Source organism: Salvelinus alpinus, chromosome 31 (genome assembly GCF_045679555.1).
Source record: "Salvelinus alpinus chromosome 31, SLU_Salpinus.1, whole genome shotgun sequence".
Taxonomy (NCBI): Eukaryota; Metazoa; Chordata; class Actinopteri; order Salmoniformes; family Salmonidae; genus Salvelinus; species Salvelinus alpinus.
Genome location: NC_092116.1, coordinates 21,002,117 through 21,070,382, shown reverse-complemented (window position 1 = coordinate 21,070,382; position 68,266 = coordinate 21,002,117). Strand labels below are relative to the sequence as shown.

General features: G+C 41.1%; 4 protein-coding genes across 4 annotated transcripts; all 4 read left to right on the top strand.

Annotated features, from left to right (window-relative positions):
- The first annotated feature begins 11,675 nt into the window (after nt 1-11,675).
- LOC139561405 (protein mono-ADP-ribosyltransferase PARP14-like) lies at nt 11,676-19,741 on the top strand. The gene is made up of 7 exons (XM_071378467.1): nt 11,676-11,882; nt 12,727-12,839; nt 14,803-16,704; nt 16,903-17,139; nt 17,237-17,461; nt 17,649-17,703; nt 17,799-19,741. Exons 1-7 carry the CDS (start codon nt 11,711-11,713, stop codon nt 18,962-18,964), a joined length of 3,870 nt encoding a protein of 1,289 aa, XP_071234568.1. The 5' UTR covers nt 11,676-11,710; the 3' UTR covers nt 18,965-19,741.
- Nucleotides 19,742-26,867: 7,126 nt separating this feature from the next.
- LOC139561191 (fucolectin-5-like) lies at nt 26,868-36,576 on the top strand. Its single transcript, XM_071378138.1, has 4 exons — nt 26,868-26,886; nt 27,302-27,340; nt 35,935-36,214; nt 36,407-36,576. Exons 1-4 carry the CDS (start codon nt 26,883-26,885, stop codon nt 36,564-36,566), a joined length of 483 nt encoding a protein of 160 aa, XP_071234239.1. The 5' UTR covers nt 26,868-26,882; the 3' UTR covers nt 36,567-36,576.
- Nucleotides 36,577-36,613: 37 nt separating this feature from the next.
- On the top strand, nt 36,614-38,056 carry LOC139561583 (uncharacterized). Its single transcript, XM_071378806.1, has 3 exons — nt 36,614-36,624; nt 36,821-37,992; nt 38,043-38,056. Exons 1-3 carry the CDS (start codon nt 36,614-36,616, stop codon nt 38,054-38,056), a joined length of 1,197 nt encoding a protein of 398 aa, XP_071234907.1.
- On the top strand, nt 37,898-38,812 carry LOC139561190 (L-selectin-like). The gene is made up of 2 exons (XM_071378137.1): nt 37,898-38,240; nt 38,396-38,812. Exons 1-2 carry the CDS (start codon nt 38,068-38,070, stop codon nt 38,679-38,681), a joined length of 459 nt encoding a protein of 152 aa, XP_071234238.1. The 5' UTR covers nt 37,898-38,067; the 3' UTR covers nt 38,682-38,812.
- Nucleotides 38,813-68,266: the final 29,454 nt, after the last annotated feature.

Below are 68,266 nucleotides of genomic sequence, written 5' to 3'. Positions count from 1 at the left end.
TTTGAAAATCTTGTCTCTCTCTAATTTTCTCCTTCTCTCTTTCTTTCTCTCGGAGGACCTGAGCCCTAGGACCATACGTCGGGACTACCGGCCGTGGTGACTCCTTGCTGTCCCCAGTCCGCCTGGCCTTGCTGCTATTCCAGTTTCAACTGTTCTGCCTGCGGTTATGGAACCCCTACCTGTCCCAGACCTGCTGTTTTCAACTCTTAATGATCGGCTATGAAAAGCCAACTGAGATTTATTCCTGATTATTATTTGACCATGCTTGTCATTTATGGAAATTTTGAAAATCTTGGCTCTCTCTAATTTTCTCCTTCTCTCTTTCTTTCTCTCGGAGGACCTGGGCCCTAGGACCATGCGTCGGGACTGCCGCCCGTGGTGACTCCTTGCTGTCCCCAGTCCGCCTGGCCTTGCTGCTATTCCAGTTTCAGCTGTTCTGCCTGCGGTTATGGAACCGCCACCTGTCCCAGACCTGTTGTTTTTCAACTCTTGATGATCGGCTATGAAAAGCCAACTGAAAATTATTCATGATTATTATTTGACCATGCTTGTCACTTATGAACATTTTTGAACATCTTGGCATAGTTCTGTTATAATCTCCACCCGGCACAGCCAGAAGAGGACTGGCCACCCCTCATAGCCTGGTTCCTCTCTAGGTTTCTTCCTAGGTTTTGGCCTTTCTAGGGAGTTTTTCCTAGCCACCGTGCTTCTACACCTGCATTACTAGCTGTTTGGGGTTTTAGGCTGGGTGTCTGTACAGCACTTCGAGATATTAGCTGATGTACGAAGGGCTATATAAAATAAAATTGATTGATTGATTGATTAGGCAACCAGGTTGCTACACTGGAATTTGGACTGAAGACACATTTACCGGTCTCATCCTCCCCAGGTACACCAACCTGTACACGTCTAAATATATCTGCTGGCACACGGAAACATTGTCATTTTACAATGAGACGCACCTGGGGGCAATCGCATCTAGGTGACGCATGCCACATGAATATAGGATGAGTCAACAACATTATTTGGCTATGAGTTATCAGAATATGAACTTTCAGAAGTGAGATTTTATGACTTCCATCTGGCCTGGAAGAGGATTTATTTTTAAATCCAGTGGCACTGACTCACCTAATGATAAAGACAAGCCTACTGTTCTCTCAATATTGGGAGGTGAGAATTTTCATAACTAAAGACATACAGTTGAAGTCGTAAGTTTACATACATCTTAGCCAAATACATTTAAACTCAGTTTTTCACAGTTCCTGACTGTAACGCCTATCGTCTGAATGAGACCTAAGCACAGCGTGGAAAGTGTTCACGATTTAATGTTTAAAAAAAACACTCAAACAAAATGACAAAAGGTGAAAACGAAAGCGCACAGTTCTGTCAGGAAAAAACACTAAACAGAAAACAACATCCCACAAAACCCAAACGGAAAATGACAACTTATATATGATCCCCAATCAGAGACAACGATAGACAGCTGCCTCTGATTGGGAACCACACTAACATAGAAATAAGGAAACTAGAATGCCCACCCTAGTCACACCCTGACCTACCCAACATAGAGAATAAAAACCTCTCTATGGCCAGGGCGTGACAGTACCCCCCCCCCCCCCCCCAAAGGTGCGGACTCCGGCCGCAAAACCTGCCTCTAAAGGGCAGGGTCCAGGTGGGCATCCATTCACGGCTCCGGTACGGGACGTAGACCCCCCCTCCGCCCGCAGATCCCTCCGCTTTGGTGGTGGCCCTGGTGCATGGACCTTCACTGGAGGAACGGGGCCGCAGATCATCGCTGGAGGAACCAGACCACCGATCATCGCCGGAGGCTCCGGACTGGGAACCGTCGCTGCAGGCACCGGACTGGGGACAGTCGCTGCAGGCTCCGGACTGGGGACCGTCGCTGCAGGCTCCGGACTGGGGACCGTCGCTGCAGGCTACGGACTGGGGACCGCCGCCGGAGGCTCCGGACTGGGGACCGCCGCCGGAGGCTCCGAACTGGGGACCGTCGCCGGAGGCTCCGAACTGGGGACCGTCGCCGGAGGCTCCGGACTGGGGACCGCCGCCGGAGGCTCCGGACTGGGGACCGTCGCCGGAGGCTCCGGACAGGGGACCGTCGCCGGAGGCTCCGGACCGCGGATCGTCGCTGCAGGCTCCGTGCCATGGATCGTCAATGGAGGCTCCGTGCCCTGGATCGTCGCTGGAGGCTCCGTGCCATGGATTGTCGCTGGAGGCTTCGTGCCATGGACCGTCGCTGGAGGCTTCGTGCCATAGATCGTCGCTGGAGGCTTCTGGCCATGGATCGTCACTGGAGGCTTCGTGCCATGGATCATCACTGGAGGCTTCGTACGTGGAGCCGGAACAGGTCTCACTGGACTGAGGAGATGTACTGGAAGACTGGTACGTGGAGCTGCCACAATGCGTCCTGGCTGGATACCCACTTTAGCTCGGTGAGTGTGGAGAGCTGGAACAGGATGCACTGGGCTATGAAGGCGCACTGGAGGCATAGTGCGTAGAGCCGGTGCAGGATATACTGGGCTGTGGATGCGCACTGGAGGTCTGGAGCGTAGAGCTGGCACAACGCGTCCTGGCTGAATGCCCACTCTAGCACGGCAACTGCGGGAAGCTGGAACAGAGCGCACCGGGCTGTGAATGCGCACTGGAGACACCGTGCGCATCACCGCATAACACGGTGCCTGACCGGTCACACGCTCCCCACAGTAAGCACGGGGAGTTGGCATTTAATCCTAGTAAAAATTCCCTGTCTTAGGTCAGTCATTACTTTATTTTAAGAATGTGAAATGTCAGAATAATAGTAGAGAGAATTATTTATTTCAGCTTTTATTTCTTTCATCACATTCCCAGTGGGTCAGAAGTTTACCTACACTCAATTCGTATTTGGTAGCATTGCCTTTAAATTATTTAACTTGGGTCAAACATTTCGGGTAGCCTTCCACAAGCTTCCCACAATAAGTTGGGTGCATTTTGGCCCATTCCTCCTGACAGAGCTGGTGTAACTGAGTCAGGTTTGTAGGCCTCCTTGCTCGCACACGCTTTTTCAGTTCTGCCCAAATTTTCTATAGGATTGAGATCAGGGCTTTATGATGGCCACTCCAATACCTTGACTTTGTTGTCCTTATTAAGCCATTTTGCCACAACTTTGGAAGTATGCTTGGCGTCATTGTCCATTTGGAAGACCCATTTGAGACCAAGCTTTAACTTCCTGACTGATGTCTTGAGATGTTGCTTCAATATATCCACATAATTTTCCTACCTCATGATGCCATCTTTTTTGTGAAGTGCACCAGACCCTCCTGCAGCAAAGCACCCCCACAACATGATGCTGCAACCCCGTGCTTCATGGTTGGGATGGTGTTCTTCGGCTTGCAAGCCTCCCCCTTTTTCCTCCAAACATAACGATGGTCAATATGGTCAAACAGTTCTATTTTTGTTTCATCAGACCAGAGAATATTTCTCCAAAAAGTACGATCTTTGTCCCCATGTGTAGTTGCAAACCGTAGTCTGTCTTTTTTATGGTGGTTTTGGAGCAGTGGCTTCTTCCTTGCTGAGCGGCCTTTCAGGTTATGTCGATATAGGACTCGTTTTACTGTGGATATAGATAATTTTGTACCTGTTTCCTCCAGCATCTTCACAAAGTCCTTTGCTGTTGTTCTGGGACTGATTTGCGCTTTTCGCACCAAAGTAGGTTCATCTCTAGGAGACAGAACGTGTCTCCTTCCTGAGCGGTATGACGGCTGCGTGGTCCCATGGTGTTTATACTTGCATACTATTGTTTGTACAGATGAACGTGGTACCTTCAGGTGTTTGGGAAATTGCTCCCAAGGATGAACCAGACTTGTGAGGTCTACAATTTCTTTTCTGAGGTCTTGGCTGATTTATTTTGATTTTCTCATGATGTCAAGGAAAGAGGCACTGAGTTTGAAGTTAGGCCATGAAATACATCCACAGGTACACCTCCAATTGACTCAAATGATGTCAATTAGACAATCAGAAGCTTCTAAAGCCATGACTTCATTTTGGGGAATTTTCCAAGCAGTTTAAAGGCACAGTCATCTTAGTGTATGTAAACTTCTGACCCACTGGAATTGTGATACAGTGAATTATAAGTGAAATAATCTGTCTGTAAACAATTGTTGGAAAGATTACTTGTGTCATAGACAAAGTAGATGTCCATCCTGACTTGCCAAAACGATAGTTTGTTTTAACAAGAAATGTGTGGAGTGGTTGAAAAACAAGTTTTAATTACTCCAACCTAAGTATATGTAAACTTCCAACTTCATCTGTATAAGAGTTTTTTTCTTTGTCTCCTTTTCTCTCCTGTTTTAACTGCGATTATATTTTGAAATATTGCCATGGGCCTACAGTAGGACTATTTTGGTTGCTTCCATTGACAGTTGCAACTCAATAATCAGTTAGGCCAATGACTCTATTTGAGATTGGCTAGGTGTTATTCTTAAAGATTGGAATGAACTTTATTAAACAAGCACCATTCTCTATTCTTCACTGAAATTCGCCAGAGTAGCCTGTTCAGTGGGCAGAAGAAACAATACAGCAGACATTGTGGTCAGAGATTGTGGTCGTGTCCAAATTGATTTCTAAATAGTAGGCATTTTTAGTATGATATTTTTTTACATTTTATATGTGAAATTTCGAACCTTTACTATGCTTTCAATGTCAGGATGTCATACTCATTTCAGCTTTCATCTTTAATTCGCTGAGACGTGAGGGGATGCACTGTACCAAAATGAACAAATGGCAGGAATCAAGGTAATTACGCAATTAGATGGTGCATTCTCAGTAGGATGAGCCTACTACTGTATGCTGATATGTTTAGCCTACTGCATTAGTTTTTACTAAACTGTATGTTCTAAATATTGTGCTTGATTAGTATGATTTGTACACGTTATGCAGTTTACGTCAAATGTAAGCTAGCCAGATTTTGGCCTGTGCAGAAAGTTGAGAATCTCACACATCAGCAAAAGTTTCAGATATTTGTTTATCTGGAAGAGGCTTCCAGATCATTCGGAACTGCAGCCACTCCATTTGATATATTGTCTCCTGGTTCCCAAATTGCGGGCTTCCCGACTGCAGGCTATGTGGTTGTTTTGACAACACATCCCAGGATTTATTTCCAGTTGTAAAAAAAAAAAAGAAGAAGAAAAAATAAAAGTGATAACTCTTGTGAATACGTACAATCAATTGGCCATTTATATCCATGCTCTGAGAGAGAGAAGGCAAAGGGCATACCTAGTCTATTGCATAACTGAATGCATTCAACCAAAATATATATTCCGCATTTAACCCAACCCAAGAGGTCCTGCCTTAATCGATGTTATCGGCGCAGTTGTTGTTTGGGGTTAACTGCCTTGCTCAAGGGTAGAACGGCATATCTTTCCACTTTGCCAGGCCAGGGGTTCAAACCAGCAACCTTTAGGTTACTGGCCCAACACTCTGAACTGTTAGGCTACCTGAGGCGTGTGTGTGTGTGTGTGTGTGTGTGTGTGTGTGTGTGTGTGTGTGTGTGTGTGTGTGTGTGTGTGTGTGTGTGTGTGTGTGTGTGTGTGTGTGTGTGTGTGTGTGTGTGTGTGTGTGTGTGTGTGTGTGTGTGCGTAGGTGCGTGCGTGCATGCGTGCGTGCGTGCGTGCGTGTGTGTGCGTGTGCGTGTGTTGAATGCATGCATGTAAATTATGTGAAAGTGAAACTTGCAGCTTCAGATGACAGGAAAACATTTGAACATATAGGCTACTTGTTTTTGTTTTACCCAAGTACTGTATTAAATAATAATTTCAACATGTCCATACCTGCCTGGTCAATAAATGCGATCTTGTAAATGTTGTCACTGACTTTTCTACAGGCATTCTTCTCCTGATTTAAGGCTGACTTTACAGTACTTTTCAATCTTCTCCTTCTGGAGTTCCTTAAGGAACCACTGCTATTAAATGGTTCATATTTCGGTTAGTTGAGGCGTTCTTGGAAGCACAGGTGTAAAACTCATTCTACGGAGGGCGGAGTGTTGCGGGTTTTCAATGCTCCCTTATACTTGATTGATGAATTAAGGTCACTAATTAGTAAGAATCCCAAATAATTGTGGAAGACAAGGAACCGGAGCGCCAAGTATAGGTCCAAAAGGCTCTTTAATAACAGCCTCTACCCCCAAGCCATAAGAATGCTGAACAATTAATCAAATGGCTACCCGGACTATTTACATTGACCCCCACCTTTTTTTACACTTCTGCTACTCGCTGTTTTAGATCTATGAGTACTTTCCTCGACTAACCTCTACCCCTGCACATTGATCCTGTACCGGTAACCCCTGTATATAGCCTCATTATTGTTATTTTATTGTGTCATTTTTTTACTTTAGTTTATTTGTCAATATTTTCTTAACTCTTATTGTAACGGTTTTCGTCTTCCTCCTCGTCCGAGGAGGAGAAGTTAGAAGGATCGGAGGACCAATATGCAGCGTGGTAATTGTTCATCTTGTTTAATAAAAGTGAACACTCAAAATACAAAAACAACAAATGTGAAAAACCAAAACAGTTCTGTCTGGTGCAGACACACGAAGACTGAAGACAACCCAACACAAAACAGGCTACCTAAATATGGTTCCCAATCAGGGACAACGATTGACAGCTGCCTCTGATTGAGAACCATATCAGGCCAAACACAGAAATAGCAAAACATAGAAATACAAACATAGACTGCCCACCCCAACTCACACCCCGACCATACTAAATAAAGACAAAACAAAGGAAATTATGGTCAGAACGTGACACTTATTTTCTTAAAACTGCGTTGTTGGTTAAGTAAGCATTTCACTGTAAGGTCTACACCTGTTGTATTCGGCGCATGTGAGAAATATCATTTGATTTGATTTGAATTCCCCACACCTGGTTGTCTAGGGCTTAATTGTAAAACTAAAACCTACAGACACTAGGGCCTCCATAGAATGAGTTCGACACCCCTGCTTTAATGGTTCAATGTAGCAACTGGTTCCTGGAGGAGGCGTAGCTTAGTAGGGGCATGGCTTTAAGATATGTTTCTTGGGGGGGCCATCTGATAGAGAACATCTCATTTGTATTTGTATTTATTATGGATCCCCATTAGCTGTTAGCTTGGTCCAGGAAAATGAAGGGCAGTTTATACAATTTTAAAAACATTACAATACATTCACAGATTTCACAATACACTGTGTGCCCTCAGGCCCCTACTCCACCACGACCACATACCTACAGTACTAAATCCATGTGTACGTGTGTATAGTGCGTATGTTATCATGTGTGTGTATGCATGTGTCTGGGCCTATGTGTGTGTTGCTTCACAGTCCCTGATGTTCCATAAGGTGTGTTTTTCTCAGTTTTTTAAATCAAATTTTACTGCTGGCATCAGTTACTTGATGTGGAATAGAGTTCCATGTAGTCATGGCTCTATGTAGTACTGTGTGCCTCCCATAGTCTGTTTTGGACTTGGGGACTGTGAAGAGACCTCTTGTGGCATGTCTTGTGGGGTATGCATGGGTGTCCGAGCTGTGCACCAGTAGTTCAAATAGATAGCTCGGTGCTGTCAACATGTCAACACCTCTCAGAAATACATTTCCTGTTAATCTGTTCTGTTGTATTTTCAAAGCATGTTAAGTTTGAACACAAACAGTTTTGTAGCTGCATTGAGTATGAGCTCCTCAAAAGCCTAAGTAAATCATGAAGTTGGAGTAGCTATCACTTTATTAATGTATGTAATCCACAATGTGAATATTATTGATATTATTTTAGAATACTGTATGTGTCACACCCTGACCATAGTTTGCTTTGTATGTTTCTATGTTTTGTTTGGTCAGGGTGTGATGTGGGTGGGCATTCTATTTTGTATGTCTAGTTTGTCTGTTTCTATGTGTTTGGCCTGATATGGTTCTCAATCAGAGGCAGGTGTTAGTCGTTGTCTCTGATTGGGTACCATATTTAGGTAGCCTGTTTTGTATTGTGGGTTGTGGGTGATTGTTCCTCTTACTGTGTTCCTGTTCACATTACGGGACTGTTTCGTCTTCGTTCATTTTGTCGGTTTATTGTTTTTGTTCGTTGTTAAATTATTCTATTAAAATGGATAATCATCACGCTGCATTTTGGTCCTCCTCTCTTTCGCCCGACGAAGAACGTTACAGTATGTAATATACTGTCACGTTCCTGACCTTATTTTCCTTTGTTTAACTTTGTTTAGTTGGTCAGGACGTGAGCTGGGTGGGTAGTCTATGTTATGTGTTTCTATGTTGGGTTAAATGTGTTGCCTGATATGGTTCTCAATTAGGGGCAGGTGTTTGACGTTTCCTCTGACTGAGAACCATATTAAGGTAGGCTGTTCTCACTGTTTGTTTGTGGGTGATTGTTCTTGTTGCTGTGTCTGTGTTTGTTACACCACACGGTACTGTCTCGTCTCGTTCATTTCGTTCTTTCCTGTTCGTGCGTTCTTCGTTTTATGTAGTTCTCATGTTCAGGTCTGTTTAACATCGTTTGTTGTTTTGTAATTATCAAGTGTATTTTCGTGTCAGTGTTCGTCTTATCAATTAAATTCATCATGTATTCATCACCCGCTGCGCCTTGGTCCACTCTCTCACCAAAAGACGACCGTTACATATACATTAAAATTCAAGAAAATAAAAATGTGCATTTTAACCAACTTTATTTTGGGAGGGGGTGTAGATCAGCTTTAATATTGCAGATAGATTATGGCTTCAATCAATGTAATTGTCTGCATCATTTCCAATCCCCCATTAATGTTTTTGGAAAATATATTTTCCTTCATTATTTTCCCCTAACCTTACCACCCCTCCCCTAATCGGAGGACAACAACACTTAGACTTCTACAGCTTATACATACTATATACATTTGACTGACAATGTATTTTACAATAGTTATCTTTTGTTTGTTTTTAATCCCATCCTTCAACTACCCTTAACCCCTCCCCTCCATCTCTGAAGACCATTAAGTTTGGATTTCTATTTGCCATGTATTTTTTACAGTGCTGTGATGCTTCACAAAAGTTCTGAACCTTTCTCTTCTCATAGTTTCTACAGATTGTAAATCAAAGAAAAACATTTTTGCTAAAAGTATTATTATATTATTGATCGATTGACTATGGAGTTGTTTTGTGTATCAGTTCATAAATGACGTGCCACGGAATCAGTACGTAGGAAATCTATTCCCAACTATTTTGCAATCTATCTTGCAAACCTGGCAATGTTTCGGTCCTTTTAAATTAAACTGGTATAGTTTTTTATTTAGCACAATTTTCTTTAACCAATTTTGGTCTTTAATGCAGGGCAGACAAGTTCCTTACCCCCCCTTCCACTTTATTTTTATTTTATTTTATTTCACCTTTATTTAACCAGGTAGGCTAGTTGAGAACAAGTTCTCATTTGCAACTGCGACCTGGCCAAGATAAAGCATAGCAGTGTGAACAGACAACAACACAGAGTTACACATGGAGTAAACAATAAACAAGTCAATAACATAGTAGAAAAAAAGAGAATCTATATACAATGTGTGCAAAAGGCATGAGGAGGTAGGCAATAAATAGGCCATAGGAGCGAATAATTACAATTTAGCAGATTAACACCGGGGTGATAAATCATCAGATGATCATGTGCAAATAGAGATACTGGTGTGCAAAAGAGCAGAAAAGTAAATAAATAAAAACGGGATGAGGTAGGTAAATTGGGTGGGCTATATACCGATGGACTATGTACAGCTGCAGCGATCGGTTAGCTGCTCAGATAGCAGATGTTTAAAGTTGTTGAGGGAGATAAAAGTCTCCAACTTCAGAGATTTTTGCAATTCGTTCCAGTCGCAGGCAGCAGAGAACTGGAAGGAAAGGCGGCCAAATGAGGTTTTGGCTTTAGGGATGATCAGTGAGATACACCTGCTGGAGCGCGTGCTACGGGTGGGTGTTGCCATTGTGACCAGTGAACTGAGATAAGGCGGCGCTTTACCTAGCATAGCCTTGTAGATGACCTGGAGCCAGTGGGTCTGACGACGAACATGCAGCGAGGGCCAGCCGACTAGAGCATACAGGTCGCAGTGGTGGGTGGTATAAGGTGCTTTAGTAACAAAACGGATGGCACTGTGATAAACTGCATCCAGTTTGCTGAGTAGAGTATTGGAAGCTATTTTGTAGATGACATCGACAAAGTCGAGGATCGGTAGGATAGTCAGTTTTACAAGGGTAAGTTTGGCGGCGTGAGTGAAGGAGGCTTTGTTGCGGAATAGAAAGCCGACTCTCGATTTGATTTTGGATTGGAGATGTTTGATATGAGTCTGGAAGGAGAGTTTACAGTCTAGCCAGACACCTAGGTACTTATAGATGTCCACATATTCTAGGTCGGAACCATCCGACTTGCCTCTTCCACTGTTGTGGAAATGCTGTAATTAGTTGGTTGTAGTTTTGGGTAGAGCAGACATTTTCATATATTTTTGTTGGCTGCATGTGTGACAACACCAGTCCCATTTATGATATAATTTACAAAGTTTATACCTTTTTTTTATTCCCAAAATCATGTTTTTTTGTCAATTAGTATATTTGAGTTTGACCATAATATTTGTTTTATTATTTGTTTTGTCTTTTCTGGTGGATTAAACTTGAAATTGCAACAAATTTTCTACGGCTTGTTTTAAAAATAGCCATATTTTGGATATTATTTCATTTTCAAATACCAGAAAGTGAGAGGTTGTAATCTGAATAAAGGGGAAAAGGCCATTCCTAAACATTTAGTGCAGTGTACAAACTTAACTTGAAGATGAATGACATTTACGCTGACAGGTAACCAAAAATAACTATCTGAAAGACATGCCTCCGATCTGATAGGCTGCCACCTCGAAAATATATTATTAAAAAAGGTTCAACAATGAACCCCTCCCATCACAAAAAGGTTCCAGTTTGAACCTGTACACAGGGGTTCCTCAATAAACCTTTTTGAGCTGGAAAGGTTCCGCAGGCGTGGAAACCCAAAGGGTTCTTCCATGCACCTTTATTTCTAAGATTGTATTTATAGACGCGATGCTTTCAATCAGCTAGCAAGAAAGACATGTCTGATTCCCGAATAGCACCTGAATTCAGCAATAATTATGTGTATGTAGCCTACATACACGAAAACACTATATGCTATGGTAAAAATGTCACCCAATAGCTAATCACTTAGCCTAAACATACACCCTACAGTATAAGGCAAAAAAAGCGTTTATGGTTCGCACGTCAGCCCAACAGTGTGACTGTAGCAACTCACTGCATGTATCCCTTCGCTTTACCATTGAGCAGATTCGATTATGTTGAGCCGGTTTGAACCGGCAAGAGTTGTTCAAATCGAATAGTAATCTCCGTTACTTAGGCTTTGAACCGGGCCAGGAGGCAGCCCTGTTCCAAAACGAATGCAATTAACTTTCACCCGGTGCAAAAGACGTATAACTGGGCGACCTGGCCCGGTTAATTGAATCCCCTCAACGAGCACGGTGCGTACACAGAAGTTGATTTACCGGTAGGTTAGGGCTGACAAAATCTGAACCAATAATAGACGACTGGGCGATCTCTATTATTCATCAAGTTATGTAAATATAATATGTATGTTTGCCTTCGTGCATGGGTGTGGTGGCTGCAGTGTAGTTATTCTCCTCGATCGACTGACTAATAGCTAAGCTACTTTATAATATGGACGTTTACAAATACCCTGTTTTCTTCGAGTGCCAGACTCTGGACACATCACAGAAAAATAAGATAAAAAAGTACTTTGAAATTCAACGTAAATCCGGTGGCGGAGATTGTGGACCAGTAGAATCAGTTGGTGACAAAGTTTACAGGGTTGCCTTTATTGACCGGACAGGTATGACAATGTTAAAGCGAACTGATAGGATATTGAGTACCTTTTTTTTTTTTACCATATAGCCAATGTCGGTTCATAAGTTCAAGTTAGTTTTTTCAATATATGTTTTATTCTATGGCCTATTTGATTACTATGTGTTATATACAATATTTAAACTTTCTAGGAGGATTTGTTGAATCAGAATGTTTGTCAGACATACGTTTTTCTTTAATTACCACAGCCACAAAGTCAAAATTGGCTATCATAAAAATTCATGAAAAAAAAACATTTTATTTTTGGTATTGATTTAAGGTTAGGGTTGGGCACACGTTTAGCAGTGTGGTTAACGTTAGGGTTAGATTTAGGGTTAATTAAGAAAATACATTGTAGAAATAGGCAAGGTTTCTGACTTTGTGAATGTTGTAAGTAGTGATGGCTGACATATGCCACAAATTAATCTGGCATTGGCTTGAATTTCACTTTCACATATCCAGGCTTAGTGTATGCAGACAGGCATACACAAATGCATTCCTTTGGCTTTTCATTATATTGATTAACTCTACACTTTGATCAACTCTAACTCTACTTCATCAATCTTAAAGGAAGAAACATGTTGCTTTAATAACTTTTAAGATGAATTATTAACTTTAAAAATGTACATACAGTATATTACTTAATAGATAATAGCACAACTCCTCCAGCCTATTTATCATTTAACTCTTCAAGTCCTGGAGTGAAATACAAAAGGCTTAATGAATACAGTTAACATATATTATTATTATTATAATTGCTGTTATTTTTCTTACTACTACATGACAACAACAACAAAAAACAACAACTCATTATGAGTCTGTATCTCTTCCAGTCCAGGAGAGGGTACTTCAGAAACCTAATCATGTGTTGGAGATGCCTGGAGGACCTCTCTCCCTCACTCTGAGAGACAGCCTGGAGACAAGCTCTCCAGTAAGCAGTCAGGTGGTGAGCCCAGACTACACAGACACAACTACAGTATAGATTACAGGCTGAGTCACATAACCTGTTAGATAAGACATTTATGTTCCATAATATGAGGTCAAAACACACAGACATCAATGCACTGTTGTTGTATTTACATCCCAGTAAACACAAAGTTTAGTCATATATCATGGATCTGTCAGGTAATAACTTTATTATCCCTTCAAATGACGTCAAAATAGTCTGATTACATTGCATGTTTGGTTTATGTGATAATATAATAAGTAACATAATAATTTACAAAATGAGGAATGATAAGAACATACAGTACCAGTCAAAAGTTAGGACACACCTACTCATTCAAGGGTTTTTCATTATTTTGACTATTTTATACATTGTAGAATAAGAGTGAAGACATCCAAAGTATGAAATTACACATATGGAATCATGGAGTAACCAAAAAAGTGTTAAACAAATGAAAATATATTTTATATTTGAGATTCTTCAAAGTAGTCACCCTTTCCCTTGATGACAGTGTTGCACACACTTGGCATTCTCTCAACCAACTTCATGAGGAATTCTTTTCCAACAGTCTTGAAGGAGTTCCCACATATGCTGAGAACTTATTGACTGCTTTTCCTTCATTCTGTGGTCAAACTAATCCCAAACCATTTCAATTGGGTTGAGGTCGGGTGATTGTGGAGGCCAGGTCATCTGATGCAGCGCTCCATCGCTCTCCTTCTTGGTCAAATATCACTTACACAGCCTGGAGGTGTGTTGGGTCATTGTCCTGTTGAAAAACAAATAATTGTCCCACTAAGCGCAAACCAGATGTGATGGCGTATTGCTGCAGAATGCTGTGGTAGCCATGCTGGTGTGTCTTGAATTCTAAATAAATCACAGACAGTGTCACCAGCAAAGCACTTCCACACCATCACACCTCCTCCTCCATGCTTCACGTTGGGAACCACACATGTGGAGATGATCTGTTCACCTACTCTGCGTCTCACAAAGACACGGAGGTTGGAGACAAAAATCTAAAATTTGGACTCATCAGACCAAAGGACAGAGTTCCACCAGTCTAATGTCCATTGCTCGTGTTTCTTGGCCTAAGCAAGTCTTATTTTTATTGGTGTCCTTTAGTAATTGTCTCTTTGCAGCAATTCGACCATGAAGACCTGATTCATCCAGTCTCTTCTGAACAGTTGATGTTGAGATGTGTTTGTTACATGAACTCTATGAAGTATTTATTTGGGCTGCAATCTGAGGTGCAGTTAACTCTAATGTGTTTATCCTCTGCAGCAGAGGTAACTCTGAGTCTTCCTTTCCATTGGCTGTACTCATGAGATCCAATTTCATCATAGCGCTTAATGGTTTTTGCGACTGCACTTGAAGAAATGTACGTATTGACTTACCTTCATGTCTTAAAGTAATGATGAACTTTTGTTTCTCTTTGCTTATTTGAGCTGTTCTTGCCATAATATGGACTTGGTCTGTATAGCACCCGTACCTTGTCGCAACACAACTGATTGGCACAAATACATTAAGAAGGGAATTAATTTCCTCAAATTAACTTTTAACAAGGCACACCTGTTAATTGAAATGCATTCCAGGTGACTACCTCATGAAGCTGGTAGAGAGAATGCCAAGCGTGTGCAAAGCTTTCATCAAGGCAAAGGGTGGCTACTTTGAAGAATATCTTCACTATTATTATACAATGTAGAAAATAGTCAAAATAAAGAAAATCCCTGGAATGAATAGGTGTGTCCAAACTTTTGACTGGTACTGTACATTTTAGCTAAACAAAAATCTGTACTAAACTAAATAGACAAATAACAAACCAGTTGCTAGATTTACCAGATAATCCAGACGCAGCTGTATGGTCAACCTACAATAATAAATGAATAATAAACGTAGATAGAGACAGACATAATAATCATTAAGAGTGGAATTCCCCAGGACTTACACCTTTTTTCTCTGACTCTAGAGTCACCAGTCCCTCCCATTCCATCCCTCCCTCCCTGTCCAGACATCGCCACCTGGTGGCCTAGAGCATGAACTCCATCTAGACTCCTACCTCCTGAGATACCTGAAGGAGAGCCCTGGGGCTGGAAGAGACCTGCAGCAGCAGCTGTCCTCCCTAGGCTGCTCTGTCCACCTACATCCAGAGGATGGGAGGGCAGTGGTCAAAGATTCAGGCCAAGCTGGGTTATGTGGAGATGGGATCGGGTTTGGGGTGGGACCCTGGAAGGTACAGGTAGAGAGACTGTTCAAACAGCTCCATGAGCGGTACAAATGCCACTATGAGGTAGACCCAGGTAAGCTCCAGACTCTGCTGCAGAGCAGTACCCTGGGTTCGGAGGATGTGAGGGTATATTGCGAGTTAGGGGAAGGGTTTGTGGTGGTGGTTGGGCAGGGGGCTGAGGTCAAGGCCAAGCTGAAGGAGTTGGAGACCTTCCAAGATCAGGGTCTGAGCTTCGGGAAGCAGGAGAAGATCAGCATCACCTGTCGTCCAGGGCAGGCCAAGCTCCGTCTTTTAGGGGAAGTAATAGAAAAGCATCTAGGTAAGGTTGTTCCAGGGGTGAGGGTGACTCACATTGATTCAGCTCAGCTGAAGCTGGAGGGGTTCGCAAATGAAGTCCGGAAAGCCAGACAGTTGGTTACAGATAAGATCTCTCTGGTACTGGAGCGGGTTGTGCCTGAGGTGTCGTCCCATCTCCTGTCTTTCCTGAGGGATGAGTATGGGAGGCCTGGGAACCTGAGCAGTCTGCTGGGGTTGGGAGGCCATGTGGAGGTAGAGTTGGGGGATACAGAGCTCTGTCTGTTCGCCCTCTCCACCTGGAAACTGGACCAGGCTGAGAAGGATCTGTTGGCAGAGTTTGGGGAGGAGAAGATTGACTTGCCTAACTGCGCTGCCCTCCCAGCTGATCTGAGGTCCAAGCTTGAGAAGAAATTGAAGGAGATGAACCAGGGCAGACGCAGGGTGGCAGCCAGGTGCGGTCCTGGCTGTAGTGTGCTGTTTCTGGGCCACGTGAAGCAGGTTAAGGAGCTGAGGGAGGAGATTGGGGTCTTTCTGATAGACCAGTCCAGTGTGAGAGTTGTGAGACACCCTCAACGACATCAGGATGCCGTAGTCAACGAAGCGGGCACCGGATCAAGATTGGACGAGACGGTCTCAGCCACCAGCTATCGCCTCCAGCTGGGGCTGCAGGTAGTGGTGTGTCAAGGTGACATCACCCAGGAACAGGCGGACGTGCTGGTGAATGCAGCTAATGAGGATCTGGATCACGCTAGAGGCGTGGCTGCAGCTCTGAGCCGGGCGGGGGGGCCTGAGGTACAGCAGGCCAGCAGGGATCTGGTTAGGCAGATAGGGAGAGTGCCCACAGGTACAGTGGTAGAGACTACAGGAGGGAATCTGCCTTGTAAGATGCTGCTGCATGCAGTGGGACCAGTAGGGGGCAGCGTAGGTGGGAATGAGCGCCCTCTGCTGGAGAAGACAGTAAAGGCAGCCCTGGATCTGGCAGAGACCCTGGAGCTCCAGACCCTGGCCATGCCCTGCATCAGCTCGGGGTTATTCGGCGTTCCTCTTAAGGTGTGTTCTGAGGCCATAGTCTCTGCAGTGAGGGACTTTGGGAGGAAACAGCACATCCTTACCAAGGTCACTCTGATTGATGTGAGTGGAGAGGCAGTGAGAGCCATGCAGGAGGCCTGTGATAGGCTGTTACAGGGGAAGAGGGAGTTTCCTGGGTGGGAGGTAGAGTCCAGCCCCACCACTACCACTACACATGCTCCTCAGAGAGACACCACTGCTGCCTCCACCAGGGGAACAGCCGCTCCAGAGGTCTGTGTCCAGGTGGAGATCATCCAGGGAACCATAGAGAAGCAGCAGGTGAGAGAGGGACACTGACATGGCCAAGGCCTTGATTCAACAACATTCTGTGAATTAGGTTGACTTCATTCTGACTCAATGTTCCCTTTCTCTTTTATACTTTCTCTTTCTTTTCTTACCCTTTTACTTTATTTCTTTATATATTTTCCTGTCTGTCTGTCTTTCTGTCTGTCTCTCTCTCTCTCTATCTCTCTGAAGGTGGATGCCCTTGTGTCCCCCATGGTTGGTAGTGACCCTCTCTCCTCCCGTGTTGGTAATGTCTTGTTGGAGGCAGCTGGACCGGCGCTGATGACAGCGTTTGTGAGGGAATCAGGGGGACAGACTGCACCCGGTCACAATGTCCTGGTGGAGGGACTCTCTGGTCTCAGGTCTGGCTTTGTCTTCTTCCTCAGTTGTGCACATTGGGACAACAACCCCCAAGGACCAGCAGTACAGGTGTGTCCCCTTGTTCTGTGTGTGTGTATGTGTGTGTGTGTGTGTGTGTTATGACCTTTGAACCTCCATTAACCCTTGACCTCTGGTCCTCTCTCAGGCTCTGAGGCAGGGTGTGAGGAAAATCCTGACCTCTTGTGAGAACCGGGGCTTCTGTTCCATTGCGTTCCCTGTAGTTGGAACTGGTGAGGTTCTCCAGTTCCCTGACAACGTGGTAACACAGGTTCTGCTAGAAGAGATCCGTAGGTATGAACAGAACCGAGCGAGCAGAACCCCTTTCCTTGTCCGCATTGTCGTCCATCCCAATGACAGAGATTCTACGAAGGTGAGTAGAGACTTTTAAAGGTCTTAAAGCATTTCACAAAATGTCCATTAACTTAAATATATTTCAGCCAATCACGTCTCTGAAGCCGTTTTATAAAATTGTGTCATAAATTCTAAATTCTAAATTTGGTGTAATAATTATAATTACAGTCCTTCATTACAGTTGTATTTTTTATTCTAATCTACAGGCTTTTCAGACTGCCCAGAATGCTTTGCCCAGAATGGGCAATCGTCCAGCACATGGTGAGTTACAACACTTCACTCCCACCTTTAAATCCAATACATTATTACTATATGATTGATCCATTTCAAGTTCTAATTCTGAACCCTCCCTATAGACATCAGGATTGTGCTGCTGGGGAAAACCGGAGGAGGTAAAAGCAGTGCTGGAAACACCATCTTCAGACAAGATGATGTGTTCCTCTCAGACAGTTCCTCCACCTCCTCAACACAGATATGTGAAGCTCATACCGAGAACATCAAAGGCAGAAACATCACCCTGATTGACACACCTGGATGCTTTGACACTGACATCCCTGAAGAGGAGCTGAAACCTAAAATAGTTAAATGTATAACAGAGTGTGCTCCAGGGCCGCATGCCTTTCTCATCGTACTGAAAGTGGAACGGTACACAGTCCACGAGAACGAAGCCGTGGCGAAAATCGAGACTTATTTTTCACCAGAGGCCTTCAAATATGCCACAGTCCTCTTCACTCATGGTGACCAGCTCAATGGTTTGACCATTGAGAAGTTTGTCCAACAGAATGATGAACTGAACAAGCTTGTGGAGAAATGTGGAGGCCGATGTCACGTGATCGACAACAAATACTGGAACACCAATCAGCAGGGTCGGTACAGCAACCAGTACCAAGTAACAGAGTTACTCAACACCATAGAGAAGATGGTGAGAGATAACAGAGGAGGGTTCTACACCAGTGAGATGCTCCAAGAGGCAGAGAGATTAATACAAGCAGAGATAGAGAGTCTTAGAGAGTTAAACAGCCAGATGTCAGAGGAAGAGATGGGAAAACATGTTAAAGAAATAGTGTGGAAGAAACTCCTGATCAAACTGTCAGGGATTACAACAGGTGTTGTGGTAGGAGCTTTTCTTGGGGTGGCACTGGTGACAGGGATCCCACTCACATTCGATACAAAACCACTGATTCATTTAGTCAAACGTCAGATGGCAGCTTCAATGAAAACAGTGCCAACAGTCATGGCGAATGCAGAAGGACCAGTCATTGCAGGAGAGACAGTGGCGCTCATTAGAATGGGTTCAGGGATAGGCATAGGTGCAGGGGTAGGCATAGCTGCAGGAGTTGTTGCTGGGTCCGCTGCTACAGCAGGAGCATTAAGAGGAGGGATAGTAGGAGCTACTGCAGCAGAGGAGGCAGAGACAGTACTGGAGGCAGCAGAGAAAGCAGCCAATGCTGTCTACCATGAAGCTAAGGGTCTTTATGACCAAGCAGGACACCTTTGGAAAGGTTATAGTAACTTTAAGTAGATGAGATATACCTGAAACCATTGAGTGATGGCAACGTGTGTTTCTGACTAATAACTATGTGGACACCAGTCAGTTCTATACCACTGTAGAATAGCTGCTTGTCCAACATATATATATATTTTTTCTTTAGTATATATTTTATTTTTGTTATAGTTTAGTGAAAATCAAGGGATTTTGTGGCAAATTACTATGATTAAACTGCATCGTATTTTTCTGGACCATGACCATCCATAGGCTTATGGTTCACACACGTTGAGCAGGGACACATGTGTTCTTTAATATTTGACTTCATTGAAATTATTATAACAGCAAAGCAATAAAATATGACCCACTCATTGAACATAGAGAGTAAATGTTCTTAACATCATTAGCCATATGATTGTATGAAATTGATTTGAATCATTAGACTATTATTAAGCATTTATGTAAGTTTTAGAATATTTCGATTATTATAATACGTGTGACGATTTTAGTCAGGGGAATAATAATATATCCTGGAGTGTAGTTCCTAGTCTGAATCAATGTTTTGGGGACAATGTGTCTAGAATTTTGATAACAGACTGTCTGTCTGAGCCAGATTCGGGGCCTACCTTGGCTGGGACACTGAGAACTTCCCAGTCCCAGGTCTCTCCCTATATTAGGGGAGGACAGGAAGACGCTATTCTCACGGACTCCCCTAATCTCCATTGGCGGGTTTTGATGGTTTGTGTGGAAGTATGTGTGTCACTATAAATTGAAGGTCTTTGTAATGTGCACGTTAGAACGTTCTGTGAATAAACGTTTAACTATGGTAGACTGGGCCTCTGTCTGTTTCATTTCTATCAGTATCATACAAATCCTGATAGCGCAGACTGAGTAATTAAACAAATTGGATTGGTTAATGAACAGGAGAACTTAATTCTCTTATCACATTTGTAGAAATATTACAAGAAATCATTTGGAAATAAAACACATTACAAATACTGATTTTCTTTAAATGTTCATAACATTTGTGGTAATCACCCCCTGTATATCAACCTCCCTATTGTAATTTTACTGCTGCTCTTTAAGTATTTGTTACCTATATTTCTTATTTTTTGTTGGAATTTTTCTTCAAACTGCATTGTTGATTAAGGACTTGTAAGTAAGCATTTCACTGTAAGGACTACACCTGTTGTATTCGGCGCATGTGACAAATAACATTTCATTTGATTTGAATAATATTTACTCGAACATATACAGTTGAAGTCGGAAGTTTACATACACCCTAGCCAAATACATTTAAACTCCGTTTTTCACAATTCCTGACATTTAATCCTAGTAAAAATGTCCTGTCTTAGGTCAGTTAGGATCACCACTTTATTTTAAGAATGTGAAATGTCAGAATAATGATTTATTTCAGCTTTTATTTCTTTCATCACATTCCCAGTGGGTCAGAAGTTTACATACACTCAATTAGTATTTGATAGCATTGCCTTTAAATGATTTAACTTGGGTCAAACGTTTCGGGTAGCCTTCCACAAGCTTCCCACAATAAGTTGGGTGAATTTTGGCCCTTTCCTCCTGACAGAGCTGGTGTAACTGAGTCAGGTTTGTTGGCCTCCTTGCTCGCACAAGCTTATTATGTTCTGCAAACACATTTTTTATAGGACTGAGTTCAGGGCTTTGTGATGGCCACTCCAATACCATGACTTTGTTTTCCTTAAGCCATTTTGCCATAACTTTGGAAGTATGCTTGGGGTCATTGTCCATTTGGAAGACCCATTTGCTACCAAGCTTTAACTTCCTGCCTGATGTCTTGAGAAGTTGCTTCAATATGTCCACATCATTTTCCTACCTCATGATGCCATCTATTTTGTGAAGAGCACCAGTCCCAAAAATAGCAATTATACAGATTATACAATTATACAATTATACAGACAAGTTGTAAATGCAAAAAGTACTGATATTGTATAATTTAACAGCACTCACTGTAACAGTCCTGACCTGTTTTATGTTGTTTTTTATGTGTTTATGGTCAGGGCATGTGTTTTGGGTGGGCAGTCTATGTTATCTGTTTCTATGTTGGTTTTGGGTTACCTGGTATGGCTCTTGATTAGAGGCAGGTGGTTTGCATTTTCCTCTAATTAAGAGTCATATTTAGGTAGGGCGTTCTCACTGTTTGATTGTGGGTGATTGTCTCCTGTGATGTCTTCGTCGTTGTCGATGTGTTTTTCACTTTCGGAGCTGTTTGGCTGTTCGTGTGTTTTGATGTAACGTTCCTGTTCGTGAGTTTACGTTTGTCTATGTAAGTTTATGTTCAGGTTCCGTTCGTTACGTTTTGTTATTTTGTAAGTTTTGAAAGTGTTTTTGTTTTGTTTAGTCGACGTCTTATTTGTAATAAAGATGGCATATTTCCCTGACTCCGCATTTTGGTTAGAAGATCCTTCTCTCCTCACCTCTTCCGAGGATGAGGAAAGCGACAGTCGTGACAGAATCACCCACCAACAAAATGTGACCAAGCGGTATGGGAATGCTCGACGGAGCAACAAGGATTTCTGGACTTGGGAGGAGATCCTGTCTGGTAGAGGACCCTGGGCGCAAACTGGAGAATATCGCTGCTCTCGTGAGAAGAGTGAGGCAGCCACAGCCCAGGAGCGGTGGTTTAAGGAGGCAGCTAGGAGACGTGGATGGAAGCCGGAGATTCAAGCTCGTAACCGGAATTATGAGGGTACACGTCTTGCACGGAAGCCCGAAAAGCCCGTGAGTAACTCCCAAAAATTTCTTGGGGGGGGGCTAAAGGGTAGTGGGCCAAGGGCAGGTAGGAGACCTGCGCCCACTTCCCAGGCTTACCGTGGAGAGCGGGAGTACGGGCAGGCGCCGTGTTACGCAGTAGAGCGCACGGTGTCTCCTGTACGAGTGCATAGCCCAGTGCGGGTTATTCCACCTCCCCGCACTGGTAGGGCTAGATTGAGTATTGAGCCAGGTGTCATGAGGCCGGCTCAACGCGTCTGGTCTCCAGTGCGTCTCCTCGGACCGGCATACATGGCACCTGCCTTACGCATGGTTTCCCCGGTTCGCCTACATAGCCCGGTGCGGGTTATTCCACCTCCCCGCACTGGTCGGGCAACCGGGAGTATTCAACCAGGTAAGGTTGGGCAAGCTCAATGCTCAAGAGAGCCAGTACGCCTGCACGGTCCGGTATTTCCGGCGCCACCTCCCCGCCCCAGCCTAGTACCTACAGTGCCTACATTACGCACTAGGCTACCAGTGCATTTCCAGAGCCCTGTTCCTCCTCCACGCACTCTCCCTATAGTGCGTGTATCCAGTTCAGTGCCTCCAGTTCCGGCCCCACGCACTAAGCCACCTGTGCGTCTCCTAAGTCCTGTACACACTGTCACTTCTCCCCGTACTAGTCCTGAGGTGCGTGCCCTCAGCCAGGTGCCACCAGTGCCGGTACCACGCACCAGGTATAGAGTACGCTTTGAGAGTTCAGTGTGCCCTGTCCCTGCTCCACGCACTAGTAGGAAGGTGCTTATCATTAGCCCGGTGCCTCCAGTTCCGGCACCACGCACCAGGTCTACAGTGCGCCGTATCCGGCCAGAGCCATCCGTCTCCCCAGCGCCATCTGAGCCATCCGTCTCCCCAGCGCCATCTGAGCCATCCGTCTCCCCAGCGCCATCTGAGCCATCCGTCTCCCCAGCGCCATCTGAGCCATCCGTCTCCCCAGCGCCATCTGAGCCATCCGTCTCCCCAGCGCCATCTGAGCCATCCGTCTGCCAGGAGCCTGCAAAGCCGCCCGTCTGCCATGAGCCTGCAAAGCCGCCCGTCTGCCATGAGCCTACAGAGCCATCCGCCAGACAGGAGCCGCTAGAGCCGTCAGCCAGACAGGAGCCGCTAGAGCCGCCCGCCAGACAGGATCTGCCAGAGCCGCCAACCAGACAGGATCTGCCAGAGCCGCCAACCAGACAGGATCTGCCAGAGCCGCCAACCAGACAGGATCTGCCAGAGCCGCCAACCAGACAGGATCTGCCAGAGCCGCCAACCAGACAGGATCTGCCAGAGCCGCCAGCGAGCCATGAGCAGCCAGAGCCGTCAGAGAGCCATGAGCAGCCAGAGCCGTCAGTGAGCCATGAGCAGCCAGAGCCGTCAGTGAGCCATGAGCAGCCAGAGCCGTTAGAGAGCCATGAGCAGCCAGAGCCGTCAGAGCGCCATGAGCGTCGAGAGCCGTCAGAGCGCCATGAGCGTCGAGAGCCGTCAGAGCGCCATGAGCGTCGAGAGCCGTCAGCCTGCCATGAGCGTCGAGAGCCGTCAGCCTGCCATGAGCGTCGAGAGCCGTCAGCCTGCCATGAGCGTAGAGAGCCGTCAGTCTGCCATGAGCGTCGAGAGCCGTCAGCCTGCATGGACCTGCCAGAGCCGTCCAAACAGGACCTGCCAGAGTCCTTCAGCCGGGATCTGCCCCTTGTCCCGGTGTTGCCCCTTGTCCCGGTGCTGCCCCTTGTCCCGGTGCTGCCCCTTGTCCCGGTGCTGCCCCTTGTCCCGGTGCTGCCCCTTGTCCCGGTGCTGCCCCTTGTCCCGGTGCTGCCCCTTGTCCCGGTGCTGCCCCTTATTCCGGTGCTGGTCCTTGTTCTGGTGCTGCCCCTTGTTCTGGTGCTGCCCCTTGTCCCGGTGCTACCCCTTGTCCCGGTGCTGCCCCTTGTCCCGGTGCTAGCTGTTTATTTAGGGGAGGGTAGTGTTAGGGTGGTCAGTAGAAGGGGTAGAGAGAAGAGGGGAGTGACTATGGTGGTATGGGGACAGCGTCCTGAGCCGGAACCACCACCGTGGTCAACTGCCCACCCGGACCCTCCCCTGGACTTTGTGCTTGTGCGCCCGGCGTGCGCATCTTGAGGGGGGGGTACTGTAACAGTCCTGACCTGTTTTATGTTGTTTTTTATGTGTTTATGGTCAGGGCATGTGTTTTGGGTGGGCAGTCTATGTTATCTGTTTCTATGTTGGTTTTGGGTTACCTGGTATGGCTCTTGATTAGAGGCAGGTGGTTTGCATTTTCCTCTAATTAAGAGTCATATTTAGGTAGGGCGTTCTCACTGTTTGTTTGTGGGTGATTGTCTCCTGTGATGTCTTCGTCGTTGTCGATGTGTTTTTCACTTTCGGAGCTGTTTGGCTGTTCGTGTGTTTTGATGTAACGTTCCTGTTCGTGAGTTTACGTTTGTCTATGTAAGTTTATGTTCAGGTTCCGTTCGTTACGTTTTGTTATTTTGTAAGTTTTGAAAGTGTTTTTGTTTTGTTTAGTCGACGTCTTATTTGTAATAAAGATGGCATATTTCCCTGACTCCGCATTTTGGTTAGAAGATCCTTCTCTCCTCACCTCTTCCGAGGATGAGGAAAGCGACAGTCGTGACACTCACACCTTTCCAAGAAAACAAAAATGTAGACATTTATGGTTTGTTTGCATATATTTTAGAGACTATTTATACAAAACAATTGTATAAAACCTGTATAAACTGTATTAATAATTATATGACTATTTATACCTCACATAGGTACGCAACGTAAGAACTACATTAATTTATACCATATGCAGTACGCAAGACCTACACTCATTTTTACCTTAAGCAGCATGCAACGCAATAACCACTCATTTATACCTTATGGAAGTACACAATGCACAAACTACACTAATTTATACTGTATGCAGTACGCAATGCAAAACTACACAAATGTATACCTTACGTGAGAACGTAATGCAATAATATCAATTTGACATCAATCTATGTTGGAAGGTAAAACCAAATCATATATGGATGTGTCTATCATCATCATCATTCTCCATCAGCCAGTGTGCTTCAATAGGACAAAGTGGAAAGAGTCATTCTATGTGGTACCATTTGGAACTATAGCATCATTTGTACAACGGACTGCTGAAATACCTGGGTTATAACAATATATTCCAGTCATTATCTGAATTTTTATGATACACTGTAAGCTGATGAATTTCAAGCAGAGAGAAAGGTGATACTGTATCAGGTGACAGGTCATCTGACAGGGCACCTTGAAAAGGTTATCTTGTACAATATTGCATGAGGTAGAAATGGCCCCGTGCTACGTTTTTACAGTAGCCAACCCCTTTACAATACCTCTATTTCTGATGATTTGTCCTACTTATGTAATGTATCAGGATAATGAAACTGTAAGACTCACATATTTCTCAACATGCTCACAACCTGCCATTGGATACAAATTATACAACAATTGTGCATGTCAAGTTATAGTTGAATACTGTATGGACAATTATATTTACCATCTACTATTCTTTCTATTCAACACTTCAAAAATAACAGTTTTAAATGTGTATCTTGTATTCTTTACTATTGGAATACACGGTAGTTAAAATGACTACATGGTGAGCCTGTCATTATCTGATGTATTGAATGACTCAGGGGTGAAAGATGTGTGAAACCCCAATGAATGCATAATCAAAGGTTCTGAACATAATATCAGGGGCTTTACAAGTGTTATCAGTTTAGAGTTTGTACTTAGAGTTTAGAAAATCTACCACTTTCATAAAACAAACGTGATAGAAAAAATCTCGAGGCTACGCAAAATGGTGATCCTACGTTGTTATGTAGCAACAATACTCAGACGTGTGCATCCCCACAATTATAAACTCCACTCAACTACTCAGGATCGCCATTTTGCATAGCTAATTGTGTTCTTGCGTCGCGTATCCTATGTAAGGTAAAATTAGGTTGAGAGGAGGAAGGGCACAGGGTGGACTACCCTCCTAGGCTCCCTACAAGACATCAGACTGGACTTCAATCTTTTTTATCAGAGCTTATACACTGATCTTTGTCATGAAATTGTGTCTTTCTGTTAGCAAAGTATATTTCAATATATGTAGATCTACCTGATTGAATGAGTATCTACCTCTGTGTATCAGTCCTTGTTTGAACCCTTGGAATGAGTAGAAGCCTATTTTTAATAGGAGAGCAGTGTACAATACACAGTCATGCATTGTGTTACCAAGGAAAATTTAAAATAAACATTATTTCAATGGAGCAACATGGAGAAACAATGTGGGACAACAAAGTGTTAAAAGCAGATGAATGGTGTCAATATGAGCACTGGGATGCTCTGTGTGGTGAGGTACAGTACAGAAGGCTACACAGCCCATAATATGAATATATTATCAAAGATTTCCATAGTGTACAAAGAATGATAGAAGGACACACAAGGTGACAGATGAGCAGACGGGGGTAAAAGACACAAAGATATTTCCTACTCTTCAAAATTTCAACTTCTTCAAACAGCGGGTAGGTAGTTATTTCATGTACAATGTCTAAAATTAGTAATAATTTGATTTATAAAACTTGTATTTTTATAATTGTAAAAGCCTGTTAAATGACAGAACATTCAATGTTGTTCACTTGATTTTTTTTATTTTACAACCTGAAGGATTTTATTGGTCACGTTTGTTTACTGTGTATTGTGTACCTCCTGTAGTGAATTTACCATTTGGATATTCCATCTATTAGAGTGTCTTGTTTAGTTTACCGTAAACAATAGCCAAGCATAACATCACCAACAGTATGCGGTATGTGACGCAAATTCAAATTGTAATGAAATATGCATAGTCACCAATTTGTTTTATTATTCATATCAATAGTAATATTATTCTTATTATTAGTGTTATTCATGTTATTATTATTCATATTATTACTATTTAAATATATTGTACTGAGATAGAACAGGGAAGAGGAGATGGGAAAAGTAGGAGGGAGTGCAAGTTAGAAGGGCAGTGGGTTGGATTTAAACCTTTGCTGAATAGGGCTGGACTAACGCATTTGGGGCCCCAGGGAACCTAACCCCAGTTTTTTTGTTTTGTCATTACAGGCAGGAGACAGGTGGTTGAATGAAGCCTCAACCACTAAACATGCTGTGGAGTCTCTCTCTCTGCCCTTTAATGGGTGAGTTTCTAATGCATACGTATGCAGACTATCAGGAATCAAGGTAAGACCAAGTGCAGACTGTGTGAAGTAACATTGGATAATAGGAAAGATGGGCGACACCTGGAGGGGGGTGGTGACAAGCACATGTGGAACAGATCAGGGCGAGACAGCAGACGTCTATGCCTCCTGTTGTCGTTGTTTTGTGTGTTGTTTTTTCACAACAACAGCAAACAGTGTTGCTTCCTTTTACTTCTTTATCACATTTCTCTACCTCCTACCTTTCATCACTACTTCTGCAGCAATAGTTGGTAATCATACCTCTGCTTCACTGTAGTGCCTCTACAACTACTCATACAGACAGGGCAAAATGAAGTACAGAATGGATAAACAAGGAAGATGATTTTAATGTATGCAAATTCTGATTTATTTACAGGAGTTGTGTTGCTAGCCCAGATGGTCAATGCTGCAACAGGTGAGACCACAGACATTTTGACTGTCATAATGTTTTATACATGTAACGGCTCTCTTTCGGTGAGTGAGTAGACCAAGGCGCAGCGGGTGATGAATACATAATACTTTAATGTAAGACGAAGACAGACACGAAATACACTTGACTAAATATACAAAATAACAAAACGAACTAGACAGACCTAAACTACGAACTTACATGAAACGAAGAACACATGAACAGGAACGACCGAGACGAGACAGTACCGTGTGGTGCAATAAACACAGACACAGCGACAATCACCCACAAACAAACAGTGAGAACAACCTACCTTAATATGACTCTCAATTAGAGGAAAACGCAAAACACCTGCCTCTAATTAAGAGCCATACCAGGCAACCCAAAACCAACATAGAAACAGCAAACATAGACTGCCCACCCAAAACTCACGCCCTGACCATCACACACATACAAAACAACAGAAAACAGGTCAGGAACGTGACAATACATGACCATTTTAAATAAGTATTCTAAATCCTAATAGATTGACTTATCTTTTTTATATTACTTTACACATAGATTATTGGAAAATACAAAGTTGTCATATCTACAACTTGATCTTAACATGAGGAATTGTAAGATCCCTGTTCCCAAGAACTCTAAGGCATCATGCCACAATGACTACCACCCTATAGCACTCACATCAGTAATCATTAACTCCATCATCCAGTTGCTGGGCAGGGGGTTGAATGACTGTCAAAGATAAAATAAAAAAATTCTGTCAAAATAAACAAACATTATTATTTTATTTTTTACCTTTTTTTCAATTAAAAAATAAATAATTCTAAGGGGTGGATCAGCTTAATATTGTAGAAAGAATGTTGCTTCCATCAATGTAATTGTCTGCATCATTTCCAATCCCCCATATATTTTTGGGGTAAATATATATATCCATACACTCATGCATACATATACACATATATACATACACATACCTATATAGACATACATACTTTTTAAAAGAATATACCTTTATTATTATTCCCCGCAACCCTACCACCGATCCCCCAATTGGAGTAAACTAATAAACACTTCGGCTTTTACCTTCAATTTATACATCTTATACACATTTTACAGACACAGTCTACTTTACAATAGTTCTCTCTTGTTTGTTCTTAGTCCTTCCTCTATTTCTGATGTCCATCCAGTTTTATTTCTATTTGTAACTGTGCTATTTCACAAAAGTTCCGAACCTATATACATTTTACAGATCCCATATGTTTTACATTGTTTATCTTGTTATTAGTCCCACCCTTCAGCTCCATTCAACCCCTCCCATCTATCTCTCAACATCATCCATTTCGGATTTCTATTTGCCATATATTTGTGCTGTGATGTGCTGTGATGCTTCACAAAATAATTGAACCTTTCTATTCTCATAGCTTCTACAGATTATAAATTAAAAATATATTTTTTTGCTAAAATAATAATAATATTATTGATTGATTGACTGTGGCTTTTCAAATCACGCCAGTATTGCTATCTGCAGCATTAGTTCTAGGCAAATGTTGCAATTCTTCAGCCATTCCTGGACCTGTGACCAAAAACTAGCTACATATGGACAATACCAAAATAAATGATCTAATGACTCTGCCTCCTCACAGCAGAATCTGCAGAGCTGGGAAGATTGTATCCCCCATATACTGTATATAACATTCTATTGGTTGCAAGAATTTTGTATAGTAATTTAAATTGAAAAAATTGACGTTTTGAATCCGGCGTTGTTTTGCGTATCAATTCATAAACCATGTGCCATGGAATGGGTACATCGAAAATCTTTTCACAACAATTTTGCAATTTATATGGCACAGCTGTCAGTTTTTTGGACCTTAAATGAAATTGGTATATGTTTTTATTTATCACACTTTTCTTTAACTATTTATGTTCTTTAATACAGGGCCGACATACACGTTTTTTCCCCTTCTACTTGCCTCTTCCATTTTTGTGGTAATGCTGCAATTAATTGGTTGTAATTTTTGTGTGACATAACTCATCCAGTCCTATTTATGATATCATTCACTAAAATTATACCTTTTTTTTTTAAATATTTTTTTTAAATTTCTTCGAAAAATACCGTTTTTTTTTATCAATTAGTATATTTGAATTTAACCACAATATTTGTTGTATTATTTGTTCTGTCTTTTCAGGTGGATTAAACTGAAATTGCAACCAACTTTCTAAGGCTTGTTTAAAAAATAAAGATATTTTGGAGATTATTTCCTTGTCAAACAACCGAAAGTGAGCAGGTGTAATCTGAATAAAGGGAAAAAGGCCCTTCTTGAACATAGGATGAGACATTCGTACCAATTTACTAGATTGGATTTAAGTATAACTTTTGTATGACTGATGCCTTTAGTGAGAGGTCTAACGCTTTAATATTTAATCATTTCTGCCCTCCGAATTCATATTCGTTATATAAATAGGCCCTTTTAATGTTATCTGGTTTGCCGTTGCAAATAAAATGGAATATTTTTTGTTCATATAATTTAAAAAGCAGGTCACTAGGTGTAGGCAAAACCATAAGCAAATAGGTCAACTGTGATATGACTAAAGAGTTAATCAGGGTGATTTTCCCACAAATAGACAGCTTTTTTCCTTTCCATGGTAGGAAGATCTATTTTTGCTAACTTTCTATAAACATTTATTGGAGTGAGATCATTTCTTTCTTTTGGGATTTGTATACCGAGTATGTCCACATCTCCGTCAGACCATTTAATTGGTAAACTACATGGTAATGTAACATTTGCATTTTTTAGTGATCCAATACATAATATAGTACACTTATCATAATTTGGTTTTAATCCAGAGAGGATGGCAAAAGTATCTAGATCCTCTATGAGGCCGTGGAGAGACTCTAATTGTGGTTTTAAAAGAAAACATGAATCATCAGCGTACAATGACACCTTAGTTTTTAAGCCACGGATTTCTAATCCCTTAATATTTTTGTTTTATCTAATCTTAACAGCTAACATTTCGATGGCAATAATAAATAGATATGCCGATAGTGGACAACCTTGTTTTACTCCTCTAGATAGTTTAAAACTTTCTGAGATGTAGCCATTATTTACTATTTTACACCTAGGGTTACTATACCTAACTTTAACTTCTCTGGGGCAGGTGGGACGCAAACGTCCCACCGGCCAATAGCCAGGGAAAATACAGTGCGCCATATTCAAATAACATGATATAAAAATCAAACTTTCATTAAATCACACATGTAAGATACCAAATTAAAGCTACACTCGTTGTGAATCCAGCCAACATGTCAGATTTCAAAAAAGTTTTTCGGCGAAAGCATAAGATGCTATTATCTGATGATAGCACATCAGTAAACAAACAGAGTAACATATTTCAACACTGCAAGCACGACACAAAACGCAGAAATAAAATATAAATCATGCCTTACCTTTGACGAAATTCTTCTGTTGGCACTCCAATATGTCCAATAAACATCACAAATGGTCCTTTTGTTCGATTAATTCCGTCGATATATATCCAAAATGTCAATTTATTTGGACCGTTTCATCCAGAAAAACACAGCTTCCAACTTTCGCCAAGTCACTACAAAATATATCAAAAGTTACATGTAAATTTACCAAAACATTTCAAACTACTTTTGTCATACAACGTTAGGTATTATTAAACGTTAATAATCGATCAATTTGAAGACGGGATGATCTGTGTTCAATACAAAAAGAAACCAAACTGACGCAACTTTTTTCATAACGTGACTCTCTCCAAAAATTTACTTCATGTGACCCTCATTTACGATAGCCCTACTTCTTCAGTACACAAAGGAATAACCTCAACCGATTTCCAGGGACTGGTGACATCCAGTGGAAGCGGTAGGAACTGCAAGCAAGTCCATTAGAAATCTGGTATCTCTAAAAAACCTAATTGAAAAGACAGTGACATCAAAAAAAAAAAAATTCTGAATGGTTTGTCCTCAGGGTTTTGCCTGCTACATAAGTTCTGGTATTCTCACAAACATGATTCAAACAGTTTTAGAAACTTCAGAGTGTTTTCCATCCAAATCTACTAATAATATGCATATCTTATATTCTGGGGATGAGTAGCAAGTAGTTGAATTTTGGCATGCTATTTTTCCCGAAAGTGAAAAAGCTGCGCCCTGCCCTCAAGAAGTTTTAACCCATTTTATAAGAGATTCTCCAAAATTGAAATATTCTAGGCATTTATATATAAACTCCATTCGTACTTTATGAAAAGCTTTTTCAAAGTCAACAAACATTATTAGATCCAATGCCTTTTGTCCTGAGACTGATGCCATGCAAGCGTTTGTACGCGCGTACACTTGCATACACACACTTTCATTCAAATTCACACGTGTACACAAACGGACATACACACATGTAAGTAGTGCCACATATGCACACAAACAGTTGGCCTTGATGTCTTTTGTTTTTGTCTTTTGTTTTTGTTGTTGGTTGTTGGCGCATCGGGTGGGTGGTAGTTTTAGTTGGGTTGGGGGGGGACGGTGGATTGGGGGAGGGGTGGAAATGGGAGGGTTTGGGGTGGGGAGTGGAGTGGAGGGGGAGGTTTTTTGGGAAGGATTTGTGTGTGTGGGGGGGGGGGGGTCTTGGATGGTTGAGGGGCAGCTCCCGAGGGGAACTGTGGGGGGATCTTGGATGGTTGGTCGCCTGGCGGTTGGGAGCTTGGGCCGGTGGCCGAGAGGTGGCTGGTTTGGGTCCCCTTATTCGCCTGGGTGGGGCATCTGTCCTTGTGCTCTTGGACAGGGCTCTTGACCCTGGTTGCTCCTGTTGGTCACTCTGGATGGGAGTCTGTTAGATGACTGAATGTAATGTAAATGTTGAGCGGCTTCACTGCAGGTAGATTGTACAGGCCCCCATTAAAACCTCTTAAGGATAAGGCCCTTCTTTTCAATTTTCGCCTAAAATGACATACCCAAATCTAACTGCCTGTAGCTCAGGACCTGAAGCAAGGATATGCATATTCTTGATACCATTTGAAAGGAAACACTTTGAAGTTTGTGAAACTGTGAAATGAATGTAGGAGAACAAAACACAAAAGATCTAGTAAAAGATAATACAAAGAAAAAAAGAAAACATTTCCATTTTTGTTGCATCATCTTTGACATGAAAAAGAAAAGCCACACATTCAGCTAGGAAGCTGTAGGGAATGTAGAAAGTGTCCACAAAAGGGCAACAGTGTATGTGTGAAGTTTCAGACTGATAACTTTAAGAATGAGCAAGCTACGTTTAGTATGAAGTCACCCAGGTGTCCCTCACAATTTGCCTAAATGTACCCAAGTGGCAGAATTGGTAAATTGATACATTTTCAAGAACATAACTATAGAAAATATACAAAAATGCTATGCTAATAAAAAATACAAGTTTACACACTCCCAGGAATGTCATTAACTTCCTACATGAAATGTACTAACAGGAGACACGACAAGAATGCTGATCCAATGTCTCCAAACACAGAAGTGAAATATTTAAGATAAGCGCCAAGTTAGCAGCCAACACTGATCTAATGTCATAAGTGAACACACCACAAACCACACACAAAGGTTTTTTTAAATTACATTAAAATGTACACACTATTTACAATTACAGTATTTAGAACACCCTCTACACAATATTGTGCTGCTGGGCACAAGTTCCAAGTCTCTTTCTGCTGTCAAGCACATTCCATCCTCTACTTGTAGGCTGGCTGGGTTTTCACACCTCTAGATGGCTGGGCGGGGGTTTGTTGTGGAGCCAGAGAGAGCAGCAGTCAGACTAAGTGGGGGATGGAGGACTTGAATGTGGTCTCTTTGAAGTCAGTCTTTACCACTATTGAAGATTTTTTTTTTTTATCAGTAAGATCTGAAGTTTATTACTTATTTTATTGAACCTTTATTTTAGCAATACATCAAATTAACAACACATCTACAAACATATATTATATAGAGTAGGGAGAACACTGTTGAAATGTGTGTACCAATTTTTTTCACATTTTATTTTATTAACTAGGCAAGTCAGTACAAATTCTTAATTACAATGACGCCTACCCCGGTCAAACCCGGACGATGCTGGGCCAATGGTGCCCCTCTATGAGACTCCCAATCACAGGTGTATGATGCAGCCTGTGATGCAGCCTGGATTCGAACCAGGTACTGCAGTGTGTTAGACCACTGCGCCACTCAGGAGCCCAATGTGTATTGTATGTTGACTTTGACATGTTGTGACTTTCAAGTATCTTGTTTGCTAGTCATACATATATTTCTTCAGGGATTTTATATATATATATAAATATTTTATTTGATTGCTATATATACATATATATATATATATATATATATATATATATATATATATATATAGCAATCATATATATATATATATATGTATATATAGCAATCAAATAAAATATTTCAAAAAATCTAATGAAAACTATGCAACCATTCAAACAACTGCATTAGCATGAGAATATATATTTAAAAAAATGTATTTCACTTACCAGTCTAAGGTCGCATCCTTTCCTTTAGCTGTTGTCTAAACTATATTCACTAACTGATTCCGTGACACTTTCCCAGAAGATTTCTGCTAGAATATTGTCCAATAGCTGTATACCTGGACATTGATTTAGCTTTTCCAGTATTAGTAGCCATGATATTTACATTGACATTTAAGTCCTTTAGCAGACACTCTTATCCAGAGCAACTTACAAATTGGAAAGTTCATACATAGTCATAACAGATATGCCTAACGCGCTGCGACGTGTTCTTGCATGGATTTCCAATGGCCACTCGACTCTCATAAGCGCGAGATTAGCACAAAGGTTTTTCTTCACACAAAGGGTTTCCACATACTCACGTAAAGCACAGCTCATTGGCTATCTAGCTAGCTAGGTTTCAAAACGATAGGTAGCCATGGGACAAAGATACAGTCAATCAAGTGAACCCCCGCCCGTCTCATCGACGTGCAATGATGTCATGTCTCCCTGGCTAAAATTGGCTTTCCAAAGGATATACTGAATGCAGAATGATATAGCAAAGGCTGGTTACTTTTTAGAGTGCCTGAGGAATAAATACGAACCTTATTTGACTGGGTTAAACAATGTTTAGCATTCGATTTTCACAGATTTCTTTCTTTGCAAGTTGAACGAGTGGAAATACAAAATCGATCGTGCATACTATATCAATCTTTTTAGGATATAAAAAAGGTTTTTATAAAAGAAAATGACACTACATGTTATCTCTGGGACCCTTAGGATGACAAATCAGAGCAAGATTTCAGAATGTAAGGAAATTATTTTCCTTCGGATGTGAATCTATCAAACCTGTCGCGTGATAAAAGTGTTTTGTTGTTGTGCACTCTCCTCAAGCAATAGCATGGTATTTTTTCACTGTAATAGCTAATGGACAATGCAGTTAGATTAACAAGAATTTAAGCATTCTACCAATATAAGACACTTATATGAACGGGGAAATTGGTTGTACTTTACAACAACGTTCTAGTCACATTATGCATATTGGGCAACAACTGTCCCATAGACGGGACACCGATCCATAAGAAGTTTTAACATCAGCGGGACTGAAGTGGAGCGGGTCGAGAGTTTCAAGTTCCTTGGAGTCTACATCACCATCAAACTATCATGGTCCAAACACACCAAGACAGTTGTGAAGATGGCACGACAACACCTTTTTGATTGATTAGATTTTTTCAAACTTTACTTTATTTAGGAAATATTTGATCAACTTTATTTCTTGATCTGCATTGTTGGGTTAAGGGCTTGTAAGTAAGCATTTCACGGGTAGGTCTACACCTGTTGTATTCTCTGATTTGTGTCAGACTTGCTCAGGTGGAATAAACATACACTTGCGTCATTTTTCAATGCTGATTTGAATGTCATTGAGAAAACAGAGAAGTGTCAAATATTTTTTTTCAAACATCCTTTCTAAATGTAAAAGTAATCCTCAAAGTAATCATCTAGTTCTTCAAAAGTATCTGTAATCTGATTACAATATTTCTGCTGGTAACGGATTACAGTTACCGTTTTTTTTGTAATCCCGTACATGTAACAGATTACATGTAATCCGTTACTCCCCAACCCTGATTATTCTTAATTGCTTTATTCTTATTCACAGGGCCCTAAACACTCACACACACCGATACTCCAACACACACACACACAATCCATAATTTGCTCTCACACACATAATATGCACTCTACACACACGCACACCAACTCGCATACAATCATCATTTACACTGCTGTTACTCTGTTTATCATAAATCCTGATGCCTAGTCACCTTACCACTATACATTTCTCCCTCTATCACTCCAGTATCCCTGCACATTGTAAATATGCTACTGGAACTGACTGACCCATTATATTCATTACTTTCTCCTGTTCCTCTCATTTCTTATTTTTATTTATTGTGTGTTTTTGTTCTAACTTCTGATATTTTTAGTATTACATTACTGCATTGTTGGGTTTAGAGCTTGCAAGAAAGACATTTCAACGTGAAACTTCATTGGCAATAATTTGTCATTTCTGTATTAAAACAGTATTTTCTCTGTCCCTGTAGTAAATGTAGCGTTGAAAGGAGTGGCCACCCAGTCATCAACAGAATGGTATTGCATAGCTCAAAATGCCATTGATGGGAACAGAGAATCAGACGGTCAGAAAGGATCCTGCACCCACACTGCATATGACACCAACCCCTGGTGGAGAGTGGACCTGCTGGATGTGTACAGAGTGACAGCTGTCACTATCACCAACAGAGGAGACTGCTGTCATGAGAGGCTTAATGGTGCTGAGATCCGCATCGGTAACTCACTGGAGAGCAATGGCATCAACAACCCCAGGTGACATATAAATAAATAAAAACAACATATAGATTTGTACTTGTCTCTGGAATCTATTAGGATACATTGGTTTTCATCCATACTTCTGTTGCTACTCTGTGGCTTTATATTTAACAGACTGATGATGGTATTCTACATGGTACTGCACATTCTAGAGCGTCCTCATTCATTCACTCTCTCTCTCTCTTTCAGATGTGTTGTCATATCCCTCATCCAAGCAGGAGAGACCAAAACTGTCCAGTGTAATGAGATGGAGGGTCGCTACGTTGTTGTGGTGATCCCTGACAGGAATGAATATCTCACTCTGTGTGAGGTGGAAGTATATGGCACTCCTAGAGGTAATCATCTATAACTGTCTTCACTGTTCACATTTATTTTTGATCATAAAAGTAATATTCTATGACAGATCTGTAGGAGAATCAAAAGCTGATGTCATAAATCAAAAGAGAAAACAGAATGGTGTAATGAATGGTTGAAGTTTCTGCCAAATCTAACAAAGTAAAGTCAATATTGTTATATAGTGGTGAGAATTCCTGCATTTAAAGTTGAAATATGATGTCAGTGTCCCCTTAAATGAGAGCTGTGAACTCTTGACTTCTGTTTCAGACCCAATCACCCCTCTCCCCTCCACTCCACCTCCCACCACCACTATCCCCCCATCTTCTCTCACCTCTTCCTCAACATCAACCCCTCTCCCCTCCACTCCACCTCCCACCACCACTATCCCCCCATCTTCTCTCACCTCTTCCCCAACATCAACCCCTCTCCCCTCCACTCCACCTCCCACCACCACTATCCCCCCATCTTCTCTCACCTCTTCCCCAACATCCCCAACATCAACCCCTCTCCCCTCCACTCCTCCTCCCACCACCACTATCCCCCCATCTTCTCTCACCTCTTCCTCAACATCCCCAACATCAACCCCTCTCCCCTCCACTCCACCTCCCACCACCATTATCCCCCCATCTTCTCTCACCTCTTCCTCAACATCAACCCCTCTCCCCTCCACTCCTCCTCCCACCACCACTATCCCCCCATCTTCTCTCACCTCTTCCTCCACATCCCCAACATCAACCCCTCTCCCCTCCACTCCACCTCCCACCACCATTATCCCCCCATCTTCTCTCACCTCTTCCCCAACATCAACCCCTCTCCCCTCCACTCCTCCTCCCACCACCACTATCCCCCCATCTTCTCTCACCTCTTCCTCAACATCCCCAACATCAACCCCTCTCCCCTCCACTCCACCTCCCACCACCACTATCCCCCCATCTTCTCTCACCTCTTCCCCAACATCAACCCCTCTCCCCTCCACTCCTCCTCCCACCACCACTATCCCCCCATCTTCTCTCACCTCTTCCCCAACATCAACCCCTCTCCCCTCCACTCCACCTCCCACCACCATTATCCCCCCATCTTCTCTCACCTCTTCCTCAACATCCCCAACATCAACCCCTCTCCCCTCCACTCCACCTCCCACCACCACAATCCCCCCATCTTCTCCCCCTTTTTCTCCAACATCCCCCCTCACCCCTCCCACCTCCACTCCACCTCCCACCACCACTATCCCCCCTTCTTCTCCCCCTTTTTCTCCAACATCCCCCCTCACCCCTCCCACCTCCACTCTACCTCGCACCACCACTATCCCCCCTTCTTCTCCCCCTTTTTCTCCAATATCCCCCCTCACCCCTCCCACCTCTACTCAATCTCTCACCATTACTTTTCTCCCCTCTTCCCCAACATCCCCCTCCTCCTCTCAATCTCCCACCTCCACCAGTGCTTCTACCCTTCTCCCCTCCACTTCCACTCCACCTCCTCCTTCCACCAGTTTCACCTTCTTGAGGAGGAAGGTGATGGTGGTGAGGGAGAAGCTGTGCTGGTCCGATGCTCTGATCTACTGCAGAGAGCACTACTGGGACCTGGTCAGTGTTCGCAACGAGACAGAGCAGAGGGTCCTGGAGAAACTGGTGAAGGAGAGTAACCTCATCACCCCCCTCACCTCCCATCTGTGGCTGAGCCTGCGCAGGTACACTACCTAATGGTTTTAACAGTCAAATATTAATTTTATAGCAGCCATCCAATGTTGTGTACCAACAGTTGCTGAATATCTTCACATCTTCAGTTTGCTCCACTGTTCATGCAGCTTGATTTTAAAGTGAGGCAGCTTTTCTCTGCCTGCAGGTACATCCTGGGAGACACATGGTACTGGATGACCGGAGACTGTATAAACTACACCCACTGGGTGAACGGCGTTCCCCCTAGGAAGGACATCTCCAACCCCTGTGGAGCGTTGACCAACGGGGCCAACGAAGGGAACTTCCTCTGGGTGGAGCGGCTCTGTGATGACCATTACAACTTCCTCTGTTACTCAGGTACCTGCTGTTCTCATAATATAGGTGGAAGACTATTTTTCATTGGAGTAGATGTCAGTCTTTATAAAGTTTCTTTCAGCATTGTTTCTGCCTAGTTTTCTAATATCTGTGTCAATGACTGCTCCCTATGTGGTTTAGAGACCATGTTGCCTCTCTCTTGTCTCTCTCTGTCCTCAGGTCCTGAAGCAGGGGTCAACAGAGTGGATTTCTACAGCAGCAGACGGCCATAGTGAGGCGCTGTGGAGCTCCAGAGGCTGACATCCAATCCCCTTTATATTTTACTGTTGTAAAATTACCTAATTTTGTTTTACATTTTATAACATTGTGTGTGATTTAATAATAATGTTATAGATTATGAGAGCATTGTTCCTTTATACAATCACAATGCTGTCAAAGTGTGTTTTTAAAGAGTCGATTGAATGCCCCACACGTCACGTGAAATAATTTTGAATATTGAATAGCTCCCTGTAAGTTTATGCTAAAGATTTACCTACACATCAATCCCCTGTGTCACGAACCGGCTCGTAGCCTGTGACAAAGAGGGAGACAACGTGGAAATAAGGAATAACAAAAATATTTTTATTTTAAAAAGTAAACTACATGCAATTTAATTAACAACGGTGTGTGTAGTCAGTAATGTACATGAGTGGTTGCGTGCATAAATTGTGATAATGAGGGGTGATGAGAGGTGCCAAAACAAACAAGCCACAAAATGGCACAACCAAAAATAACGTGTGTCTGCGTGGAGAGAGTCTCCTCAACGTATGGCGGAAAGGTGTATTTATCCCCGGGACACCCCCGAGCACAGTTGTGTCCCATTTCGGTGACGACCCTCCCGGCTCCCCCCACCGACATCCTATTAAGGAAAACAAGAGCAAAGAAAAATAATTTTGCAGACAGTGTGGAAGGGTCGTCACACCTCTTAACACTGAGATATATTTACATGCACATTTGTGGCCTGCTGGAGGTCATTTTGCAGGGCTCTGGCAGTGCTCCTCCTTGCACAAAGGCGGAGGTAGCGGTCCTGCTGCTGGGTTGTTGCCCTCCTACGGCCTCCTCCACGTCTCCTGATGTACTGGCCTGTCTCCTGGTAGCGCCTCCATGTTCTGGACACTACTCTGACAGACACAGCAAACCTTCTTGCCACAGCTCGCATTGATGTGCCATCCTGGATGAGCTGCACTACCTGAGCCACTTGTGTGGGTTGTAGACTCCGTCTCATGCTACCACTAGAGTGAAAGCACCGCCAGCATTCAAAAGTGACCAAAACATCAGCCAGGAAGCATAGGAACTGAGAAGTGGTCTGTGGTCACCACCTGCAGAATCACTCCTTTATTGGGGGTGTCTGGCTAATTGCCTATAATTTCCACCTTTTGTCTATTCCATTTGCACAACAGCATGTGAAATTTATTGTCAATCAGTGTTGCTTCCTAAGTGGACAGTTTGATTTCACAGAAGTGTGATTGACTTGGAGTTACATTGTGTTGTTTAAGTGTTCCCTTTATTTTTTTGAGCAGTGTATATATATAATACTTTTATATCTTTGAATTTCATATTTACATCCATTTGACATTGTTTTCAAACTCTTTATTGGTGTTATCATCACATATACTGTACATGATACACTTTTCATGTTTGATTTTTGAATTGATGTTAAATTATGAAGTTAGATTATGATTGTAAATTATGATAGTAAATGATTGTAAATTATAGTACATGATGATGATAAATGGTCATAGTAAATGATGGTAAATTATAGTACATGATGATGATAAATGGTCATAGTAAATGATGGTAAATTATAGTACATGATGATGATAAATGGTCATAGTAAATGATGGTAAATTATAGTACATGATGATGATAAATGGTCATAGTAAATGATGGTAAATTATAGTACATGATGATGATAAATGGTCATAGTAAATGATGGTAAATTATAGTACATGATGATGATAAATGGTCATAGTAAATGATTGTAAATTATAGTACATGATGATGATAAATGGTCATAGTAAATGATGGTAAATTATAGTACATGATGATGATAAATGGTCATAGTAAATGATGGTAAATTATAGTACATGATGATGATAAATGGTCATAGTAAATGATGGTAAATTATAGTACATGATGATGATAAATGGTCATAGTAAATGATGGTAAATTATAGTACATGATGATGATAAATGGTCATAGTAAATGATGGTAAATTATAGTACATGATGATGATAAATGGTCATAGTAAATGATGGTAAATTATAGTACATGATGATGATAAATGGTCATAGTAAATGATGGTAAATTATAGTACATGATGATGATAAATGGTCATAGTAAATGATGGTAAATTATAGTACATGATGATGATAAATGGTCATAGTAAATGATGGTAAATTATAGTACATGATGATGATAAATGGTCATAGTAAATGATGGTAAATTATAGTACATGATGATGATAAATGGTCATAGTAAATGATGGTAAATTATAGTACATGATGATGATAAATGGTCATAGTAAATGATGGTAAATTATAGTACATGATGATGATAAATGGTCATAGTAAATGATGGTAAATTATAGTACATGATGATGATAAATGGTCATAGTAAATGATGGTAAATTATAGTACATGATGATGATAAATGGTCATAGTAAATGATGGTAAATTATAGTACATGATGATGATAAATGGTCATAGTAAATGATGGTAAATTATAGTACATGATGATGATAAATGGTCATAGTAAATGATGGTAAATTATAGTACATGATGATGATAAATGGTCATAGTAAATGATGGTAAATTATAGTACATGATGATGATAAATGGTCATAGTAAATGATGGTAAATTATAGTACATGATGATGATAAATGGTCATAGTAAATGATGGTAAATTATAGTACATGATGATGATAAATGGTCATAGTAAATGATGGTAAATTATAGTACATGATGATGATAAATGGTCATAGTAAATGATGGTAAATTATAGTACATGATGATGATAAATGGTCATAGTAAATGATGGTAAATTATAGTACATGATGATGATAAATGGTCATAGTAAATGATGGTAAATTATAGTACATGATGATGATAAATGGTCATAGTAAATGATGGTAAATTATAGTACATGATGATGATAAATGGTCATAGTAAATGATGGTAAATTATAGTACATGATGATGATAAATGGTCATAGTAAATGATGGTAAATTATAGTACATGATGATGATAAATGGTCATAGTAAATGATGGTAAATTATAGTACATGATGATGATAAATGGTCATAGTAAATGATGGTAAATTATAGTACATGATGATGATAAATGGTCATAGTAAATGATGGTAAATTATAGTACATGATGATGATAAATGGTCATAGTAAATGATGGTAAATTATAGTACATGATGATGATAAATGGTCATAGTAAATGATGGTAAATTATAGTACATGATGATGATAAATGGTCATAGTAAATGATGGTAAATTATAGTACATGATGATGATAAATGGTCATAGTAAATGATGGTAAATTATAGTACATGATGATGATAAATGGTCATAGTAAATGATGGTAAATTATAGTACATGATGATGATAAATGGTCATAGTAAATGATGGTAAATTATAGTACATGATGATGATAAATGGTCATAGTAAATGATGGTAAATTATAGTACATGATGATGATAAATGGTCATAGTAAATGATGGTAAATTATAGTACATGATGATGATAAATGGTCATAGTAAATGATGGTAAATTATAGTACATGATGATGATAAATGGTCATAGTAAATGATGGTAAATTATAGTACATGATGATGATAAATGGTCATAGTAAATGATGGTAAATTATAGTACATGATGATGATAAATGGTCATAGTAAATGATGGTAAATTATAGTACATGATGATGATAAATGGTCATAGTAAATGATGGTAAATTATAGTACATGATGATGATAAATGGTCATAGTAAATGATGGTAAATTATAGTACATGATGATGATAAATGGTCATAGTAAATGATGGTAAATTATAGTACATGATGATGATAAATGGTCATAGTAAATGATGGTAAATTATAGTACATGATGATGATAAATGGTCATAGTAAATGATGGTAAATTATAGTACATGATGATGATAAATGGTCATAGTAAATGATGGTAAATTATAGTACATGATGATGATAAATGGTCATAGTAAATGATGGTAAATTATAGTACATGATGATGATAAATGGTCATAGTAAATGATGGTAAATTATAGTACATGATGATGATAAATGGTCATAGTAAATGATGGTAAATTATAGTACATGATGATGATAAATGGTCATAGTAAATGATGGTAAATTATAGTACATGATGATGATAAATGGTCATAGTAAATGATGGTAAATTATAGTACATGATGATGATAAATGGTCATAGTAAATGATGGTAAATTATAGTACATGATGATGATAAATGGTCATAGTAAATGATGGTAAATTATAGTACATGATGATGATAAATGGTCATAGTAAATGATGGTAAATTATAGTACATGATGATGATAAATGGTCATAGTAAATGATGGTAAATTATAGTACATGATGATGATAAATGGTCATAGTAAATGATGGTAAATTATAGTACATGATGATGATAAATGGTCATAGTAAATGATGGTAAATTATAGTACATGATGATGATAAATGGTCATAGTAAATGATGGTAAATTATAGTACATGATGATGATAAATGGTCATAGTAAATGATGGTAAATTATAGTACATGATGATGATAAATGGTCATAGTAAATGATGGTAAATTATAGTACATGATGATGATAAATGGTCATAGTAAATGATGGTAAATTATAGTACATGATGATGATAAATGGTCATAGTAAATGATGGTAAATTATAGTACATGATGATGATAAATGGTCATAGTAAATGATGGTAAATTATAGTACATGATGATGATAAATGGTCATAGTAAATGATGGTAAATTATAGTACATGATGATGATAAATGGTCATAGTAAATGATGGTAAATTATAGTACATGATGATGATAAATGGTCATAGTAAATGATGGTAAATTATAGTACATGATGATGATAAATGGTCATAGTAAATGATGGTAAATTATAGTACATGATGATGATAAATGGTCATAGTAAATGATGGTAAATTATAGTACATGATGATGATAAATGGTCATAGTAAATGATGGTAAATTATAGTACATGATGATGATAAATGGTCATAGTAAATGATGGTAAATTATAGTACATGATGATGATAAATGGTCATAGTAAATGATGGTAAATTATAGTACATGATGATGATAAATGGTCATAGTAAATGATGGTAAATTATAGTACATGATGATGATAAATGGTCATAGTAAATGATGGTAAATTATAGTACATGATGATGATAAATGGTCATAGTAAATGATGGTAAATTATAGTACATGATGATGATAAATGGTCATAGTAAATGATGGTAAATTATAGTACATGATGATGATAAATGGTCATAGTAAATGATGGTAAATTATAGTACATGATGATGATAAATGGTCATAGTAAATGATGGTAAATTATAGTACATGATGATGATAAATGGTCATAGTAAATGATGGTAAATTATAGTACATGATGATGATAAATGGTCATAGTAAATGATGGTAAATTATAGTACATGATGATGATAAATGGTCATAGTAAATGATGGTAAATTATAGTACATGATGATGATAAATGGTCATAGTAAATGATGGTAAATTATAGTACATGATGATGATAAATGGTCATAGTAAATGATGGTAAATTATAGTACATGATGATGATAAATGGTCATAGTAAATGATGGTAAATTATAGTACATGATGATGATAAATGGTCATAGTAAATGATGGTAAATTATAGTACATGATGATGATAAATGGTCATAGTAAATGATGGTAAATTATAGTACATGATGATGATAAATGGTCATAGTAAATGATGGTAAATTATAGTACATGATGATGATAAATGGTCATAGTAAATGATGGTAAATTATAGTACATGATGATGATAAATGGTCATAGTAAATGATGGTAAATTATAGTACATGATGATGATAAATGGTCATAGTAAATGATGGTAAATTATAGTACATGATGATGATAAATGGTCATAGTAAATGATGGTAAATTATAGTACATGATGATGATAAATGGTCATAGTAAATGATGGTAAATTATAGTACATGATGATGATAAATGGTCATAGTAAATGATGGTAAATTATAGTACATGATGATGATAAATGGTCATAGTAAATGATGGTAAATTATAGTACATGATGATGATAAATGGTCATAGTAAATGATGGTAAATGAGGATTTTATATGACGTTGATGTTCTTTTTACCATCAGTAGTGGTGATGTGGAGCAGGTCTGTAATGCAGTCTGTATGTGACGTAGGATGTTCTTTTTACCATCAGTAGTGGTGATGTGGAGCAGGTCTGTAATGCAGTCTGTATGTGACGTAGGATGTTCTTTTTACCATCAGTAGTGGTGATGTGGAGCAGGTCTGTAATGCAGTCTGTATGTGACGTAGGATGTTCTTTTTACCATCAGTAGTGGTGATGTGGAGCAGGTCTGTAATGCAGTCTGTATGTGACGTAGGATGTTCTTTTTACCATCAGTAGTGGTGATGTGGAGCAGGTCTGTAATGCAGTCTGTATGTGACGTAGGATGTTCTTTTTACCATCAGTAGTGGTGATGTGGAGCAGGTCTGTAATGCAGTCTGTATGTGACGTAGGATGTTCTTTTTACCATCAGTAGTGGTGATGTGGAGCAGGTCTGTAATGCAGTCTGTATGTGACGTTGATGTTCTTTTTACCATCAGTAGTGGTGATGTGGAGCAGGTCTGTAATGCAGTCTGTATGTGACGTTGATGTTCTTTTTACCCATCAGTAGTGGTGATGTGGAGCAGGTCTGTAATGCAGTCTGTATGTGACGTAGGATGTTCTTTTTACCATCAGTAGTGGTGATGTGGAGCAGGTCTGTAATGCAGTCTGTATGTGACGTAGGATGTTCTTTTTACCATCAGTAGTGGTGATGTGGAGCAGGTCTGTAATGCAGTCTGTATGTGACGTTGATGTTCTTTTTACCCATCAGTAGTGGTGATGTGGAGCAGGTCTGTAATGCAGTCTGTATGTGACGTTGATGTTCTTTTTACCCATCAGTAGTGGTGATGTGGAGCAGGTCTGTAATGCAGTCTGTATGTGACGTAGGATGTTCTTTTTACCATCAGTAGTGGTGATGTGGAGCAGGTCTGTAATGCAGTCTGTATGTGACGTAGGATGTTCTTTTTACCATCAGTAGTGGTGATGTGGAGCAGGTCTGTAATGCAGTCTGTATGTGACGTATGATGTTCTTTTTACCATCAGTAGTGGTGATGTGGAGCAGGTCTGTAATGCAGTCTGTATGTGACGTTGATGTTCTTTTTACCATCAGTAGTGGTGATGTGGAGCAGGTCTGTAATGCAGTCTGTATGTGACGTAGGATGTTCTTTTTACCATCAGTAGTGGTGATGTGGAGCAGGTCTGTAATGCAGTCTGTATGTGACGTTGATGTTCTTTTTACCATCAGTAGTGGTGATGTGGAGCAGGTCTGTAATGCAGTCTGTATGTGACGTAGGATGTTCTTTTTACCATCAGTAGTGGTGATGTGGAGCAGGTCTGTAATGCAGTCTGTATGTGACGTAGGATGTTCTTTTTACCCATCAGTAGTGGTGATGTGGAGCAGGTCTGTAATGCAGTCTGTATGTGACGTTGATGTTCTTTTTACCATCAGTAGTGGTGATGTGGAGCAGGTCTGTAATGCAGTCTGTATGTGACGTTGATGTTCTTTTTACCATCAGTAGTGGTGATGTGGAGCAGGTCTGTAATGCAGTCTGTATGTGACGTTGATGTTCTTTTTACCATCAGTAGTGGTGATGTGGAGCAGGTCTGTAATGCAGTCTGTATGTGACGTTGGATGTTCTTTTTACCATCAGTAGTGGTGATGTGGAGCAGGTCTGTAATGCAGTCTGTATGTGACGTAGGATGTTTTTACAAACGGTTTCTTTTCTGTTTATTTTTAAGGTGGAATTAGGAAATAGAAAAAATGACATCCAACATTTATTTGTCTTTTATGTTACATTACATTAGAATATTACATCTACACATCACGGTCTAAGATACAGCCTATATCCACTGGACTAGAGAACACGAGAGAACACGAGAGGATGCTAGAGAACACTATAGAATATGTTAACGCCACTCTGTAAGATCTGGTTACCATCAAAGAAAAAGTGGTCCCAACGATGCAATCATAGAGATACTAATCAATTATTCTAAATGTACAGTGCCTTCAGAAAGTATTCAACCTCCTTGACTTTTTCCACATTTTGTTGCATTACAAAGTGGGATTAAAAATAATTGAATTGTCATGTTTGATCAACGATCTACACAAACTACTCAGTAATGTCAATGTGGAAGAAAACGAATTTTTTGTACAAATTTATGAAAAATAAAACAGTAATATATCTTGATTAGATAATTATTCAACCCCGTGAGTCAATACATGTCAGAAACACCTTTGGCAGAAATTACAGCTTGTGAGTCTTTTTCGGTAGGTCTCTAAGCGCTTTGGACACCTGGATTGTACAACATTTGCACATCATTCTTTTTATAATTCTTCAAGCACTGTCAAATTGGTTGTTTATCATTGCCATAGATTTTCAAGCCTATTTAAGTCAAGACTGTAACTAGGCCACTCAGGAACGTTCAATGTCATCTTGATAAGCAACTCCAGTGTAGATTTGGCCTTATGTTTTAGGTTATTGTCCTGCTGAAAAGTGTATTTGTCTTCCAGTGTCTGTTGGAAAGCAGACTGAACCTGGTTTTCCAAAAAATCTCCCTAGTCCTTGCCACTGACAAGCATACCCATAACATGATGCTGCAACTTCGCAATATAAAGAGTGGTACTCAGTGATGTGTTGTGTTGGATTTTCCCAAAACATAATGCTTTGTATTCAGGACAAAAAGTTTTAAAAATGAACACATTCTTTACACTATTACTTTATTGCCTTGTTGCAAACAGGATGCAGTTTTTAGAATATCTTTATTCTGTACAAGCTTCCTTCTTTTCACTCTGTCATTTAGGTTAGCATTGTGGAATAACTACAACATTGTTGGTCCATTGTCGGTTTTCTCCTATCACAACCATTAAGCTCTGTTTTAAAATTACTATTGGCCTCATGGTGAAATCCCTGAGCAGTTTCCGTTCTCTCCAGCAACTGAGTTATGAAGGACGCCTGTGGTTTCTTTGCAGCAATTCGACCATGAAGGCATGTATTTTTTCTTATTCTTCGGAACAGTGTGTGAAAGTGAATTGTACACCTCTCCCATTAAAATAGGTTTCTACTCTTCCCCTTTCAAAGGGTGAAAACAAGGACTGATACTCAGACATCGATACTTATTCAATAAAGGAGATCAACAGATATAGAAAGACACTTTGCTAAATGACACTGATCATTCTATAAGCTCTGATGAAAAATTATCCAAAAAAGTCCAATCGGATGTCTTCGTATGGAGGATAGCCAACCCTGTGGTTTAGCTCAAATTTGTAGTTAATTCTCCCATTGACTTTAATGAATGATTCATGCGAATGTCAGTGCAGCGCACACCTTTCTGAGTTCTGAATTCGGCATCTTAAACATGGCCATAACTACATATGAGGACACCGTGGTCCGTAACCCGACTTCAGAAGAAAAAAAATTACTTGAAAAAAAATATATATAGAGAGAGTGCATTCTAAAAGTATTCAGACCCCTTGACTTTTTCCACATTTTGTTACGTTAAAGCCATGTTCTAAAATGTATTCAATTGTTCTTTTTCTCCTCATCAATCTACACACAATACCCCATAATGACAAATAAATAACAGGTTTTTCGAAAAATTTGCAAATGTATATAAAAAAAACTTCAATATCACATTTACATAATATTCAGACACTTTACTCAGTACTTTGTTGAAGTACCTTTGGCAGTGATTACAGCCTCGAGTCTTCTTGGGTATGACTCTACAAGCTTGGCACACCTGTATTTGGGGAGTTTCTCCCATTCTTCTCTGCAGATCCTCTCAAGCTCTGTCAAGTTGGTTGGGGAGTGTCGCTGCACAGCTATTTTCAGGTCTCTCCAGAGATGTTCGATCGGGTTCAAGTCCGGGCTCTGGCTGGGCCACTCAAAGACATTCGGAGACTTTTCCTGAAGCCACTCCTGCGTTGTCATGGCTGTGTGGTTAGGGTTATTGTCCTGTTGGAAGGTGAACCTTCGCCCCAGTATGAGGTCCTGAGCGCTCTGGAGCAGGTTTTCATCAAGGATCTCTCTGTACTTTGCTCCGTTCATCTTTCCCTTGATCCTGACTAGTCTCCCAGTCCCTGCCGCTAAAAAACATCCCCACAGCATGATGCTGCCACCACCATGGTTCACCGTAGGGATGGTGCCTGGTTTCCACCAGATGTGACACATGGCCTTCAGGCCAAAGAGCTCAATCTGGATTTCATCAGACCAGAGAATCTTGTTTCTTATGGTCAGAGACTCCAAGAAGATGTCATGTACCTTTTACTGAGGAGTGGCTTCCATCTGGCCACTCTACCATAAAGGCCTGATTGGTGGAGTGCTGTCCTTCTGAAAGGTTCTCCCATCTACACAGAGGATCTCTGGAGATCTGTCAGAGTGACCATCGGGTTCTTGGTCACCTCCCTAACCAAGGACCTTCTCCCCCGATTGCTCAGTTTGGCCGGATGGCAAGCTCTAGGAATAGTATTGGTGGTTCCAAACTTCTTCCTTTTAAGAATGACGAAGGCCACTGTGTTCTTGAGGACCTTCAATTCTGCATAAATGTTTGGATAATCTTTTCCCCAGATTTGTGCCTCAACACAATCCTGTCTTGGAGCTCTACAGAAAATTCCTAAGACCTCATGGCTTGGTTTTTACTCGGACATGCACTGTCATCTGTGGGACCTTATATAAAAAGGTGTGTGCCTTTCCAAATCATGTTACGGCTCTCGTTGGTGGTATGAAGAGTGGACCAAGGGGCAGCGTGGTAAGTGTTCATGATTCTTTTATTTCAAAACACTCAAACAAAATAACAAACGTGAAAACGAAAGCGCACAGTTCTGTCAGGCAGAAAACACGAAACAGAAAACAAGATCCCACAAAACCCAAAAGGAAAATGACAACTTATATATGGTCCCCAATCAGAGACAACAATAGACAGCTGTCTCTGATTGGGAACCATACTCAGCCCAAAACACAAAGAAATAGAAAACATAGATTTTCCCCACCCGAGTCACACCCTGACCTAACCAAACATAGAGAATAATAAGGATCTCTAAGGTCAGGGTGTGACAAATCATGTCCAATCAATTGAATTTACCACAGGTGGACTACAATCAATTTGTAGAAACAACTCAAGGATGATCAATGGAAACAGGATGCACCTGAGGTCAAAGTCTCATTGCAAAGGGTCTGAATACTTACACTACCAGTCAAAAGTTTTCACGGGTTCTTTATTTTTTCTATTTTCTACATTGTAGAATAATAGGGAAGACATCAAAACTATGAAATAACACATATGGAATCATGTAGTAACGAAACAAATGTTAAACAAATTTAAGTATATGTTATATTTGAGATTCTTCAAATATCCACCCTTTGCCTTGGCAGTTTTCCACGCTCTGGCATTCTCTCAACCAGCTTCATGAGGTAGTCACCTGTAATGCATTTAAATTAACAGGTGTGCCTTTTTAAAAAGTTCATTTGTGGAATTTCTTTCCTTAATGCATTTGAGCCAATCAGTTGGGTTGTGACAAGGTAGGGTTGGGTATACAGAAGATAGCCCTATTTGGTAAAAGACCAAGTCCATATGTGACTCACCACCTGGATTCGGTCTTACGTAGCAAGATTTGAATTTCTGTTTTTTACATTGGATAAAAGTAGAGACTCAGAGCTACAAAATGGTATATCATACACTGCATTTGAGGAACAATGGGAAAGTAATTCTGCTTTGAAAGTTGGTAAACTTGTAAACTCACTTTTGAGAAAATGTCACTTTAGTGTTTCAGTGAGAGAGCTCTTTGTCTACACCCATTCAGCATCGTTCACACCCACCCATCTCATTTCGCTCTCGCAGCGCACACTTGACGCTCTGGACGATGATTTGTTTAACTCATGAAACATGAAAACAGCCTAACCAGCTATGCTGGCAACAATTTAATTATGCTTATTTGCCGACATTTACTGACACTGGCCATATTCAATGGGTGTTGTACACTTTAGCTTATTAAGACATGTAGCTAGCTACCTAGGTAAATAATGAACCTAGCTAGGTAAACAACATGTAAGATCACACACTTCACGTCACGTTAGCTAACAAGACAGCCACCTAACTAACGTTAGCTAGTTAAACAACAATGAACAGTGACAAATCATGTCATTACTCCCCTGCGTGAATCTTCTGGGAGCTAACCTACCAGGTTCAATGTTAGCTAGCTAACATTAGGCTCTAACTAGCAAAGCTATCGGATCTGGGATACGAATAATAACGCCGTACACGCAATGTTAGCTAGGGAGCCAGCCAGCTAACGTTAGCTAGCTAACAGTACACTTTAGCTTAAGATATGTAGTGTTAGGATTTGTGTTTATTGCACTATAACCCAATGCTATATCACATGTGATATAATATTAGCAACTGTTAGCCTGGGCGCCTGGGTGTCTGTGTGTGTGTGCTGAAAGTAACAGTTAGCCCCAGATAAGTGTGCTGGGAAGCTGTGGTTAGCCTTGAGCGAGAACAGTGTGCTTTGTATGCAGGTGCAAATAGCTCAGACAATGTTGCAGAGCTGTCTGACCTCAGTCTCTGGGGTGAGGGAGCGTAATCTACACAGCAACAGCGCCGGGACACCAAAGAGCGCAAAGAGGCTGGGACTAGCCTGAGCGCCGGCGATAGGCTGAGCAGAGTTTAAACCACGCTCAGCCTCTACTGTGATAAGCCAACAGACGGGTTGGAACTAGTCTGTCACAGTATAAGAACAGCTGTTTACTTGCATCCTGTCAGTTCTCTGTTCTGCCCTGCGAGGTGATACAGAGAACCCGTATATACGAAAATTGCATTTACCATTTATCGCTTGAGTTTAATAAAAATACTTAAAGTATATTCGGTGACTCTGAATCACATTTTGTCCTGTTACCAGATTGAATTGACGCAAATCCTTTATATGGTGACCCCGACGTGATCTGGTGAAGGACCTCGCTGGACATTGGAGTGCCAGCCAATTGACCATTGCTGTCGTCAGATGGGTGTCTCACAACTCCAGACCGGTCAACTAAAAAGGTAAGCAGAAACCTATTGTGGAAAAACTAAAGTTCTGCACATTGGCATTATCCAAATGTAGTGTTGTGAGACACCTGTTTGACGTAAGTAACCAACTTATATGATTGATAAAATTTGAAATATAAATAACAATAGCTGTTGAATGTAAGAAGCGTATGTTGTGGTGAATGCAATTTTGATTGGCCAAGTAAACGTAGGTATAACAGCGAATGTACTGTACTAGATACTGGGTATCAAGTTTGATTGTAGTTAATAAGTCGGGGACTATTAACAAGTGTGTGTGTGTAAGCGTAGGTGTAACAGCGAATGTAATGTACTGGATACTGGGTATCAAGTTTGATTGTAGTTAATAAGTCAGGGACTATTAACAAGAGTGAATGAAGTCCTGGAACTACTGTTGTCAGAACATATGAGTGATGTACATTAGGTATTAGTCGGCGTACTAATACTGGTTTGAATGATCTGCGGATAACGGTACAGGCGCGGACCTGTGTTATACTGAGAATGGTTTACTGATTAAAGTTCATTGGGTATTAAGTCAGAGCGCTACTGCAAAGTTTGAATGACCTGCGGGTATTTTTGAAGTTATAACATTTAACTATTAAGGGTGGTAATAACGCTGATATAGATTTTACATTAGAATTCACATTATAATTGAGACCCTAATCCCATTAAATAAAAAACAATTGAAAATGAATAGTTAGGAGAGAAGCCAAGTGTGTATGATTTAGGTGAGAAGCCTAGGTGAGTGTGGGTGAATACTTATATGACAGTGAATGTAGTGTAGTAAGGTGAGATGCCGAGTTTGTATGGTGTAAGTTGAAGCTTACTGGTGTGAATGAAGATTTTTATATTTCAGTAGGAGCTGGTATCAGTTTGAATGAGGTCAGGGACCTACAGATGAGATATCTGTGCCAGAAGTTAAATCATTGAGTATTGGGGAAGTATAGATTAAATATTGATTGTATTAAAGATTTGTTCTAAAAGTATACTAGTTATACATTTCCCCATTGCAGGTTACTGTGACTGAGTTGATTGCAAACCGTAGTTCAGTATAAGTAGAGAATAACTGTATCGAGATTGGCCCTGAATTTATACATACCCCATTGTGTGTGACTGCGACTAACTTAAATGTGTATTTGCTAAATAACCCTGTTTTTCAGTTAGTTTTCATACCCTTCCAGTTAAACATTTATTCTGATACAAGTAGTGAGTGATTATATCTGGGGGAAAGGTGTATTAAGATAAAATTATAGAAAAAGTGACAGTGTAATTAATAGAGGGCGAACAAATTTATGCTCTAATTTCTGAACATATATCCCTATTTGAACGCAAACTAGAGAATTTTATTCTGATTTGAACTATTTTGTCCATTATCCCGTTATTTAAATAAGTCTCTATTATGGATCACTAAGATATTGAAAAAGTGTTGAAAACATTGAAGTCAACATTAGAAACTAATGGAGGAAGAGAGGGGATTTTTTTTTTATATAGAGAATGGACTGAGGAGGGCAGCATTGCCTCACATAGCGGGCTCCCAGTCGATGGGGAGCCCGGGAGAATACTAGACTCACTAAAAAGTAAAAAATATAAATCCAGTTCCGAATGGAAACAAGAGGGAAAGATACGGTTAGTTAGTGTCTGTTTAGGATATAAACTGAACGTTTTAATAGCTTGTTTAGGTTCAATTTAAAGACTAATGTTATTATTGTTATGGATTGACTGACATGCGATATAAATTTAGCGAGGTACATGGTGTTTTAAAAGCTTGCGATAGACTTAAAGGTTTGGTTGTTGCTAACTAACGTTGTGATATCATTGAGTTCTAACGTAAAAGTGTTTCATAAAGTAGAATACACCATGAATGGGTTTTAGATATAACCATTAAGGAAATGTAAAACTAATATCGTCAGGGTAGTCTAAAAAGATGCTAAAAACTAGCAACAAAAAATGCTAGGTGGCCATCACGGATTGTTGGCGCTCACTGGGCTGTATTTAGCTATAAGATAGGAAAGTCATAATAGTTGAATCGTAAAAGTTTATGATAGCTCTTTATTGATTTTTAGTTTGAGTGTCTAGGTAACACCAGTGAAATTTAACAGAAAATTAAGGTATATTAACATGCCGGTGGAGCTGATTTCATGTTAAAGGGACAGTTATAATTACTAGGTTTTGTTTGTCGTAAACGTTTGGGTTAGAGGGGTTTTCCATGTTTAAATATCTTAAGGACATATTCAATCAATCCTTATCCCAGTCTGCTGTTCCCACATGCTTCAAGAGGGCCACCATTGTTCCTGTTCCCAAGAAAGCTAAGGTAACTGAGCTAAACGACTACCGCCCCGTAGCACTCACTTCTGTCATCATGAAGTGCTTTGAGAGACTAGTCAAGGACCATATTACCTCCACCCTACCTGACACCCTAGACCCACTCCAATTTGCTTACCGACCCAATAGGTCCACAGACGACGCAATCGCAACCACACTGCACACTGCCCTAACCCATCTGGACAAGAGGAATACCTATGTGAGAATGCTGTTCATCGACTACAGCTCAGCATTTAACACCATAGTACCCTCCAAACTCGTCATCAAGCTCGAGACCCTGGGTCTCGACCCCGCCCTGTGCAACTGGGTCCTGGACTTCCTGACGGGCCGCCCCCAGGTGGTGAGGGTAGGTAACAACATCTCCACCCCGCTGATCCTCAACACCGGGGCCCCACAAGGGTGCGTTCTGAGCCCTCTCCTGTACTCCATGTTCACCCACGACTGTGTGGCCACGCACGCCTCCAACTCAATCATCAAGTTTGCGGACGACACTACAGTGGTAGGCTTGATTACCAACAACGACGAGACGGCCTACAGGGAGGAGGTGAGGGCCCTCGGAGTGTGGTGTCAGGAAAATAACCTCACACTCAACGTCAACAAAACAAAGGAGATGATTGTGGACTTCAGGAAACAGCAGAGGGAGCACCCCCCTATCCACATCGACGGGACAGTAGTGGAGAAGGTGGAAAGTTTTAAGTTCCTCGGAGTACACATCACGGACAAACTGAATTGGTCCACCCACACAGACAGCGTGGTGAAGAAGGCGCAGCAGCGCCTCTTCAACCTCAGGAGACTGAAATTCGGCTTGTCACCAAAAGCACTCACAAACTTCTACAGATGCACAATCGAGAGCATCCTGTCGGGCTGTATCACCGCCTGGTACGGCAACTGCTCCGCCCACAACCGTAAGGCTCTCCAGAGGGTAGTGAGGTCTGCACAACGTATCACCGGGGGAAAACTACCCGCCCTCCAGGACACCTACACCACCCGATGTCACAGGAAGGCCATAAAGATCATCAAGGACAACAACCACCCAAGCCATTGCCTGTTCACCCCGCTATCATCCAGAAGGCGAGGTCAGTACAGGTGCATCAAAGCAGGGACCGAGAGACTGAAAAAAGGCTTCTATCTCAAGGCCATCAGACTGTTAAACAGCCACCACTAACATTTAGTGGCCGCTGCCAACATACTGACTCAACTCCAGCCACTTTAATAATGGGAATTGATGGAAATTATGTAAAAATGTACCACTAGCCACTTTAAACAATGCCACTTAATATAATGTTTACATACCCTACATTACTCATCTCATATGTATATGTATATACTGTACTCTATATCATCTACTGCATCTTGCCATCTTTATGTAATACATGTATCACTAGCCACTTTAAACTATGCCACTTTATGTTTACATACCCTACATTACTCATCTCATATGTATATACTGTACTCTATACCATCTACTGCATCTTGCCTATGCCGTTCTGTACCATCACTCATTCATATATCTTTATGTACATATTCTTTATCCCTTTACACTTGTGTGTATAAGGTAGTAGTTGTGGAATTGTTAGGTTAGATTACTTGTTGGTTATTACTGCATTGTCGGAACTAGAAGCACAAGCATTTCGCTACACTCGCATTAACATCTGCTAACCATGTGTATGTGACAAATAAAATTTGATTTGATTTGATTTGAAGTGCATGTATATCCATAGATTTCAAGCAAATTAATAGGAAGGCCCTGGAACAGAGCCTCGATTTCAGATTTTTCACTTCCTAACAGGAAGTTTGCTGCAAAATGAGTTCTGTTTTACTCACAGATATAATTCAAACGGTTTTAGAAACTTGAGAGTGTTTTCTATCCAATAGTAATAATAATATGCATATTGTACGATCTAGAATAGAGTACGAGGCCGTTTAAATTGGGCACGATTTTTTCCCAAAGTGAAAATAGCGCCCCCTACACACTAACAGGTTAAACTATGGTTGAACTGACCCAACTTAGCCCTGAGATCTTTAGATAAGGCAGTGAGTAACTTTTTAGGTCTTCCATTATCTTGAGTTGTCTGCTAAAGTGGTAATAAATTATAGTGAGCCTTCAGGAGAATAGATTATATTGTGTGTCATGTGTGTGCGCTGGGAAGTTGGAATGAACTTTTGAACCTGTTTTATAAAGGTCAGGAGGAGGAGATTTATTCTGTAACCTATGACGTCATATCTTGTATATAAACTGTTGTTTATGGTCAAATGGTAGCGTGCTCCGAGAATAAATACTATTATCTAATTTTAATAAGACTGCATCCTGTCTATTTTATGTTAATAAGTATCTTACAAATTCTAATAAATAGACAGATTGATTTTAATTAATGAGTACATTAGAGGAATTATTCAATTCCCTCAACAGTAAGCCAGTGACTCAGCCCCTGTAATAGGGTTGGAGGCAGAGAATCCCAGTGGAGAGAGGGGAACCGGCCAGGCAGAGACAGCAAGGGCGGTTCGTTGCTCCCGAGCCTTTCCGTTCACCTTCACACTCCTGGGCCAGACTACACTCAATCATATGACCCACTGAAGAGATGTCTGGGTCTCTCACATGGGTAGGCAGACCATTCCATAAAAATTGAGCTCTATAGGAGAAAGCCCTGCCTCCAGCTGTTTGCTTAGAAATTCTAGGGACAATTAGGAGGCCGGCGTCTTGTGACTGTAGAGTATGTGTAGGTATGTACAGCAGGACCAAATCGGAAAGATAGGTAGGAGCAAGTCCATGTAATTCTTTGTAGGTTAGCAGTAAAACCTTGAAATCAGCCCTTGCCTTAACAGGAAGCCAGTGTAGGGAGGCTAGCACTGGAGTAATATGATCAATTTTTTTGGTTCTAGTCAGGATTCTAGCAGCCGTATTTAGCACTAACTGAAGTTTATTTTGTGCTTTATCCGGGTAGCCGGAAAGTAGAGCATTGCAGTAGTCTAACCATGAAGTAACAAAAGCATGGATTAATTCTTCTGCATAATTAATGGACAGAAAGTTTCTGATTTTTGCAATGTTACGTAGATGGAAAAAAGCTGTCCTTGAAACAGTCTTGATATGTTCGTCAAAAGAGAGATCAGGGTCCAGAGTAGTTCCTTTGTATGACCTTTTACCAGATCTATTGTGTTACATTCTCCTACATTAATTTAACATTTCCACAAACTTCAAATTGTTTCCTTTCAAATGGTATCAAGAATATGCATATCCTTGCTTCATGTAATTTTAGGCGCAAATTGAAAAAAAGGGACGGATCCTTAATAGATTTACCTTTTTTATATTACTTAAAAAATGTAATCTTCTTGGAAAAGACCAAGTTGTCATATCTACAACTTGATTTAAACATGTTGAATTCATACACTTTAAGATGATAATTTGTCATTACTGTATTAAAACATTCCTTTCTATGTCCCTCTAGTAAATGTGGCGTTGAAAGGAGTGGCCACTCAGTTATCTATATTTGGTCCCAGTGCAGCGCATAATGCCACTGATGGGAACAGAGACCCAGACTTTTGGAAAGGATCCTGCATCCACACTCTAAAGGAGCGCAACCCCTGGTGGAGAGTGGACCTGCTGGATGTGTACAGAGTGACAGCTGCCAAAATCACCAACAAAGACTCCCTTCCTGAGAGGGTTAATGGCATTCAGATCCTCATCGGTAACTCACTGGAGAACGATGGCATCAATAACCCCAGGTGACACATAGACATCTGGACATGTGTCTGAACAAGGTGTTTGGCAAGGTATTTGGACACATTGGTCTTCATCATGCTTATGTAGCTATTCTGTGGCTACATACTCCCCTACATATTTATTTTGACAGTGAAGCTGACATTTTTAATTGACTCTATACTCCAGCATTTTGGATTTGAGATCAAATGTTTTTTATGAGGCGACAGTACAGAATGTGCGCCTTTCATCAGAGCGTATGTTCATAAATATCTGTTTTACCGTTTTCATTTGAATGCACTTCTAGTCCCCCCATTTGAAGGTGTCATAAGTATTTGTACAGATTCACTTATAGTGTATTACATTTGGCCAGAATTGTTGTATTTGGTCACATATCGTGCCGGGTGTGAGGGCCGTCACCGACCCAGAGGATTGGGTGACCTCGCTCTCCGAAGCCGACGTGAGAAATGTCTTTAATCAGGTCAACACTCGCAAGGCCACGGTCCCCAACTGTATTCCAGAGCGCATTCTCAGAGCATGTGCACAACAGCTGGCCGGCATATTCAATGTCATTTTCAACCTCTCCTTGTCCCAGTCTGTAATCCCCACATGTTTTAAGATGACCACAAGCATTCCTGTTCCCAAGATCTCTAAGGCTTCATGTCACAATGACTACCCCCCCCCCCCCCCCACCCACCCCCCGTAGCACTCACTTCTGTAATCATGAAGTGCTTTGATAGGCTGGTTATGGCACACATTAAATCCACTATCCCAGCCTCCCTGGACCCACTACAATGTGCATACTGCCCCAACAGATCCATTGATGACGCAATCTCAAATGCTATCCACACTGCCCTCACCCACCTAGATAAGACCTGTTAGAATGCTGTTCATTGCATACAGCTCAGACTTCATCACCATTGTCCCCTCTATCACCAAGCATAGGACTCTGGGTCTGAACACCTTCCTCTGCAACTGGATCTTGGTCTTCCTGACAGGCCGACTCCAGATGGTGAGGGTAGGCAATATCACCTCCGCCAGAGACTTAACACAGGGGCCCAACAGGGGTTTGTACCTAGGCCCCGCATGTACTTTGTACACCCATGACTGCGTGGCCACACACGACTCCAACACCATCATAAAGTTCGCTGATGACACCATGGTGCTAAAAGCTGCTCGGTCCCGGCTTTGATTAACCTTTACTGTCTCTGCCTTCTTTATGGTAGCTGGGTGAACAGATGGTACAGGGTGAACAGATGTGACTGAGGACGTTGATGATCTTCTTGGATTTCCTGTGATACTGGGTGCTATAGATGTCCTTGAGGGCAGGCAGTATGCCCCGAGTGATGCGTTGAGTTCACCACACCACTCTCTGGAGAGCCCTGCGGTTGCGGACGGTGCAATTGCCGTACCATTTGGTGATGTTCTCAAAGGTGCATCTGTAGAAGTTTGTGGGTGTTAGGGGCCAATCTACATTTCTTAAGACTCCTGAGATTGAAGAGGCGCTGTTGCGCCTTCTTCACCACGCTGTCTGTGTTAATGGCCCATTTCAGGTTGTCATTGATGTGCGCACCAAGGAACATGAAGCTTTTGACCCTCTACACTGCAGCCCTGTCGATGTGGATAGGGGCTTGCTTCTCGGCTGTCTCCTGTAGTCCACGATCAGCTCCTTCATTTTGCTGCCATTAAGGGAGTGTTCACTCCACCAGTAATCTCACCTCTTCCCTGTGGGCTGTCTCAGGCCTTCCACTGTTTTAGTCAACCAGCAAACTTGATGATTGAGTTGGAGATGTAGGTGGCTGCGCAGTCGTGGGTGAACAGGGAGCACAGGAGGGGGCTGAGCACACACCCGTGTGGCACCCCCGAGTTGAGGATCAACGTGGCCGAGGTGTTGTTGCCTACCTTCACCACTTGGGCTCAGGGAGGGGTTCAGACACATGGCCCTGAGCTTAGTGATGAGGTTGGAGGGCACTATGGTGTTGAAGGCTGGGCTGTAGTCGATTAACAGCATTTTCTACATGGGTATTTCTCTTGTCCAGGTGGGAAAGGGCAGTGTGCAGGGCAATGGCTATTGCGTCGTATTTGGATCTGTTGGGGCGATATGCTAATTGTAGTGGGTCTAGGGTGCCAGGAAAGGTGGATGTGACATGGTCATTAACTAGCCTCAAAGCACTTGATGATGACAGAAGTGAGTGCTACGGGGCGATAGTCATTTAGTTCAGCTACCTTCGCTTTATTGGGTGCAGGAACAATGGTGGACATCTTGAAGCAAGTGGGGACATCCGACTGGGCATAAATTGTATTTATTCCTCTGTAAAATTCTCACTCATTATTAACAATGAATTCATTATTATCCATAACCATGGTACTATCCATATGAATGTAGAAGTTGTTCAGAAATATATTATATTCTTATTTACAATAAAAGTGTCATCAAAATGACAAATAATATAAATTGATTTATATTGGGAACAACATAATCCGAAACACAACCAAAACAAACTGCAAATGCATCCAACAAGTTTATAAAGTCGCAAGCTTTTTGTAGTCACCAATATACCAAACTTTTGACAAATTCATCCCATAATGACAAAGTGAAAACATGTTTATATACATGTATATTTTTTTCAAAATGATTGAAAATGAAATACAGAAATATATAATTTACACAAGTAAACACAGCCCTGAGTCAATACCTTGTTGAAACACCTTTGGCAGTGATTTTAGCAATTTACACAGAATCTCAATTTAATCAATTTTAAATTCAGGCTGTAACACAACAATGTGGTAAAAGTCAAGGGGTGTGAATACTTTCTGAAGGCACTGTTTGCATGAAAATAACCTCAAATAAAAGGTGACATTCGGTACTGTCGCCTCATATCAAACATTTTATCTCAAATCTAAACTGCTGGACCCAAATTAAAAGTTTTAGCTTGACTGTCTAAATAAATATATTGTGGAGTGTTGGTATTCTTTATGGTACATTGTAGAGCTTCCTCATTCACTCTCATTATCTCTCCCTCTCTATCTCCCTCTCTCGGGTGTGCTGATATCTCCCACATCCCAGCAGAAAAGCCCCAAACCTTCCAGTGTAATGAAATGGACGGTCGCTACTAGAGGTCGACCGATTACGATTTTTCAACGCCGATACCGATACCGATTATTGGAGGACCAAAAAAAACGATACCGATTAATCGGCTAATTTTTTAAAATGTATTTGTAATAATGACAATTACAACAATACTGAATGAACACTTATTTTAACTTAATATAATACATCAATAAAATCAATTTAGCCTCAAATAAATTATGAAACATGTTTAATTTGGTTGAAATAATGCAAAAACAAAGTGTTGGAGAAGAAAGTAAAAGTGCAATATGTGCCATGTAAGAAAGCTAACTTTTAAGTTCCTTGCTCAGAACATGAGAACATATGAAAGCTGGTGGTTCCTTTTAACATGAGTTCAATATTCCCAGGTAAGAAGTTTTAGGTTGTAGTTATTATAGGAATTATAGGACTATTTCTCTCTATACGATTTGTATTTCATATACCTTTGACTATTGGATGTTCTTATAGGCACTTTAGTATTGCCAGTGTAACAGTATAGCTTCCATCCCTCTCCTCGCCGCTACCTGGGCTCGAACCAGGAACACATCGACAACAGCCACCCTCGAAGCAGCGTTACCCATGCAGAGCAAGGGGAACAACTACTCCAAGTCTCAGAGCGAGTGACGTTTGAAACGCTATTAGCGTGCACCCCGCTAACTAGCTAGCCATTTCACATCGGTTACACCAGCCTAATCTCGGGAGTTGATAGGCTTGAATTCATAAACAGCAGAGCTACTGGCAAAACGCACGAAAGTGCTGTTTGAAGGAATGCTTACGAGCCTGCTGGTGCCTACCATCGCTCAGTCAGACTGCTCTATCAAATCATAGACTTAATAATAACATAATAACACACAGAAATATGAGCCTTAGGTCATTCATGTGGTCGAATCCGGAAACTATCATCTCGAAAACAAAACATTTATTCTTTCAGTGAAATACGGAACCATTCCGTATTTTATCTAACGGGTGGCATCCATCAGTCTAAATATTCCTGTTACATTGCACAACCTTCAATGTTATGACAAAATTACGTAAAATTCTGGCAAATTAGTTTGCAATGAGCCAGGCGACCCAAACTGGTGCATATACCCTGACTCTGCCTGCAATGAACGCAAGAGAAGTGACACAATTTCACCTGGTTAATATTGCCTGCTAACCTAGATTTCTTTTAGCTAAATATGCAAGTTTAAAAATATATACTTCTGTATATTGATTTTAAGAAAGGCATAGATGTTTATGGTTAGGTACATGTTGGAGCAACAACAGTCCTTTTTCGTGAATGCGCACTGCATCGATTACATGCAACGCAGGACACGCTAGATAAACTAGTAATATCATCAACCATGTGTAGATATAACTAGTGATTATGATTGATTGATTGATTGTTTTTTATAAGATAAGTTTAATGCTAGCTAGCAACTTACCTTGGCTTCTTACTGCATTCGCGTAACAGGCGGGCTCCTCGTGAGGCAGTTGGTTAGAGCGTTGGACTAGTTAACCGTAAGGTTGCAAGATTGAATCCCTGAGCTGACCAGGTAAAAATCTGCCGTTCTGCCACTGAACAAGGCAGTTAACCCACTGTTCCTAGGCCGTCATTGAAAATAAGAATGTGTTCTTAACTGACTGCCTAGTTAAATAAAGGAGTAAAAAAAAAAAAAAAGAAATTGTTATGAAAACTTGAAATCGGCCATTCCGATTAATCGGCTGACCTCTAGCCACTACGTTGTTTTATTCATCCCCAGCAGGTCGGCATGTCTCACTCTGTGTGAGGTTGAAGTATATAGTACTCTTGCAGGTAATCATCTGGAATTGTCTTGCACCCCTTAATGTTACAGAGATATAAAATAATCTGGCAAATAAATCTAACAAAGTAGAGTAAACGTTGTTATATAGGGATGGGAATTCCTGTATTTGAAGTTGAAATATGAAGTCAGTGTAAAATGACAACTGTGAACTCTTGACCTCTGTTTCAGACCCAACCAACCCTCTTACCTTCACTTCTCCTCCCACCACAACTGTCCCGCCATCTTCTCTCCGATCTTCCCCAACATTGATTGGTCAGTACCAGATCAACCAGAGCTTCCACATTGTCTGTGTACTGGTGCTGCTGTTCCTGCATTTTTACTATTTTAACCTTTTATTCTAACGTTTGGTTTAGCGATTTTTCTGACAGCTCAGTTTTATATTCTTAATACTTTTTAAAATTCAAATGGATAACTTACCACGAGTTTTCAGAGTAGGCCGGGCTCTGGACTACTTACAAGCCACAGGCTTAGGACCACTTCCCCTCAGATTTAGCAACCGAGTTATCCCTCTACAAATGCCAAGCACCAGCTAGTTTAATCTAGTATAGCATTTAGCCGCTACTGTTCTTTGCCGGCTATTCTCTCGGTCTCCCCTCGAAAGCATTTCTTTCCTTGGTTCTTTATTGGCGACTCACGCTCTACTCATTTACCAATCGACTGGATCCCCAGCTGTCAATCTCACTAATTCAATTTCAGATCTCATTGTTTTTAATTGCTGACGAGAATTGTGCTTCGGTCAGGGTCTGATTACTAGCTTGGTTATAGAGTTTGTTGCAAATAGTGTTGCTAACCGTATGCTAACCGTGGCGGTTATTGGACTTGTAATGTGTCTGTTCCTAAGCAATTTCAACTCTTGGTTATTGATGATTATTTTAACCAGAATGCACATTCCTTGTCACGGGGATGTATTGTCCCCCTTTTGTAGGTACAGTTAGTGCTTAATCTGAAATTTAGCCTCCAAACAGGTTATTTTGGATTATTTCAATCTTGACTGGCTATCTCCAAATTCAGACTATTTATAGTGTATCTGTATTGATTTTAACATAACACAGTTGATTTCCTAACCTACTGGTGTTAATGTGAAAAATCAGACAAATTCTTCTCTAATTTATGTAATTCTTACTAATAATCCACGTGAATAGGATATGTCTAGTGGAGTCCTTGCCTGTGTGACTTGTCCTGCGTTTAACTTTATTCCTGAACATGAGTTAGCTCTAGAACATTTCTCCTTTATTTTGATTCCCCTGGCAAATAAACATGCTCATTTTAAAGATAGATCAAATCCTTGGTACACACCAGAGCTCTCCGAGTCTCTTCAGTTGAGAAACCAGGTCTGGTCCAAAGCAAAGCAACAGACTTAGTAACTGATTGGCAATCTTTCAGGCAACTTAGAAACAGACTATCTTGATAAAGAAAGCTAAATCAGGGTATTTTTTAAGCTCTATCACTGACTCTGGACGTGGCCCTTCTACATTTTGGGATATTTGAAGTTCATTTTTGATCTGCATCTGTTTCTTGAGTCTGACCATTTAATGGTCATCAGAGAGAAAATCCTCTCTACAAAGGCATTTGAGCCTGGCACACTGAGGACAAATGAGAATCCTGAACATGTTGATCAAGTTGGCTTTCCCTAGGTTTTGGAAAACTGCCACCCACTTCTCACTGGTGGATTTTGTGGTATCCTGTCTGGCTTTCTGTATTTTCACCCAGCTAGAACAAAAGAGTTGGTCCATACTGAGTTGGTCCATACAGACTGTCTCTGTCATTTTGAGGGCAACCACCACCACCGATCGGTTTCAGTTTCACCATTACATTTTCTGGTGAGAAATCAAACCACTTGTCAATGTATGTAATGACAGTGTCATAGAACTTCACAAAGTTCTGTTGCTGCTTGGACCTTTGTGCTGACAATTGTTTGTCCATCAGCTGCTAGTATAACTTTAGTACGTCCCCTCGCCCCGACCTCGGGCGCGAACCAGGGACCCTCTGCACACATCAACAACTGACACCCACGAAGCGTCGTTACCCATCGCTCCACAAAAGCCGCGGCCCTTGCAGAGCAAGGTGCAACACTACTTCTAGGTTTCAGAGCAAGTGACGTAACTGATTGAAACGCTAGTAGCGCGTACCCGCTAACTAGCTACCCATTTCACATCCGTTACACTCACCCCCCTTTCAACCTCCTCCTTTTCCGCAGCAACCAGTGATCCGGGTCAACAGCATCAATGTAACAGTATAACTTTAGTACCGTCCCCTCGCCCCGACACGGGCGCGAACCAGGGACCTTCTGCACACATCAACAACTGACGCCCACGAAGCGTCGTTACCCATCGCTCCACAAAAGCCGCGGCCCTTGCAGAGCAAGGTGCAACACTACTTCTAGGTTTCAGAGCAAGTGACGTAACTGATTGAAACGCTAGTAGCGCGTACCCGCTAACTAGCTAGCCATTTCACATCCGTTACACTCACCCCCCTTTCAACCTCCTCCTTTTCCGCAGCAACCAGTGATCCGGGTCACGGCACCAATGTAACAGTATAACTTTAGTACGTCCCCTCGCCCCAACCAAAATGGGCGCGAACCAGGGACCCTCTGCACACATCAACAACTGACACCCACGAAGCGTCGTTACCCATCGCTCCACAAAAGCCGCGGCCCTTGCAGAGCAAGGTGCAACACTACTTCTAGGTTTCAGAGCAAGTGACGTAACTGATTGAAACGCTAGTAGCGCGTACCCGCTAACTAGCTAGCCATTTCACATCCGTTACACTCACCCCCCTTTCAACCTCCTCCTTTTCCGCAGCAACCAGTGATCCGGGTCACGGCACCAATGTAACAGTATAACTTTAGTACGTCCCCTTGCCCCAACCAAAATGGGCGCGAACCAGGGACCCTCTGCACACATCAACAACTGACACCCACGAAGCGTCGTTACCCATCGCTCCACAAAAGCCGCGGCCCTTGCAGAGCAAGGTGCAACACTACCTTCTAGGTTTCAGAGCAAGTGACGTAACTGATTGAAACGCTAGTAGCGCGTACCCGCTAACTAGCTACCCATTTCACATCCGTTACACTAGGTCTGGTATCCAAAAAAGCTGTCCTGTTTCAGCTGAAGCATCTTCATTTTGAACTTTTGGACTTCCTCGTAAACATTTTGGACTTCCTCGTAAACATCTGTGATGCGGAGCGTTGTTTCCTCCAGCTTTTTTACAAAAGCTGTTGATTTCCTGAAAGGCCAGTCTTTTTGACAAATGAAAGGAGTGGCAAGGAGTGGAATGTTAGCTAAAAAGACTGGTACCCGGACTAGTTAGATGGCACCTGAGGGAAATCCTTAGGTTTTTATTTTTGGTCTAATTGTGGACGTGTAAGTATCTAAAGAAGTGGGAATTTGGAATAATGTATTATGTTTGTCAAGTTGCTATGTAAAATAATGCAAATGGTGTGATCTCTTACTCTTTTTTTCACATAGCCACATGGTGTATATTAAATTAAGTATATGTTGTTTACACTTTGTTTTCACTGAATCATTTCAATAAAATCCTTCAAAATGTGTAAAAATTGTTTTGTTAGTACAGGTCTGATTATGCAATAAGCTACTGAGACAAGACAAGCTGTCACCATTGGTGTTGGCTAATGAGGATCCTAATAAATCTAATCAAACCCATGTCCCATATCAGGATCATAATGAATAAGACTATATGGACAGGGAGGACCTGATCCTAGCTCAGCACTCTTACTCTGATACGCTTTATGAATACGGGTCCCAAAGTGAAGTCCAACAGTCATCTGATTTTAAGTTACATATTACTCATAATCTAAATAAGTTTAATTCAAGTTTACTGACCTATGATCACATTTTTCAAGTCTTTAATTGTAGGAAAGTCTTTCCCGGAAAGTGAACTGTTATTATTCACAAATGATGTTTGAAAAAACAGACTTACTTTACTTAGTTGTGAGGTAAAGATACAATGACTGAGAAGCTCAGCTTATCAGTGGTGAATGTGGTGAGTTAAGAAATCAGACATCCCAAATGGACACTTTCATGCAAATGCACACAGCAGACCAGGTGGCCCTACTTCTATGCTCGGCTCAGGTGCTCCTGCGCTCAGGTGCGCATGTGCCCTCTGTATGTTCCGAGAGAGAAGCCAGAGACTGCTCACATTCACATGGGACACTCCAAACAAAAGAATGAAAACATTAACAAAACTCATAAATGATGGTTATGAAATTAACCTAAACTTGTTTCTCACAAGTGTAGCAGGTTGTGAACTCTGAAAATAACATTTCCACTGCGATAATGAAAACGGTAGGTTAAATGACTGGAGCCTAATCAATACATGCGTTGACAGAAATTAATGTAACCAAATGACAGAAGATTAACTGTACATTAACTAGGCCTACTGGTGACATATTTAACGGGGAATTGATAAAAAAATATAAAATCAGAGGGCAAACAATTCACACAATAAATGCGCAGGAATTGGCGGGAGACATCCGAGCTCATTCTGGAGAGTTGAGTGCATGTATTCTGGAGAGAGATGTGCAATATCTTGGGCACACACCCCACCCTTCTTGTTGCAATATTTTAAATGATATTCAAGGCACATTATCAGCCGCAACTCAATCAGCTAGGCCTATTGCCACAAACGCTGGCCAAATTGAGGGCCTCCCAAATAGGCATAGGCCTATGAAGTTGTGATTTGAAACTATCCACAGCAACAACATAAAAACATTATAATGATCCTCTGTGGCTAAGTCATGCTCTCTGGTGAAGTATTTTGAATGATTTTATTTAAACAATATTAATTATAGAATTTCGTCAAATCTTCAATTTACTTTAGGGGAAGCCAACATCCAAACAGTGCACTGTGCAATCGGCAACTTTCCTTTCCAATTCACAAGAGGGTGAAACCAAAGATCTGTATGTAATGACAAGATGCTTATATCTCCGCCCTAACAATGGGAGTCGTTGTCCCAAAGGCGGGAAGGAAGGCGACAAGCTTAGGTCTGCATTTTATGCCCATAAAAACGCATTATGCTTTTTCTGGAAATATTTTGTCTAGAGCTTCGCCTCTTCCTCTCTGCTGAAACTATCATCAGAGAAAGCATCGGAGCGAGCCAAACAGCGCCCCTCTCCCTTACTATATGTAACCGATGAATCTGATCAGGTCTGTCCAGAAATAGTATGACATGCCATATTATTTTTGTCCAGACAGCATCAGATACATGGTCTACACATACTAAGACAGGGGTGCTGTTTTCGCTGGCTCGGATGCTTTACCTGAGATTGACGCTTTCTGTCG

Coding starts and splice junctions, on each gene's coding strand:
- LOC139561405 (XM_071378467.1), top strand. CDS start 11,711: ATGGACGTTTACAAATACCCTGTTTTCTTCGAGTGCCAGACTCTGGAC. Junction 16,705..16,902: donor GAACCATAGAGAAGCAGCAG/GTGAGAGAGGGA, acceptor ATCTCTCTGAAG/GTGGATGCCCTTGTGTCCCC. Junction 17,462..17,648: donor ATGACAGAGATTCTACGAAG/GTGAGTAGAGAC, acceptor TCTAATCTACAG/GCTTTTCAGACTGCCCAGAA.
- LOC139561191 (XM_071378138.1), top strand. Junction 27,341..35,934: donor GATGGTCAATGCTGCAACAG/GTGAGACCACAG, acceptor CTGTCCCTGTAG/TAAATGTAGCGTTGAAAGGA. Junction 36,215..36,406: donor AATGGCATCAACAACCCCAG/GTGACATATAAA, acceptor TCTCTCTTTCAG/ATGTGTTGTCATATCCCTCA.
- LOC139561190 (XM_071378137.1), top strand. CDS start 38,068: ATGGTGGTGAGGGAGAAGCTGTGCTGGTCCGATGCTCTGATCTACTGC. Junction 38,241..38,395: donor CTGTGGCTGAGCCTGCGCAG/GTACACTACCTA, acceptor CTCTGCCTGCAG/GTACATCCTGGGAGACACAT.